Source organism: Papaver somniferum, chromosome 9 (genome assembly GCF_003573695.1).
Source record: "Papaver somniferum cultivar HN1 chromosome 9, ASM357369v1, whole genome shotgun sequence".
NCBI lineage: Eukaryota > Viridiplantae > Streptophyta > Magnoliopsida > Ranunculales > Papaveraceae > Papaver > Papaver somniferum.
In genome coordinates, this window is record NC_039366.1 from 118,047,208 (window position 1) to 118,119,296 (window position 72,089).

The 72,089-nt window shown below is 36.5% G+C and overlaps 5 protein-coding genes and 1 long non-coding RNA gene across 8 annotated transcripts; all 6 read right to left on the reverse strand.

Annotated features, from left to right (window-relative positions):
• Positions 1 to 38,285: 38,285 nt before the first annotated feature.
• Positions 38,286 to 39,596, reverse strand: LOC113312480 (BTB/POZ domain-containing protein At1g01640-like). Its single transcript, XM_026561231.1, has 3 exons — positions 39,423 to 39,596; positions 38,951 to 39,106; positions 38,286 to 38,825 (listed from the first exon to the last, which is right to left on the reverse strand). The coding sequence occupies exons 1-3, from the start codon at positions 39,594 to 39,596 to the stop codon at positions 38,286 to 38,288; spliced, it is 870 nt and encodes a 289-aa protein (XP_026417016.1).
• Positions 39,597 to 40,552: 956 nt separating this feature from the next.
• LOC113309043 (BTB/POZ domain-containing protein At3g56230-like) lies at positions 40,553 to 41,785 on the reverse strand. 2 transcript variants are annotated; one of them, XM_026557474.1, is made up of 3 exons: positions 41,645 to 41,785; positions 41,148 to 41,337; positions 40,553 to 41,059 (listed from the first exon to the last, which is right to left on the reverse strand). In XM_026557474.1, the coding sequence occupies exons 2-3, from the start codon at positions 41,286 to 41,288 to the stop codon at positions 40,589 to 40,591; spliced, it is 612 nt and encodes a 203-aa protein (XP_026413259.1). In that variant the 5' UTR covers positions 41,289 to 41,337; positions 41,645 to 41,785; the 3' UTR covers positions 40,553 to 40,588. The 2 variants fall into 2 exon arrangements, with proteins under 2 accessions (XP_026413259.1, XP_026413258.1); XM_026557473.1 differs by lacking the exon at positions 41,645 to 41,785 and having other exon boundaries at positions 41,148 to 41,581.
• A 1,410-nt stretch (positions 41,786 to 43,195) lies between these two features.
• LOC113312482 (BTB/POZ domain-containing protein At3g56230-like) lies at positions 43,196 to 44,547 on the reverse strand. Its single transcript, XM_026561232.1, has 3 exons — positions 44,449 to 44,547; positions 43,492 to 43,659; positions 43,196 to 43,381 (listed from the first exon to the last, which is right to left on the reverse strand). The coding sequence occupies exons 1-3, from the start codon at positions 44,545 to 44,547 to the stop codon at positions 43,196 to 43,198; spliced, it is 453 nt and encodes a 150-aa protein (XP_026417017.1).
• Positions 44,548 to 47,573: 3,026 nt separating this feature from the next.
• Positions 47,574 to 51,352, reverse strand: LOC113313834. The gene is made up of 3 exons (XR_003342067.1): positions 49,295 to 51,352; positions 48,994 to 49,084; positions 47,574 to 48,773 (listed from the first exon to the last, which is right to left on the reverse strand). It is a non-coding gene; the product is annotated as an uncharacterized LOC113313834 (long non-coding RNA).
• Positions 51,353 to 52,781: 1,429 nt separating this feature from the next.
• LOC113313979 (BTB/POZ domain-containing protein At3g56230-like) lies at positions 52,782 to 53,909 on the reverse strand. Of its 2 annotated transcripts, none has more exons than XM_026562754.1 (3): positions 53,672 to 53,909; positions 53,390 to 53,566; positions 52,782 to 53,287 (listed from the first exon to the last, which is right to left on the reverse strand). In XM_026562754.1, exons 1-3 carry the CDS (start codon positions 53,840 to 53,842, stop codon positions 52,841 to 52,843), a joined length of 795 nt encoding a protein of 264 aa, XP_026418539.1. In that variant the 5' UTR covers positions 53,843 to 53,909; the 3' UTR covers positions 52,782 to 52,840. The 2 variants fall into 2 exon arrangements, with proteins under 2 accessions (XP_026418539.1, XP_026418538.1); XM_026562753.1 differs by having other exon boundaries at positions 53,390 to 53,569.
• A 13,033-nt stretch (positions 53,910 to 66,942) lies between these two features.
• On the reverse strand, positions 66,943 to 67,629 carry LOC113312483. The gene has a single exon (XM_026561233.1). It carries the CDS (start codon positions 67,627 to 67,629, stop codon positions 66,943 to 66,945), a length of 687 nt encoding a protein of 228 aa, XP_026417018.1.
• Positions 67,630 to 72,089: the final 4,460 nt, after the last annotated feature.

Consider the following 72,089-nt stretch of genomic DNA (forward strand, 5'->3'; position numbering starts at 1 on the left):
GTCATTCTTACATTGAAAGAACTGCTTAAGCCTTAAAAAAATACATGATTCCCTATATGGTTATAATCAAATGACAAGGGTTGTGTTTTTCAGCCGTTTCTAAATATAAAAGTGTTGTTCTGCATTATACCTTGGCTGAAAAAAGTTGTTCATGATCAGCCAAAAGAAGTCGTCCTTTGACATCAGATTATCCTTTGCCATCGATTCCAGTATCCTGACAAAACAACAAAAATGAAACAGAAACTCAAATTAGAAACAACTCTCATAGGAGAGAAAGATTCATTCAGTAATTTCGGCAATTCACTTACATGTTCATTGTCATTTTGCAATACATACATTCTCATTATAGACCAACCAATTGAACCAAGATTTGTCTCATCAATCACTCAGATATCTAAGTATATGTGAGTGAAACAACTTCTTGAGGCAAAAAAACATACATGGTTCCCTATGTTATAAGAAAATGACAAGGTTGTGTGTTTCAGCAGTTTCTAATGTAAGCAAGTTTCTAATGCATACATTCTCATTATTTTTATATGAACATGGCAACCTAAGCACCAAAAGTTTATATTTGACAGACATGTAACTGGGAATTTATATACATGGTTTCATATGTTAAATTAAGATGACAACAAACAGTGCACTGATATAGCAAGACTTTACTCACCAATTAATATAAGTAGAGAAAAGAATGTCTTGCTTGGTACAAGTTCTTTCCTTCACTTGGTACAGCTTTGCAAGGCCAACACTGTCTCGCTTGTTTAACCATCTTCATGATTGACCCCCACACAGTGGGACTAATCCGCTTCAGGTGTTCGCATCAATGAATTCTCGAAAAACAAAGATAATGGTATCATCAGTCAACCAAATTTTTAGTAAGTAATGCAAGAAACTCTAATGTGTCAAGAGTTTACCCACCAACTGTAATTACGGTGGTAAGTTGTACCTTTTGGAAGGAATCATGTGAAACACATACTCAAAGGGATCACAATAGGTAAAGCAAAAAAACCTGAGATTGCAATGCTCGGAAACTCTCTGCAGTAGGTATTCTCCAGCTTCAGGTGTTAGCATCAGTGAAACCTCACAAAACAAAAAGAGAATTGTAGCATGTAAGTGTATCAGCCGGAGGTAGCGAATGATAACAAGGAAACTAATAGTTCAGTCACCAGTAAAATTAGAGAGGAGAATGTTTTGCTCGTCGGGTTAACTACATTTATCTCCTTCAATTACAACAAACATAACGACCATAACATCTCCACTCCGAAAACTTGATGGTAGTAAGTTATACCTTTTGGCAGAAATCATGTAACACACATACTTGAAAAGAATGAATAGATGTAGCTTGAATAGATCATAATAGGTAATGAAACAAATCTGAGATTAAAATAACTTACCAACTTTCTCCATAGTAGGTAATCTCTAGCTTCGGGTGTTAGAATCCATGAAACCTTGCAAAACAAATAATTATCGGTCAGATACATGGCAACTGAATAAGCAAATAACATATTTGAAGAGATCATAATAGGTATCGGTAACAAACCTGAGATTAAAAAGGCGACCTGCGGTATCCCCTGCTCATGGGATTTGCATATATGAAAGAAACACAACTGATAAACTTTTGTATCAACATTCTTTTCCACACCAAAGTTCCTAAAAACAGACAAAAAAACGATATGAAATATCAAAAGAGGATACAAGGTTGCCCTTCTTCCCTCCTCCTTTACCCGGGCTAGGTTTCGACATTTAAAATGGCGGAGTTAAAAAGGGGGGGGGACAAATAAAAGCAAGTAAATAAAAGACATCCATATATAGATATACACAAAGGAGCACAACCCGATACACTCGGAGAAGTGTATTTTTAAGAAATATTTAAAGTGACAGAAAACTGAAGGGAACTTTTCTGGGGTACACTCTAGCTAGAGAGTGAAAAAAGACTCCACAGAATATAAGAAGCAGTATGTATATATTAGCGTAAGGAAAGATGCACAAAAAACTATGTTTCAAACTGCTTAGTCTAGAACTTGCAGGACCAACCAGTTTGCAGGTAAGACTTAAGAAGCTTTCAGAGTTACACTCTAACTAAAGAATGACTAAATCAAAAGAACACAACAAAATATAAGCAACATCATATGTATAAAAAGTAAGGAAAGCTACACCAAAATATAAGTTCCAAACTGCTTAATCTACCGGTAGACCTGTCAATGGATACCGATTAGCCGACATCCGATACCGACAATCCGTTAGCCGTTATTGCTACCATCCGACATAGCGGTAAACGGATATCTGATACCGATAAGCTAACGGATAATTCCTTCTTAACGTAACGGTAGTGGAACCGTGTATTTCCGTTAGGTTTAGTTTCGTTATCCGGAAACGTGCATACTGCACGTGTAAATTCTTATACGTAGGGTTATTACGTTTGATTTATCTCATTCTTCATTTCAGTTTTATCGGCACAACAAAGACTTAGAGAGAAAAAGAGAGAAAACTAGGGCTGTTGAATCAATCATCGTCTTCTCTGCCTTAGAAATCATCATCTTCTGAGGATGATTACTGATTAGAAACTAGGGTTCTCTTCTTCAATTTCCTTTGAGTTTAATTTCAATCTTCAAAACTCAATTTTCAATTTAGGGTTTCTGAAATTAGGGTTCACAATTTCATATTTGTGAAATTAATCATGTCCCAAAGCGAAAGAGGAGCATCAAACCATGTTGGGTCTTCACAGAATCTCTCGTTTTCAGTTCCATCACATTTACCTGCTGCTGCTGCATCCAACCAAGTTCAAGGTTCTGGAATTAATTCAATACCTTCTTATGTTACACCGGCAATTCGTCCTAGATAAGAAGAAGAACAAGATGTAGAAGGTGTGGCATGAACATCTGTATGTCTTTTTTTTTTGGTGTGGCATGGATTTAGAAGTTGTTATGTGTATTTGTTCTGTTGTTTTAGCCTGTTTTGTGGTTGTCCTGTGACATACCGGATGGTAGCGGAAAAATATCCATTATCCGGTAAGTCCAACATAACGGTAACGTTTTTGAATTTCCTATTTTCGCCGGAAATTAATGGATAACAGATATCCGCTAACTTTTAATGGCAACGGCAGCGGCAAGTCTATTTCCGTTACGTTAGCATCCATTGACAGCCCTATCTACCGGTTGAAAGTTGCAGGCCATATTAAAAATCCACGTGATACATAATCAGCCAATGTGAAGCATTTATCCGGGCCTTGAGGAACATCGGGTACAAGATAGTGCACATCAAGAACACCCTCAATGCATACCTTCCTCTCGTCATGATTAACACTCACCCCGTGACAGTTTTCTCCACGCAAGCCGGTAACCACATAACCTGTTGCGACTGTCTCCCTTTTTATGTTAACAAGACGAACTTGAGGCTCTCCTTCAGCAGGTATAGTATTAGCAGCAGCAACAGGTTGAACGACCGAAGAATGGATATCAGGGACTTGTGCTCTACTTTGAAAATTGGCATTGTTCTGTTGGCTTGCCATGAAACTGAAAACATCCTATAACCAAAACCAAACCTTTCAATTTAATATTTGATTAAAAAATTTATAGACTCTAACTATAAAAATGAAGGGTAAATGAATTACAGATTCAAGCTCACCTTTGAGAGAACACTTAACTCCTATTGGATCCTGTCCATCCTGCCTTCATTACCAGCTGGAGTAAATGAATTGGCTTTTGCACTCGCGGCTATTGAAGAACCAAATTTTCCTTGTATTGCTTGCTTCTTAGTAATAGTCGATGAAAAGCCTCGGCAATAACTTCGATTAGATTCATCACCAAAAACCTCAGTAACTGGATCATTGGTAATATCTACAACAACCTCAAAACCAGCTTCAGATTCATCCTTTCTCTTTTCTACGACAACCTTCACTTTTTCTTGAAATCCAAAAGAACCAAACTGTAAACCATTTAATTTTATATGAACTCTGAACAACATATGATGGTCCATACTCACATACGCTTCAACTGCACTTGGATGTACATCTCCATTTTTCTCTACATGAACCAGCATCCAGCTCTCACCCCGGCACTCGATAACTGTACCTTGTTTTTTGGCATGTACAATCATTATGGTCAGTAAGGGTTGTCAAAATAAAATAGTTTGAGAATTTAATGTTAAGACCACTAGGTTAGAAAGTACTTGCAACTCTGTAGGATTTGTTGGCATGGGAGAGTCTACCTAAACAATGTCGAATCCTTCTCTTCCGCTGGTTCTCAGCATATCTAGCATACTTTTCCTGCATACCAGGATGGTACTCACTATGCACAAATCGTTTCCAAACGTCATCATTAACACCATAAGGGAATGCTGCATCCATCTCTTCCCGAGTCTCAAGCTTTTTCAGAATGTTAAGGCATAACTGTTAGAGCACTGCTCGGTTGAACCCACTAGCGTTGGTATGTCAAGTTAGTTGTCAATTTTAGTTGCCAAAATGCATTCTTGATTTAGCATACTAATGATAGTTTCGGAGTAGATTAGGTCTAAGAAGTTGAATCGAAGTTATCCTTAAAGGATGAAGATTGAAGATTACAAGAAGACATCAACAAGTACTTCATAAAATGTATGTGATTGATTTAATTTGGATTCTTGTTCTATTCTAACTTTCTAATCTATCAAGATATATGCTCACTATATGGAACAATTTCGATGACAGTAAATGTACATTTATGTATATATACTTGAGGTTATTTGGTTCATGACCTTGGAGACAATAACCTTTATCCCTATAAAGGATCTCATGTTATAGTGAATGAGATTGCGAATCCAATGAGCCAAGAATCACTCAATTCCGAATTATAACGATAAAGTTATGAGTGATTTAAGTTCATTAGTAGGAAACATTCCATGAGCTTTGGAGTGGTCCGCGAACTTGGGCCCAATACGTGACTAAAAGGGATTTTTGGTCAAGTTGGTGATATTTCCTTATCTAGGCAAGTTAGCTATTGGTCCAAACACTTTTGATTACCATATTAAAGTGTTTGTGATTCCTACCTAAGTTAAAATGTGATTTATTCACATAAATATAATTTTTGCTAAATAAGTTATTTATTTAATTATTTTGGCAAGAGTTTTAACTTAGGAAAGACTCCCATTTTTAGGAGAGTCTTGTAAAAGGAAAATAGCTTTGCTTAGCTTCCAAGCTATTGTTCATTATAAATAAGGAGTTCGCGAGTCTACACGTTTTTCATCCCTTTGGAAAATTGGCGTAAGCTCTGGAAGTTGTTTTCCACGTCTTCTGTTCTTCGTAAACGAGAGTGAGATAAAAGTCTTTGTATTAGGGATCACAAAGCCAAGTTGGATTTAATATTCGTGATTGATCATATAACTTGTAATCTAGGTTTTCCACCTCTTGTCTATTCTAAGGTTTTCTCTTCTGATATAAAACCATTCAAGAGTTGTTGATCATACACCCTAGGTTTTGATAGATTTTTGAGTTTCCGATCGTATACCAACACTTGTTAGTCGAAATCGGAGACTAGAAAGAAAAACTTCTTTTGAGGAATCTCGTAAAAATCCTTGAGAAGTTTTAAACAAGATATCTCTAGATTTATTCTAGTTGTTCTTGTGGTAGAATAATTAGGTTTCTCTTCCTTTATTTGAAGAGTATAATAATCCCTAATCTACATTTTTGTTTTGATATTACTTTTACCTAGTAATTATTTTTATCAAAATAAACACAAGATTTCCAAAACCTTGATTTACATCTAAAGGGAAATCAAACCGCTGTTTCGTGCAAACAAAATAACGAATCGTATCAATCGTGGTGGTGTATCTTCTAAAGAGAACCTTGGGTTCTGCTAGAAGATTTGTGTCAAGAATTTCTAAAGAGAATCAATATTCTTCTAGGATTTCTACAAGTGCTGAAGAAGGTATTACATCTAGTCCGAATAGGTAGTAGGAAATTGGTGTAACAACTTATAATTAGTGTGTGTTTATTTTGGACTAGGTCCCGAGGTTTTTCTGCTTTTGCGGTTTCCTCGTTAACAAAATCTGGTGTCTGTGTTATTTCTTTTCCGCATTATATTTTATTTATATAATAGAAATATCACAAGTTGTACGTTAAGATCAATCAGTTCTTGTATCTGGCCTTAGGGTTGTTGAGTGAATTGATTGACACTTGAACATTGGTCTTTGGTACCGTTCAAGTTAATCCTCTTATATTCAATCGGGCTCGTAAATCCCTATTTGCTGATTGCGGATTGAATCAAGAGATAGAGATACAAAACTCTTTGATATACTTTTTATAGATTGAGTCTAACTGTCTAGTTGATTCTCTTGAAAGTATATTGGAGTTTGTCTATTCAGATTGCCAAACGAAATATTGGGTGGTGTTGTTAGACCCCCGCTTTTTCAATTGGCATCAGAGCAGGCAAACACGCTAAGACCTCATAAGTCTGTGTTTGTAGCAATCTGATTCTATGGACAGAGGTGCTATCTCTATAAACATACCGCCAGTCTTCAATGGCACGAACTATTTATGGTGGAAAATTGCTATGCGAGCTTTTCTTCAAGCACATGATTTTCAATCATGGGTATATGTTGTTAATGCCTATGATGCTCCCGTTGTGGCAGTTGGAGATGTAAACGTTCCCAAGAATATTGGTGAATATAGTCCTGCCGAGATACTTGCTGCAAAGCAAAATTCCGACGGTTTGAATGCTATTATCCATGCCATTATCCCAGATCTTCAGCACCACGTGACTACGTGCAATAAGTCTAAAGATGCTTGGGATATCTTAGAAACCTTATTTGAAGGGAATGCCGCAGAGAAATAAGCGAGGCTTCAATACCAAGCATCTGACTGGGAAAACCTTCGCATGTCTGATGATGAAACCTTTGATGAGTTTGACCAAAGACTTTCTCAAAGAGTTAACGCCTCATTTTCATTAGGAAAAAATATTTCATAGAAAGATATTGTGTGCAAAATTCTCAGGTCTCTACCATCAAGATACGAGTCTAAGAAACATACCATTGAAGAAGAAAACGATCTTTCTACACTCTCCAAAAATACTCTTGTTGGAAAGTTAAAGATCTTTGATAATGAACACGCAAGAAAAGAGGTGATTTCTCTTAAAGCTGCAAACAATTCTGAATCCTCCAAGGATAAATCTGGTTCTCCAGATACTAAGGATGTTACTACACGACAATTTGGAAAATTCTTGAGAGACAGGAAAAAGAGTTTTTCTAAAAGTGTGTCATCTCCTAAGGATGATGTCCAATGCTATAATTGTCGTGGTTTCGGACACGTGTCTTCAGTATGCCCTAGATGGAGCCGTAGACAATCGGCATATGCAACAGATTTGCGTACTCTTGATGATGAACCTGAATATTATAATCCTCAAGATCTCATACGCGAGGTTGCATTAGATTTTGGAAAAATTCTTTCGGATACTGAGTCTGATTCTGACAAAGAAGTGTTCCATGTTGATCCAGTTGCTAATAATATTCTTAAAGAATGTCATCGGAAACTTTCGTAAGCTGATAGTACCATTTTCAGTGAGAAAGTTAAATATGACAGACTTCGTAGTCGGAATAAAGACTTGCAAGACCAACTTGATTCTAGTGGTGCAAGAGATTATCTCAACGAAATACGAAAGCTTAAAGAAGAAATTGCCGAAGGTCGAGATCGGGAAATTACTCTTCAAGCAAAGCTAGATAACTTGGAAAACATTGAGATGAACTTGTTATTTGATTCGGAATGAGAAGATCTCAAAGTTCAATGCGAATCATCCAAGAATGATCTAGTTATTGCGCTTGAGAAGGTCAAAAGTTTGGAAGAAGAAAACTTGAGCTTAAAAGAGAGTTTGTCTAGAAATAGCAGCTCAGATAAATTAACCTCGATATTGGGAGCATGTAGAATTCATCGTGATACACGAGGATTGGGCTATGAAGGAATAAACGCTCCTAGTATTTGCAAAGAGGTAAAATTTGTCAAAGATAAATATTCTTCTCAACCAAAACCTTCCACGGTTGACAAAAGTAAAGTATCTCTACCAACTACGGATGGAGAAAAGAAGAAATCCTGCCAAGCTCCAAAGCAAGCACATACACATTCAGGTAATACTAAACATAACTTTTTCCATTATACTAAACATTGTTTTTATTATGGAAAACCAGGTCACTTGCAAAGGAATTGCAGACTTCTTAAACGAGGTAAAACCAGATATGATTCTGTTAGGATGACAAGATCTGATGTTCCAAACTGGAGAAAAACTGAGTCTCATAATATCAGTTCTTTCAGTATCCCACCAAAGAAGTTTCACAATTATATTGGGGAGAAAAAGAAATACGTTGCTCCAAAAGCTGCTCTTAGATTTTGGAAAAATTCTTTCGGATACTGAGTCTGATTCTGACAAAGAAGTGTTCCATGTTGATCCAGTTGCTAATAATATTCTTAAAGAATGTCATCGGAAACTTTCGTAAGCTGATAGTACCATTTTCAGTGAGAAAGTTAAATATGACAGACTTCGTAGTCGGAATAAAGACTTGCAAGACCAACTTGATTCTAGTGGTGCAAGAGATTATCTCAACGAAATACGAAAGCTTAAAGAAGAAATTGCCGAAGGTCGAGATCGGGAAATTACTCTTCAAGCAAAGCTAGATAACTTGGAAAACATTGAGTTGAACTTGTTATTTGATTCGTAACGAGAAGATCTCAAAGTTCAATGTGAATCATCCAAGAATGATCTAGTTATTGCGCTTGAGAAGGTCAAAAGTTTGGAAGAAGAAAACTTGAGCTTAAAAGAAAGTTTGTCTAGAAATAGCAACTCAGATAAATTAACCTCGATATTGGGAGCATGTAGAATTCATTGTGATACACGAGGATTGGGCTATGAAATAATAGACGCTCCTAGTATTTGTAAAGAGGTAAAATTTGTCAAAGCTAAATATTCTTCTCAACCAAAACCTTCCACGGTTGACAAAAGTAAAGTATCTCTACCAACTACGGATGGTGAAAAGAAGAAATCCTACCAAGCTCCAAAGCAAGCACATGGACATTCAGGTAATACTAAACATAACCTTTTCCATTATACTAAACATTTTTTTATTGTGGAAAACCAGGTCACTTGCAAAGGAATTGCAGATTTCTTAAACGAGATAAAACCAGATATGATTCTGTTAGGATAACAAGATATGATGTTCCAAACTGGAGAAAAACTAAGTCTCATAATATCAACTCTTTCAGTATTCTCCCAAAGAAGTTTCACAATTATATTGGGGAGAAAAAGAAATACGTTGCTCCAAAGGCTGCTCAGAAATGGGTACCAAAGAAGACCAATAAAGCAACGAGTTCTATTAAGAACGAACTCCCAGACAAGAGTTCGACAAGGGATAACATCTTAAAAAGGTATGGAACATTTATTGAAAGTTTCAAGGAAGTTTTTAAATTCCTAAAGTCCATGCATGATTTTGTTTCAAATACCTATAGTGAGCAAGATTTTGCTCACCTCAACATAACCTGATTGTGTTGAGAGTGCATCCTCGCCAAGAAGACCTAATAAATGCGGTGAGGATTGCAAAAGAATTGGGGCGCACATATTAAGTTGGGAAATTTATGAATATGTGGAACAATTTATTGTTTCGAGCTGAGTTTAACTCGCTTGTATATTCCTCAAAATATGTGTTGGTAAGCTTTTCGCTTCAATCAAGTTTATCTTCACCTAGTGACGAAAGTCATGAAAAGTTTCAATTACTTTGAGAATTGCTCTGACGTGAAACGGTCTGTGAATAACGACTATATAACGTCCTCTGAGAATGTATCAATGATTGGAATGAAAGTTTAGATTACATAACCATGTATTCCTTAATCCGAAGTTTGCGAACTTTGTTGATTGAGAGAAACCGGAGGAATTGGCTTTGCCAAGTCCGCGAACTGACGGAAGTTCTTGTTCCGAGAATTTCTGCTGGGATTCCAAATTCATTCGTGTAGTACAAGTCCGCGAACCTAGTCTGCGAAATGGCAGAAGTCTCTTTGCCGAGATTTTCTGCTGAGTTTGGAAACTCTTCCGGTTGCCTTAAGTCCGCAAACTTGTTTGTGAACTTAAGTGGGTTATGATATAAAGATGTGCTCTGAACATGAAACTTAAATTACTAAGGAATGCAGTATGCAAACCGTGGCTATAAAGTTCATGAGCCGATTCAATCGAATCGAATCATCTTTGTTTCAATTGTGTCTTGTGTAGTTACATAAGATCTCATAGCAATTGAACAACTCTCTAACTAGTTTGTATTGAAGTCAATTGAACTAGTAATGGTGAAGAAGAATATGGTTAGATACCACATGTATGAGTCTTAATTACCTAACTTGATTTGTGATTGAAATTCTTAAATATAACATGTTAGAAGCAATTGTCAAAGCCATGGATGTTGGTTTTTATTGTCAAAGAATATTTTTCATACTCTTATGGTAACCATTCTTGGTGTAAATCCTTTTATGGAAATGATTATTCTTCCTTCTAAGCATATCAATTCTTGTTCATACAAGTTTGTATCTTAGAAAATATGATCACAATATTTGATCTTTATGATTACATATTGTGTATTATTACCATGAGATAGTTCTTTTGTTCAGTAACTTGATCTCATGAGAGACTTTCAATGATTGGTTCTCAGTTCGCATCTCCTTGTGGGTTTTCTAAAATCCAATTTATAAATCCTTATCTCTGGAGTAAGGTCACTCTTGTTGTTCTTTCGGGAATGACGTCAAATGGGGGAGAGTTCTTTTGAACTTGTGCTTAATGGTAATATCTTGCGGGGTGTGCGGTTGTGGAATTATATAGGGGTTATCTTGTATCTTAAAACTCCTTGATGAATGCATTTAGCTTCGTCTTTATGATTGCATCTAAATTAAGTTGGTATGTATTGTTCTTTTAGTCTATGAAACGTCTCTTCTCAGAAATTTCATTAGGATCCCGTTCTTGTACCTTTGCCAATTTTATTGACAAAAGGGGGAGAATTAATGTGTAGTTCTACTACATAAACATATGGTTTTCGGATCATTGTGTAAGGGTGAGTGGTTTCCATGTGAGATGGAGTATTGACTAAGGAGGAGTGATACATATCACCGTAGTATTATTGTCAAAGTTGTGATACAATGAAACTTTGATGTTGTGTAATAATACTATGATGGATCTTCAACAAGTACAGGATGAACACATGAAAAGTTGAAGAACCAAGGAAATCAAGATTGTCGTTTTTACTTTTAACAAGTACAAGCCATATGTAAAATGGTTTTGTCACTAAAATTGACAAAGGGGGAGATTGTTAGAGCACTGCTCGGTTGAACCCACTAGCGTTGGTATTTCAAGTTAGTTGTCAATTTTAGTTGCCAAAATGCATTCTTGATTTAGCATACTAATGATAGTTTCAGAGTAGATTAGGTCTAAGAAGTTGAATCGAAGTTATCCTTAAAGGATGAAGATTGAAGATTGAAGACTACAAGAAGACATCAACAAGTACTTCATCAAAGGTATGTGATTGATTTAATTTGGATTCTTGTTCTATTCTAACTTTCTAATCTATCAAGATATATGCTCACTATGTGGAACAATTCCGATGACGGTAAATGTACATTTATGTATATATACTTGAGGTTATTTGATTCATGACCTTGGAGACAATAACCTTTATCCCTATAAAGGATCTCATGTTATAGTGAATGAGATTGCGAATCCAATGAGCCAAGAATCACTCAATTCCGAATTATAACGATAAAGTTATGAGTGATTTAAGTTCATTAGTAGGAAACATTCCATGAGCTTTGGAGTGGTCCGCGAACTTGGGCCCAATACGTGACTAAAAGGGATTTTTGGTCAAGTTGGTGATATTTCCTTATCTAGGCAAGTTAGCTATTGGTCCAAACACTTTTGATTACCATATTAAAGTGTTTGTGATTCCTACCTAAGTTAAAATGTGATTTATTCACATAAATATAATTTTTGCTAAATAAGTTATTTATTTAATTATTTTGGCAAGAGTTTTAACTTAGGAAAGACTCCCATTTTTAGGAGAGTCTTGTAAAAGGAAAATAGCTTTGCTTAGCTTCCAAGCTATTGTTCATTATAAATAAGGAGTTCGCGAGTCTACACGTTTTTCATCCCTTTGGAAAATTGGCGTAAGCTCTGGAAGTTGTTTTCCACGTCTTCTGTTCTTCGTAAACGAGAGTGAGATAAAAGTCTTTGTATTAGGGATCACAAAGCCAAGTTGGATTTAATATTCGTGATTGATCATACAACTTGTAATCTAGGTTTTCCACCTCTTGTCTATTCTAAGGTTTTCTCTTCTGATATAAAACCATTCAAGAGTTGTTGATCATACACCCTAGGTTTTGATAGATTTTTGAGTTTCCGATCGTATACCAACACTTGTTAGTCGAAATCGGAGACTAGAAAGAAAAACTTCTTTTGAGGAATCTCGTAAAAATCCTTGAGAAGTTTTAAACAAGATATCTCTAGATTTATTCTAGTTGTTCTTGTGGTAGAATAATTAGGTTTCTCTTCCTTTATTTGAAGAGTATAATAATCCCTAATCTACACGTTTGTTTTGATATTACTTTTACCTAGTAATTATTTTTATCAAAATAAACACAAGATTTCCAAAACCTTGATTTACATCTAAAGGGAAATCATACCGTTGTTTCGTGCAAACAAAATAACGAATCGTATCAATCGTGGTGGTGTATCTTCTAAAGAGAACCTTGGGTTCTGCTAGAAGATTTGCGTGAAGAATTTCTAAAGAGAATCGATATTCTTCTAGGAGTTCTACAAGTGCTAAAGAAGGTATTACATCTAGTCCGAATAGGTAGTAGGAAATTGGTGTAACAGCTTATAATCAGTGTGTGTTTATTCTGGACTAGGTCCCGGGGTTTTTCTGCTTTTGCGGTTTCCTCGTTAACAAAATCTGGTGTCTGTGTTATTTCTTTTCCGCATTATATTTTATTTATACAATAGAAATATCACAGGTTGTACGTTAAGATCAATCATTTCTTGTATCCGTCCTTAGGGCTGTTGAGTGAATTGATTGACACTTGAACATTGGTCTTTGGTACCGCTCAAGTTAATCCTCTTATATTCAATCGGTCTCGCAAATCCCTATTTGCTGATTGCGGATTGAATCAAGAGATAGAGATAAAAAACTCTTTGATATACTTTTTATAGATTGCGTCTAACTGTCTAGTTGATTCTCTTGAAAGTATATTGGAGTTTTTCTATTCAGATTTCCAAACGAAATATTGGGTGGTGTTATTAGACCCCCGTTTTTTCAGTAACTCCCATTTGAATGAACGAAACTTTTGGGGAAATATTTTTTGGACAAATGGCCTGACAAGAGACTCATCATATGCGAAACAAAATTTGTCCTGAAACGAAGAAGTATTTTTGTCAGCCATAAACAATAACTAGGTAGTTGGTCTATAAACACTGATATGTATAAGTAGAGCAAACCATAAAGTAAAATGCATAGGAGATAATAAGTTACCATGAGCAGGTTCCAGACTTGGTCCTTGAAGGCTACATGAATTAGCCTCCAGTCTTTGTAGTCAATTGGACAATGAACTCGAATGAGTTCCCCTGCACGAGTTGCAAACTTTGATGCATATTCGCCAAATGTTCTTCCACATTCATCTATTTCCACCAAGAGTCTGGGTGGAAGTTTTGTCTCCTCCAAGTCAGAATCAGATTGAGTTTCATCATGAGATAGAGAAGCTTCATGAGATAGAGAACCATTTTCATAACCACCATCAGACGGAGTACTACGAACATCATATGCAGAACCAGTTTCATTGGTAGACAGAACATGATCTGAAGAGTGAGAATCCTGACTTGATAACATCTTCATACCAAACAAACCAAACAACAAACAACATATTAGGCATTTTAACTAAAATGAGAGCAAACCTAGTAGTGAACGAAAATACAAAACCCCAAATTCTGGTTGAAATCTATGGAAGGATATTAAAACCAAAAAAGGTATAATTTTAAATTAATAAGAAAAACTATGAAGAAAAACTTCATAACCATGTAGAAACCCTGAGTTTGGTTGTAATCTATGGATAGAAATAACAACCAAATACCAAGAACTGCAAAGGAGTAAATAACAACATACAAGTAAATCTATGAAGGAGATACCAATCAACAAAAAAGAAACCCTAATATGAAATATATATTCGAAAGTAAAAGCTACATAAATTACCTCTGGAGAATGAACGAGGTACAGAGATGTATGCGAGGTAAGAGGTACGGAAGAAGAAAGGGGTAAAAGTGAGAATCACGAATGAGGATGGTGAGAATGAAGGGAAAGAAATTAAGATCTTCATCTCCCTCTATTTATAGAGAAGGGTAAGATTTGAAATCATTCTGAAAATTTGAGAAGGGGGGAAATGAAATTTGAGAGGGAATAAGAAAGGGTTTCTCAAATTTGAGAGGGAATTAAAAAAGGTTTCTCAAATTTGAGAGGGAATTAGAAAAGGTTTCTCAATTTGAGAGGGAATTGAAATCTAAAAGATGCATCAGAGTGGGGATTTGAGAAGGAACGAAATTTGAGACCCAAAATTGAAACCTTACTTTTTCAGACAAGAGAGAAGAGTACAATAATAGAGGAGAGATTTGCTTTTCTCTCAAAATATCTAGGTCAAAGGCGTCCAGGTCGAGGTAAACTTGGTCAAAACTGCGGTCAAGCTGGTCAAATTTGTGGTCAAGTTGGTTAAAATTGTGGTCAAACACATAATCGGAAACAAAACAAGGCATACTAAGTTTGCAAGATTACCATATACTGACCCGATGTTCTCGTCCAGGTGAGGTTTGAGGTGTCAAAATATTAGACTGGATGAAACTGCAACTTATTATTGAACTCAGGTTGCAAGATTACCGTATACAGACCCGATGTTCTGGTCCACGTGAGGTCTGAGGTGTCAAATATATCAGATTGGATGAAACTGTAACCTATTATTGAACTCAGGTTGCAAGATTACCGTATACAGACCTGATGTTCTCGTCCAGGTGAGGTTTGAGGTGTCAAATATATCAGACTGGATGAAACTGCAACCTATTATTGAACTCAGGTTGCAAGATTACCGTATACATACCCGAAGTTCTCGTCCAGGTGAGGTTTGATGTGTCAAATATATCAGACTGGATGAAACTGCAACCTATTATTGAACTCAGGTTGCAAGAATACCATATACAGACCCGATGTTCTCGTCCAGGTGAGGTTTGAGATGTCAAATATATCAGATTGAATGAAACTGCAACCTAAATTGAACTCAGGTTGCAAGATTACCATATACAGACCCGATGTTCTCGTCCAGGTGAGGTTTGGAGTGTCAAATATATCAGATTGAATGAAACTGCAATCTATTATTGAACTCAGGTTGCAAGATTACCGTATACAGACCCGATGTTCTTGTCCAGGTGAGGTTTGAGGTGTCAAATATATCAGATTGGATGAAACTGCAACCTATTATTGAACTCAGGTTGCAAGATTACCATATACATGCCAATGTAGTCGATTTCGGCCGTCTCGGCCGGAATCTCGGGCGATTTTTCCGGTTTCGGCAATAGAAGAGCCGATATCGATGTTCTCGCTGAGACGGTATTTTTCCGGAAAACTCCCCGGAACAATTAAATCTCGGGTGAAATTTCAGCCGAAATATCGTTGTTTTTTTTTTTATGGTCTCCCTGTGATTCAATTGAAGCTCTATAATTTTCACAGGCTGCATGTATCCCGTTTTTTGGTTTTGATTAAAACTCAAATAATACTAATTAGAACTTGAATGAATCAAACAAAAATGATAACAATTGATAAATCAACTTAATTACAGCATATGATCCCATCATAAAACAAATCAAAACCCTAAATTTGTATAAACTCGTATGAATTACTGTACATCATATACCCAAGAAGAATAAATAAACCCTAACTAATTTGTATGTATCCTTCAGAGACTTCCTAAATCAGAGAGTAAATGGTGTACTGTATACCCACGGACACGAAGAAGAAACATTTTGTCGAGAGAGTTCGAGTTTGAGTGGAAGACAAATCAAATTTTTCCTTGTACAAGACAAGAGAGTTAATAGTATATTCCCTCAAAGGGTATACAGGTGTTGCCCGATACATGTGTTAGGTACACAAGCTTGACATGTAATTATACACGTCTCTACTTCTAATTAGATACATGTTTCCTCTCTCTGTATAAATTTTACAAAGTAACAATGTGTACCGATTTTCCGAACGGTTATCTCGGCGAGATAATATTGTCTCGGTGTCTCGGACCCAGCCGAGACAATCCGAGACACGAGATTTACCACATTGATACATACCCGATGTTCTCGTCCAGGTGAGGTTTGAGGTGTCAAATATATCAGATTGGATGAAACTGCAACTTATTATTGAACTCAGGTTGCAAGATTACCATATACAGACCCGATGTTCTCGTCCAGGTGAGGTTTGAGGTGTCAAATATATCAGACTGGATGAAACTGCAACCTATTATTGAACTCAGGTTGCAAAATTACCGTATACAAATCCAATGTTCTCGTCCAGGTGAGGTTTGAGGTGTCAAATATATCAGATTAGATGAAACTACAACCTATTATTAAACTCAGGTTGCAAGATTACCATATACAGACCGGATATTCTCGTCCGGGTGAGGTTTGAGGTGTCAAATATATCAGACTGGATGAAATTGCAACCTATTATTGAACTCAGGTTGCAAGATTACCGTATACAGACCCGATGTTCTCGTCCAGGTGAGGTTTGAGGTGTCAAATATCATTCGATGATACTACAACCTATTACGGAACTTAACTTGCAAGATTACCAAAAATTACAAAAATACCCCTATAAAACAGGCGTATAAAATTTTCCTTGATTTCAAATTTACGTAAATACCCCTGACGGAACAGGTGCATCAAATTTTTCGGTGATTCCAAAATTACGAAAATATCTGGCGGAACAGGCGTATAAATTTATCTTGATTTCAAATTTACAAAAATACCCCTGACGGAACAAGTTCATCAAATTTTTCGGTGATTCCAAAATTATGAAAATACCTCTGGCGGAACAGGCGCATAAAATTTTCCTTGATTTCAGATTTACGAAAATACCTCTGACGGAACAGGTTCATTCCATTTTTAACAATCACAATCACACATACACACACATGTATATAATAATAAATATATATATACATATATATCTGTTTTACACAACACACACAAAGTGTCCTCAAAGGGTGTGCTACAGGAAAACAGAAAAACAGAGATCACATCCATATAGCGATCTCTGAACAAAAAATATACCCTCGTCGTATCATCAACATAGCAATTGTTTTGTTTTGTTAATCATATGCCAAAAAGTAAACCAAAAAGTATACCCCAAGGTATCACCACTAAGTATATTATATATACCAAAACATACCCGCAAAAAGTTAGTTCATCCATCAGCAGTTAGAACAATCTCATAATCCATCATCCTCATTCATCATCATCATCTGTAGAATCTTCCTCATACAAGTCATATCCATTATATTCCTCAGATTCATCTTCTTCATCTTCATCTTCCTCTTGTTCCTCATCTTCATCCTCTTCTTCCTCATCTTCATCTCCATCTTCGTCGATGACTTCACCTGTCCCATCTTCCTCATAGTCTTCATCATCATCGTCGTTATCTTCAGCATCCACTAGTGCTTGAGCATACTCCTCCTCATCTGGATCAACAGGCCCCATGAGAAAGTCATTCCAATTATTTGCTTCTATTTCTTCCTCCAAATCATCCTGCACGAGCTGCTCTACCTCCTCATCTGGTGAGTATGGCTCAGCCACATGCTGAAAAGGTTCCCAATCTGGTTCAGCCTATGATTCAGCATTAGAGGCCAAAAAATATACTTGTGGAGGATATCGCGGCATACTTGCTGCAAGTAATGCCTGTGCACGACGAAACTGTTCGTCTCTGAACTTGTCATACTCATCTTGCATTGCAGCCTTCCTACGGCGTGCCGCGTCGTCCTCTTTAACTTTGACCCCTATTTCATGACATGTGACGAAGTTGTTCACATGCTTATGGAGTTGTTTCGACTGTTCAGGGGTCATGAGCTCAATCAGTTTATAAGACTCAGCAAGAGGATCCTTGGAGCTGCCTGCCTCTGGTTCATCATCCGAACAATAGACCTTAGGATTCTTTCCTTTCCTGTCTCTCTCCCTCTCATGTGACGAATCAGGACTGCGGCTCCTCCTTGACGCCATACAACAGTGTATAAAAAGTATTGTTGCGAAACAATTACTTTGGTGTTGAACATAACCAAATACATTGCAAGAGAGACAACAATTTGCATTTTCATTCAAAAACAGATCAAATCCTAGAAACAACAACTGAAACAATCTGCATTTTCACTCAAAAAACAGATCAAACCCTAGAAAAAAAAAGTTAACAACCACCACAAAACTTAAATCAAACACATATGCATAGTAGAATAATGTAATTCAAGCAAAACCCATATCATGATTACACTTAATTCTTAAATCAATCACACACCACCAACACAAACAAATTGTTCCCACTACATAGTGTACCACAAAACAGAGTAACAAAAAAAATTAAAATAAAACATTAAGTGCTATTACACTTCTCTGCATTTTCTTTGCAACAAAAAAAAGGATCATTAAAAAGAGAATCCATTTTTATTCAATCATGCAGATGAAGATGAAGAAAAACAACACTTAAAAGAATACTAACCTATACCTGTTTAGATGAAGATTGAAGAGTATGGTTTATTCAAAGATTCAGAAGCAGCTAAAACTGAAGATGATTTTGCAGTTGTTTTCCCACTTACTTCAGCTTCTGAACTATTGAAGAGCAACTAATAACTGCTGGCTTTTTGTCTCTGAGTAGAAAACATAAACTACTTTCCCATAGAAGATGATTTTGTTGGGAAAGGGAGTGTTTGTTTGGTAGTGATAAAAGGAGATGTTGCGTGGAAACAACATCTTCTAACTTAAAGGCGGGTAAAAAGTGGGGAGAAAACAATAAAGTAACTTACACATGGATCTGTAAGCAAATTTATGTAAAAATGGGGGGGGGGGTGAAAAAAACAACAAATTGTTATTCAAGGCCAGCATTAATCTGATCAAATGCAAAGTATCTTGCAATTGGAATATGCATACATTCCAGACCAACATTATAAAGGAAACTTATTGATCGCACATATATTAGAGATTTTTCATTTCTTCGATCTAGGGAGACGCTTTTGCTCCAGCAATTTACGTAGATGTGGTTCCTCTTGTAAAATATCTTGAAAACTGTCGCGACCTGGTATCTCTGCTTTGTCCACATATGTAATCATTCCTCTCGGCGTATGAATAAAAACCCACCAATCTGGATGTTTCACGTCTCTGGAGTAGAAAACTTGGGCAGCCTCTTCAGCGAGAATCACGGGCTCGTCCGAAATATTGGTATGGCTTTTCAATCTTGAAAGATTTACCAAAGGAAAATATGAATCCTGACAGATCTTTGTTTCATTCTCTACCTTCAACCAATCACAGTAGAAGACAGTTTCTTTAAATGTAACATAGTTCAACTCTAGGATTTGTCTCATCACCCCATACCACCAGGTTAGGTTAGTAATCGGTCTTTTGTCCCTTTTCGAGCTCCAAAAAGTGGTCGATGCAACCACGGTGACACCACTGTCCTGGGTAGCCTTTCCCTGGTTTGCTTGGGAACAAAAACTTAATCCATTCACACGGTATATTTTGTACTCTTTCTGAGACACTGGACCTCTAATGTAACGCCACAAATCTGTATCCATTTTGTCTTCTGACCTAAGCTATGAAAGCTAAAAGAAAATCAACACATCAACATACTGCATCATTATTACGCTAACAAACAGGAGCACCAATGCAAACCTTTTCATACATCCAACTAAGGAACTTGGTTTGCATCTCGACTTCCTCCATTGCAACCCCATCAGCTTCACAGTTCTCGGAATAATCCCTACATTTAGCATACATAGTCTTAAAATATAAATAGAAGAACCCATTGTACACATACAAACAAAACACGGCCAACAATACCTGTAATAAACATCGAGACCTTCTGTATCATTCCGAAAAATTACCCACCGAAGTCTCTCCATCCACTGAATATGTCTCACCTGAACCGGCATTTTTGCTTTGTTCGTCGCTGAATTCATGTTCATCCTTTAAGAAGGGATCCAAATTTGCTTTGTGACCTCCTTGATCGGCATTTTTCATGTGCTCCATGGAGAATCTAACACAGTCATCCATTTCAGTCGACTTCGTAATTGACCCTTCAATGTATCTACTATTATTTAGGATGTTTTTGCACTCCTTCATTGCCCTGATTCATTATGTACGTGTAAATTTCAGTACAAAAAAACAAAATAAATAAAAATAAAGGACAAATGGTAGAATAGTAATCACCTTTCGAATGGGTACATCCATCGATACCCAACAGGTCCACAAACTAAGGCCTCATCGGCCAAATGAACCATGTTGTGCACGCTTATATAAAAAAATCATGTCGGGAAATACTTTTCGAGCACACACATGGCCTCTGCAATCATCCACGTAGCCTGGTTCAGATACTCTCTGCTAACCACCTTTGAGCACAAAATTCTAAAATACAAACTGACTTGTTGAAGCGCAGTATGCAAGTCTTTCTCTCTTGGAAAGGCATGTTGAAGCAGAACATGTAATAAGTACCCGATAATCACATGGTAGTCATGTGACTTCAAGCTTCTCAAGTTCAATTGCTCCATATTGACATTGTTACTTATATTCGAAGAAAAGCCTGTGGGAACTTTCAGATCTTTAAGAATCCGACAAAAATCAGTTTTCTCTTTTTTGCTCAAACTAAACAGCGGAACCATGTCAACTCCTTTATTTGTTTTCTTCTCTTTCCACTCTCCACATTGTAGTTTATTCTCCTTCAATTTGTCAAGATTATTCCATGCAACAATAGCCTTATTATCCTTATAAAAAATAGTGTAGATAATATGTTCCATGATGTTCTTTTCCGTGTGCATCACGTCGATACAATGTTGTATAGTCAAGGCACAATACGACTCAAGTTCCCAAAGAATACACTTCTTGAAGAAAGTACCTGTGACAATCTCAAAATCACCTTCCTCTTCATCAGACTGATATCTCTTTCGTTTACCTGTCTTGCGGACCACTAACTTATCAGGTTCGTAATGAACACCGACCAACTTCTCAAGCGACTGCGCTCCTGTTAGTCTCAGCGGTGCACTTTTATGCTCTAGTGTCTCTAATCCCAAAAGAGTCCCATCCCTAAATGGGTGCCTTGACTTAAGGAATATACGATAGTTAGTGTACACAATCTTGCTGCTGTAACCTAGATGACTACTTCGAGTTTCGTCTGTGCATCAAACACACGCACAGTAGCCATGACTGGTACATCCACTTAAAAAATCTTGAGCAGGCAAGTCATGAATTCCAAACATCAGAGTTGCTTTCAGAGTAAAATAGTCCCTTTTCAAAGAATCAAAAGCTTGAACACCTTGATGCCAAAGTGTTTTTAGCGTGTTGACCAGCGACCACAAGAAAACATCAATGTTTTGACCCAGTGACTTACGCCCAGGTATCAACAGAGTCATCATTTGGAATTCAGACTTCATACACATAGAAGGCGGAAGATTATAAACCACAAGGATCACAGGCCAACAACTCCAACTCAAAGTCTGTACACCATGAGGATTGAACCCATATGTTGATATTCCAAGCCAACCATTTCTTCCTTCCGCGGCAAACAACAGAAACTTCAATTTCATTCGTGCCCACTGAGATGAATCGATTGGATGACACATATATTCAGATGAAACTTGCGCTCGATCGTGCCACAACATTGTATCTGATATCCAAGGTAGAGAATAAATTTTCTTTAGTTTTTCTTCTATAGGAAAGTATCTCAGCACTTTGCAAGGTTCATTTGTCACCACATGACCATCTTTGGTAGCTTTCAACTTAAACCTCAGAGTTTTGCATACCGAAAACTCTATTAAATCCTCACCCTCCTCGTAATACAGAATACAATGATTCTCACAAGCATGAATAGCCTTCGCTTTCATCCCAGATCCTTAAACATTGACCTCATAGCATCATAGTTTTTGGGCAACTTGTTAGGTTTCAGAAGCCACTCTCTTAACAAATCCAACAAACTGTTGACACAGTTACCCGAAATTTTATAAGTTTTCTTCACATTATATAGTTCTACCATAGCAGAGTGGATTGTGAGATTGTCTTCACATGAAGGGTATAACTTCTCTGCCGCTAACGATTTATACCTATTATAATGCTTCTCGATATCTGGATCTTCTAAGGGTGATTCTCCAATTTGTGTTCCATCATGGTCATGATGAATACCAAAGGAAGAGTCAATAAAATCATTCAAATTCAAACAATCTGATTGCTTATCAGGATTTTCTTCGACTACGGCCTTCCCCTTAGAACGACTTGTTGAAGCACTGATAGACACATTTTTGGGTCTAAATTGATCTCAATACTATATATTGTTGGCACTCGATTTCGTATTTATTTACAGTGTTTTTTGTGTTTGTAGGTATTTTTGGGGAATAAACATTTTTGGAAGAATTGGCTTAAAAGTGTTAAAGGCATCCTCATTTCAGATAAGAGCACCAATCTTGTTAAAGGCACCCAGAAAATGGATAGAGGCACCCTCTCCTTCTTCATTTTAAAACAAATTCACGGAATTTATGGGATATTTTAAAGATTCGAGGCAAAGATATCTTCTTGCCTATTATACATAAAGTTTCCATATCTTGAAGGTAAAAGAGATAATATATTTATGAGTTGGTTTTTATTGAAAAGGAGAAAGAAAATCTGGGGTTTTATTTAAAAAATAAAAATAGATAATATCCCTAGGATTTTATTCTAGCAAATAAAGAAGATTTGTGATAACGGAGAAAGAAATTATTCATGAGATATCTTTCATTAAAGAGAAGATCTGATGGAGTTATGGAAGATGATTTTGAAAAGATGTTTGAGCAATGGGTTATTGTGTATAAATAGGGTGCTAGTATGACCAAACAGAAGGATGGAGAGAGGGGAGTTTTGGGAGAGCAAAATCATTGTTTTATTCTTCTCATTACATTTCATCATCTTGTAAACACTTTTTGAGCCATGAATAAATACTTTAAGTGTGTTTTCGACGTGATGAGCTAAACCCCAACACTGGGACGACGGAGGAAGACTAATTTCATACATGGGTAAAATTATTTAATTCTTTTTAAGACTTTTGCATTAATTTTAATTGAAATATGATTTGAATTAATTGGTTGTCATTTAATTTGATGAGGTATGGTTAGCTTAAATGTTTTGATACATCATGCTTAGGATTTACAACTAATCTTTTGAGAATCTACCTTGGCAAAACCAGAGTCCATCTTAATTTTATTCATTGAGCTTTAATTGTTGAGAATAAATAAATTGAACCCTATGTTATGAATTCGATGAAATCCTAGTCCCAGTAACACTCTTCATCCTGTGACAATATTTTGTGTATATTTTTTCTTTTCTTTTAGTTTATTAATTCTTAAAATCAATTCATCAAGTCCGAGTGAACGACAACTCTATTTACCACTATATAAAATTCGATCAATTTTTGGCGCCGCCGACGCGGACTTGTCTTTAGGCTAGAGTTTTTAGATTTTTTTTCTTTTTTAGGTTTATATTTGTTTTTATTTTTTTGTTATTCTTTACGTTTTTGGGTTTTTGTCTTTTCCTTACAGAATTTGGAATTTGGAGCGAAAGAAAATTTGCCAAAGCTTTTGGTGAATACTTAAAGACTTGGAGTAAAAGGCAAAGCGAAAGGAGCGAAAGAAGAAGAATTTTTTTTTTATTTTATAAAAAAAGAGAGAAAAAAAAGAGAGAGACATTTTTAATTGTTTTTATTTATTTTTTTAGACTTTCCTTTTCCCTTGTACTTTTTTTTTGGAATTTGGACTGTAAACTTTGGGACATTATTTTTAAACCCTACGGAAGGGTAGTTTAAATATTAAATTGTTTGTAGATAAGGACGGTGATTACGATATCACCTCGGCCCCTCGGGTTCGTACATGACATAGGAGTCGTGGCCCGAGTCGACTATAACGGTTCATCCCCCGTCTGGAACGGAAGGTAAGTTTGTCGAAACACTCGCGAATCCCCTGCTAGCGAGTTACTGTATTCCTTCGTTTGCATATATGTCGAGGAACTGAATATGGCTGCTTTAATTTCCTAGTAAAGGGCAAGGACTGGCCATACAAGATAAGGGTTCGGATTTCATCACCGTTCTCTTCTTGCCCGCCTTAGGAAAACGATACTTATCGCGAACCTAAGCTTTAAAATTTGGAATAGAACGAGACCTATAGGGTAACGATCTTAGTATGAAAGTCGTTCGAAAAATATTGGTTACCCTTTTAAGCATACTTCGAAGTTCATGATGGTTTCTGTGAGTTGAATGCGTGACTGCGCCGCCTTGTAATATCGGTGAGGCCTTGGGTATCAAAGCTCCACTGAGCTTCCCTCGCCTCAATTAACTTACTTTAACTCGGATTGATTCCAGAGGGGTTTGCTCAAATTGTAACGAATTCCCTTTCGAAGGATTAGAAGATGGTCTAGAAACAATCTAAGGGAGCCATCATGCTTTTTGTTTGCTAGATAAAATAGGTTTGTTGTGGTCGAGTCAGCCTTGTTTGTGCTTGTGTAGAATTCCCTTGCAGTTAGGATGTCAAACTGGTATTATAATAACCATCACAATGAATATGATTATCCAACTGAACAATATGAACATTACTCTTACCATAGTGTGAATAGTGGTTGGGAACGCCAACCTTTGGAAGGATATGGGTCATACCTTGGTGAGCCCAATTACTATCCACACGTGCATCAGTCTTACGAGCAAGAAGATTATAGTACTAGTTCTTCGTCTATAGAGGATACAATCAAACTATTGAAAAGTAGTCCTTTTTATGATCCCTCTATTCCTATTCCTCCTTTAGAAGAGTCCCTCAGGAAGTTAGCTGAGTCGACGCGTAAGTTAGCTGAGATGAATAGTATAATCATAGACGAAAGAACTACAATAATGAGTGAACCTTCTTTAGAAGACCATCTCGAGCGGATAGCTGAGACGAACGAAAGAATTACTCGAAATTATATGAATTTCCAACACATTGTTCCCAGTTTTACCCTTGAAAATGAGGATAGTTACTATTCACCTAATCAAGATGACGAGGATAGAATTGGAGACACTATTTTAGATGAGGTTCGATCTCTTTCATGTTATTATGATGAGGATAGTGTTGATGGAGAATCATACTTATGTAGGAATAGTGATCAGGAAATGGTTACTCCAATTGAGCTTTACAATGATAATATTATTTCTAGTTCAAATCCAAATAATTTTAATAATTATTCACCTATTCAAAAGGATGAGGATTTGACTAAAGATACCCTCGTTTTAGACGATGTAGTATTTCCTGTTTACAAAGCTGATAATGATTTAGAGGAACGAGTTTATTCTGAGAATAATGTTTTAAAGTCTAGCGATTTAGAAACAATAGTCTTAGACGAAGAAGATGAACTCGTAGAGCTTTTAAATATGAGTGAGGATGCATCACCTGAGTATAACCTAAAAGAAGCAATTGACCATTTTCAGGATTCCGATAATCTAGAAATTAGAGAAATTATAGTTAGTCTATCTAGAGACACCCAAAACTCTAAGTTTGGGGGTGAATATCATTCTCCCTGTGCTTTACCTTTAACTCTTAGAAAGTTCCCTCGTGTATGACTTGACATTTGTGCCTCAACCATCTTACAAGATTATCTTCATACTCTTTTTCCTGAACCTAGTTGTGTCCGTAAGAGAGCTCAGTTGTTAGAAACCCATCCTCTGGTGGTTAACCCAGGCTATGATACCAAAATTGACTTTGTTTTCCAACCAAAAACTTTCCTTCCAATTGTGGGAATATATGAGTTTCAGATGTGTCAGTTATTAAGTTTTGAGACTAAACCGAATTACTTTAGAAAATTAGGGTCGACACATTTGCTTAAGAATGACCACTATTGTGGTCAACAGTGTGAGTCAAATCTGATTGACTTAGAGGATCCCCAATTATTCAGGTTATCGTTATGTGCTTCTAAGTTCTTAGTTGAGTATTTTCAGACTCTACAACCTGATCTTCGGGATCCTTCCTTTGAGGAACTCCAGCCCATGAAAATATTTTATCTAGACCCAGTTATAGAACCTGAACCTGAACCACGGCTAGATGTAGTTGTCTTAAACATGAAACTAGACAAGAGTGTGCTTTATTTGCTAATTTTCTTGGCATGTTGCAGATTCCTTTTACTTGTGATAGCCCTATTTGGTTTTGGTGATCCGCAGTTATTCAGGCTATTACTCTATGATTCCATAAGGTGACTAATCCTTTCTTAGTCTGGCTGAAGACTTTAAATTTAGCACTTCTTGGGAGGTAACCCAATATTCTTGCGACACAGTAATATCTTTCCTTATCTCTTTTGCTTCAAGTGGCAATAGTTTCTCCTTGTTCATGTTTTTAAATTTATCTTTAGAACATTGAGGACAATGTTAGATTTAAGTTTGGGGGTATGGGAGAAACTTTTTAGTTGCAATAAATAAACTCCAGAGCCTAGAAATCTATGCTTATTAAGATTGGGACCAACCAATCTAAGTGGATGGGAACATCTTGGTTGTAGGAGTTGAGGAATCAATATGATTAGATGGAAACATCTAAAGAGTCTATTCATAAAAGCACAGAGCTCAGGTGTTAGAATTAAAAAGAAACATGGTAGTTTCGCCATATCTCGTCGAATCCTTTTCACCTTCTGTTTTTGTTTTTCTTTTCTTATAAGTGATTGGGTGAAATAGAGTGATTGAGATACAAAAAAAAAAAAAATGAAAAAAAAAATGAAAAAAAAAAATTGAGACCAGACCATCAGACCAACCGGAATAAATTCAATAAAATCGACCACTGGTGCCCTTGTATATGCCAGTTGTGTTGACCTAGAGTTAGGATTATCACCCGTTGGTTCCCTTGTATATGCCAGCTGTGTTGATATTAGTCAGACCGGTATCTCAGTCCATTAGGATAGGTTCACCTTAGTCTACATCAAAACCATCTACGTTTTTCTCTACATCCATCTTCTTAATCTTTCCATGTAATTGGTTGACTCCGGTTATGATGTACAGAAACTATCTGAGTAGAGCTCTGTCACTTATATGAATTTTAGTATGCTTGAGTGCAAACTCGTGTACAACAATTGGAATTTCGCATCAGGGTACTTCCTCCTGTAGTCAATGAGAGTATGCCTACCAAGGAGATTCTTTAGTGCCTTCCAAGGTTCTGCGTATATAGCTAGGGTCTGGAGTAAAGGTTTTGTGGGTACACCTCTGGTAAACCCTCCAGAGACAACACTCCGCCGGTAAGGCCACCTAGCGGTTTAACGGCTTGCTGCACGTGCTAAGTGTAGTCATTTTATTTTTCTATATTAGATTTGCTCGAGGACTAGCAAATAATAAGTTTGGGGGTATTTGATAGACACATTTTTGGGTCTAAATTGATCTCAATACTATATATTGTTGGCACTCGATTTCGTATTTATTTAAAATATTTTTTGTGTTTGTAGGTATTTTTGGGGAATAAACATTTTTGGAAGAATTGGCTTAAAAGTGTTAAAGGCATCCTCATTTCAGATAAGAGCACCAATCTTGTTAAAGGCACCCAGAAAATGGATAGAGGCACCCTCTCCTTCTTCATTTTGAAACAAATTCACGGAATTTATGGGATATTTTAAAGATTCGAGGCAAAGATATATTCTTGCCTATTATACACAAATTTTCCATATCTTCAAGGTAAAAGAGATAATATATTTATGAGTTGGTTTTTATTGAAAAGGAGAAAGAAATCTGGGGTTTTATTTAAAAAATAAAAATAGATAATATCCCTAGGATTTTATTCTAGCAAATAAAGAAGATTTGAGATAACGGAGAAAGAAATTATTCATGAGATATCTTTCATTAAAGAGAAGATCTGATGGAGTTGTGGAAGAAGATTTTGAAAAGATGTTTGAGTAATGGGTTATTGTGTATAAATAGGGTGCTAGTAGGACCAAACAGAAGGATGGATAGAGGGGAGTTTTGGGAGAGCAAAATCATTGTTTTATTTTTCTCATTACATTTCATCATCTTGTAAACACTTTTTGAGCCATGAATAAATATTTTAAGTGTGTTTTCGACGTGATGAGCTAAACCCCAACACTGGGACGACGGAGGAAGACGAATTTCATACATGGGTAAAATTATTTAATTCTTTTTAAGACTTTTGCGTTAATTTTAATTGAAATATGATTTGAATTAATTGGTTGTCATTTAATTTGATGAGGTATGCTTAGCTTAAATGTTTTGATACATCATGCTTAGGATTTACAACTAATCTTTTGAGAATCTACCTTGGCAAAACCATAGTCCATCTTAATTTTATTCATTGAGCTTTAATTGTTGAGAATAAATAAATTGAACCCTATGTTATGAATTCGACGAAATCCTAGTCCCAGTAACACTCTTCATCCTGTGACAATATTTTGTGTATATTTTTTCTTTTCTTTTAGTTTATTAATTCTTAAAATCAATTCATCAAGTCTGAGTGAATGACAACTCTATTTACCACTATATAAAATTCGATCAAGCACCATCCTTTCTCTCACCATGTAAGCTCCAGGTGGTGTATGTCTCGTCGACACCATGCTCATATAGATGGGTCCTAACAATCGAGAATCCACGTCGATGTCTATTTTCACACTTCCTACAAGGGTAAGTACATGTTTTTGCACAAGTACCATTTTCCATTGCAAAATCAATGAATTTTCTAACCCCTTCTCTGTATTTTGGGATATAATTGTCTGTTATACGCATCCAAGATTTATCCACAAAATTGGACATCCTACAAACAAGTAAAGTACTATGTCGTAGTAACCTAATTTTATCAACTAAACCTAAAAATGTCACAAATTTATCAACACACCACAATAGAATACAATTCAAAACAACATCTATAATCCTCAATTTCTAAAACTAATAAACCCGAGATGTTGAAAAACTGTCGATTAAGAAAACAATAAAAGAAATACCTTAATAATTAGCTGAAGACAACCCAGGAGAATCGATAGATTCAGAAATATTAATTAAACTCAATCCTTCTGTGATAACTCGATTAAGCTTAAATCTTTAATGAAATCGACGAGTCACGGAAGAATCGGTTGAATCAATTTTGTTGATGAAGTTTCCTGCAACTGAATCTCAAATTGAATCTGATGAATTTTCTGGTGAAATCGATGGCGGCTGCAGTGATACACCAAGAACTCGGTGAGATGTGAAATAAATGGAGGTGAAATATATGATGTAGTAATGTCTCAACCGTTTTCTATCAAAACATTAAGTTATTTATCTACCTCCCAACTTTCAGACAGATTATATGAAAAACTAATTTCAGATGATTTAAGTTTGTTTTCGGATTTTAATTTTGTTTTCTTCTTTTCGGTAATTAAAATGAAGAGTTATAATGGGAAAAAAATGTTGGAGAAAAAAGTCAGAATCGTTGGGAGACCAGGTAGCCCTTGAGTGTGAGATGAAATTGAGAGCTGATAGTAGTAATAGAGGCGCTAATAGTAGTAATGGAGGGTAACAATGTAACTTGGTATTTTAAGTTGAGGATAGGAAGGTAATTACCCACAACCCTCCCGAAACTATGTAACAGATACCAATTATTGCAACGATTATCCAACGTTACAAAGTTACCTACGTCGATACAACGTTACTTAAAAAATATCCATTACAAAATCGGGCATTACAGATTCCTTGATTTCGTGTAGTGGTGGTGGTCTTAGAATCTGAGTGTCTAAATACATGAACTCGGCACTTCTCAAAAAGTGGTGGTGGAGATCCGGAACGGAAAAGAATGTGTTTGGAGAAAGATAATTGTGGAAAAATTTGTAGAATCATCAACCGGTTGGGAAACTCTTCAACCGAAAGGGCCAAAGGGATGTAGTTTGTGGCATAACATTTATAAGGAGCTCGAGGATTTTAATAGACATGTGAAATTTAAGATTGGTGCGGGAAATGAAGTTAGATTTTGGGAAGATTTTTGGATTGGAGATGACGTCTTATGTAATAGATTTTCATTGGCTTCTGAAGCTTCAAGAACAAAAGGGAAAGTGGTTGCTAGGTTATATGAGATTTCAAGTAACGGTATCAAATGGAAGTTCATGTCTCGAAGTAGATATTCTCAACTCATAACGAGGGAGATTGCTTCCATAAACTCTTTACTAGAAGTGGTGAACATTCATGAAGGGGTCGTAGACTCTAGATTGTGGATGGTGGATAGAAACAATATGGTTGATGCTTATACGGTTAAATACGTGTTTGATTCTCTTTGTGACCTAGGTGACGCTAGCTTCCCAAGTGAGATTATTTGGAGTCGACATTATCCATACAAAGTAAACTTTTTTCTATGGATTTTATACCATGAAAGGATGATGACGGCAGACAAGCTTATTAGAAGGGGTGTGGATGTGGATAGAGTGTGCCGGTTTTGTGAAGAAGAAGATGAAACAAGTGCCCATTTATTCTATGATTGTTGGCGAACAAAGAGAATTTGGGATTATTTTGCCGAAGGATGCAACTTCAATTGGAATTACGATACTAATATTTCCGCAACTATAAAAACTTGGAGTCATGATTGGGGTGATGAAAGACTTGACCGTATATGGAACAACTTACCGGTTGCAATATGGTGGTGCATTTAGAAGAAAGGAATTCTAGAATCTTCGATCACAAAAAGAGAAACTTGGAAAATCTATATCGAAATATTAAGATTCAAGCTTATTTTTGGGCGGAGGAAAACACTAAAATGTTGGGTTTGACGGCTAACATGGTGATATCTTTATGGGACTCGTATTTCTATCGGCCGCATTGATTTGGATATGGGATGTTCCGTGGTTATTTCTTTTTTCACTATGCTCACTTGGATATTTGTTCTTTGCTCTTTTCTTTGGGTGATCGATTACAAATTCGGTCTCCTTTTTTGTGTCGATTGTATTTATTGGGTTGAGGAATCCCCTTAAGTACCTATTTTTCAATGAAATTCTTCCTATTGACCGATCAAAAAAAATAGATTGTGGATACTGAAAATCCAAGAGGAAGTAACCGACTGATATCTAAACCTCAAAAGCACAAAAATGAGGGCATCGTTAGCCAGTGAGGAGGCAGGAAAAAAGGTATCAGTGGGCAACAAACAACCACCACAACCAGCATTAGGGGGGAGTCTATTTCTGCAGGTATTAAGCATCTGAGCAGCAACACTTGCCTAGACTTCAGTTGGTGATTACAACAAGCTACATCAAGGGGGGGGGGGGAGTTTTGGAGTACCAAGAGAGGTTGGAAACCGCCTACTTTAGCAGCAAAGAGCAAACCCTGCCTTTTTTTCATTTAATTCATCTGATTTTTTTGGGTCTAAAATATGAAGGCATGTCATGGGCCAATACTCACTTTGCATATGTTTTTGGCTGGCCTCTTATGTTTTAGGTGACAGATAATTGTATAGATGTTCTAGTTGAACTATCGACATCTGCATAAAGGACATATAAATGTAAAAATATGGACGAGTGTGCCTACGTTGATACAGTACTCTGATGAGACCTTCACAACGAACAACTCGAAACCCTTTTGCTACGGGAGATGTTTGTCTTTCGGAAAACCTGTTTTCACAAGATTTAATCTGGATTTCAAAAGCTTATACTAAAAAACAATGTTGATGCACAAATAAAATCAAGGTTATTAATATTTCTAGAAAAAACTATATGGAGATATGATATCACAAGAATGGCATGTTGCTCTTACTTGACTAATAAACTAATTATTGTGTTAAATGCCACAAAAGCATCTATTTTTATTTTCCTAGCACGAAAAGGAACTCGTTATGTTCAGCTCCAACACCCGTTGTATTGCAAGTCACTCAACATTACGTTTCTTCATCATCACCTCAGCAGCCTAATTCATCTTCAACAAATGATAACTTTGAAACTATACCATTGAACAAACCTTTTGATATTTGTGACAGATCAAAATGTGAAGCTGAAGATTCTGTTATTCATACCATTCATGTTACTCCAACTCTTCAAGTTGGTCAAACTAATAAAATTGGTAATGATGGAAGATTTAGTCCTCTTGAATGTGTATAAGAAGATAATATTCTTGAAAACACTGAAATACATAATGAAGTGGAAGCTGGTGTTTTAGAAACTCCCAAAGTCAAATTTATGGATGGTAAAACAGGGAATGTTTCAGATGAAACAGTTAAGGTTACTTCATGGTCCAAAGTGGTTGAAAAGAAGGTGATTAATTCTTCTTCTTCTACTTCTCAGAATTCACCAGGTGCAGTAAAAGGTGGTATTCCGGTTATTGTCAATAACAAATACAATTTCAGGAAAAATCAAGGTAAGGGAGGAACCAAAAATCCTCCACCACTTAAATGAAGATAATATATTGGAATATTCGGGGCCTGAGAAGACCTAGGGCTCAGGATAAATTAAGGTCTTTGGTTAATCAATTTAGTCCATCTCTTATTTGGATTGCAGAACCAAAATCTTTTTGTAATGCTTCATTTTGCAGTAAGTTGAATCTCCCTGGAATGCAAAGCATGGTGATTCATAATTCCACTTCATCAACAAAAGGTAATCTATGGTTATTTTGGAATAGTTATTTAGCTACTCCTCAAGTTGTTTCAATTTCAAGTCAAATGATAACAGTTAGCATTGGTGATGTATTAGTATCTGGTGTTCATGCTCATGTTAAAAAATGTCAAAGAAAATTCTTATGGTCTGAAATGGAGATCATTAGTGAGTCTCAAAAGCCATGGATTGTGCTTGGTGACTTTAATGAAATCACCCTACCTGATGAAAAAGTTGGAGGTAAAACTCCAAACAGAAATTCAATGTTAGACTTTATTCACTGTCTAAATGCATGTAATTTACTACCAGCACCTAAGACAGGGCAACAATTCTCTTGGTCCAACTGTCAACAAGGAAAAAAGAGGATCTTATGCACTCTAGATAGAGTTGTTTTCAATTCATTATGGTTACAAAAATATGGAGATTAGGGGTATAAAGTCGGCTTAAGAATTGTATCAGATCATGCACCATTATTGGGAGGTTGTACAGGTATACCTAAACCAAAAAATGTTCCTTGGAGATTTCAGAAAATATGGATTGATCATCCATCCTTTTTATTAGAAGTGAAGAAAGTTTGGTCAGAACCTATAATTAAAGATCATGCCTTTATATTCATGCAGAAACTTAAAAAGTTAAAAAAATTCTTAAGTGAATGGAGTGGGAGTGTTTTTGGAAATGTTCATACAACGATTAAGGAAGCTGAAGATAAAGTTAAAAGTGCAATGAAATTATCTGACAAAAATCCTTTTGATGAAAGTCTTATGGCTAAATTGGTTGAAGCTCGGAATGAACATGCAAATAGAGAAGTACAAGCTAATACTCTTATGAGACTTAAATCAAGGGAAAAGTGGATTACAGATGGATCAGCAAATACTAGATACTTTCATGCTAAAATGAAGATTAGACAAGCAAAAAATTCAATCAGTGAACTAGAAGATAGCAATGGAAATATTATTTGTGAGCAATCACAAATTGCAGAATCCTTAGTTCAACATTTCCAACAGAAGTTTGAATCCCAAAATGTTAATATTGATGATGATTTGTTTAATGTCATTCCATCAGTTATTACAACTGAAGACCAAGCAATGTTACTGCGCACTTGATTCCCTTAGCTGATCTCACCCACAACTAAGAGTTGATGCAAGCCAAAATCACAGACTTGATAATAAACAAATCTGTCTCACACAGAAAATTCTATCAAAGGATAAATCTGTCTCCCACAGAAAAATCCTAGGTTTTATTCCGTCTTAAGATATAAAATTAAGGTGAACATGAACCAATTGATAATCCGGTCTTATATTCCCGAAGAACATCCTAGATTAATCAATCACCTCTCAACAATACTTCTTGACTACACCAGCGGTTTGTCGAGGAATCACAAACAGTGAGACTAAGATGTTTGTGAATTCTTTATCTTGCCTATCGGAGAACTCTCACGATCTCAAGCCAATCAATAGATTGTACTCGTACGATAGAAGATGCAAGATCAGATCACACAACTACGATAAAAGTAGTATCGGTCTGGCTTCACAATCCCAATGAAGTCTTTAAGTCGTTAACCTGGTTTTAGAGAAGAAAACCAAAGGTTAAAGGAGAATCGACTCTAGCGAGCGCACTAGTATCACACAGACGTGTGGGGATTAGTTTTGAACAATGCTAGATGTCTCCTTTATATAGCCTTCAAATCAGGGTTTTGCCTTAGTTACAAAGCAATTCATATTCACCGTTAGATGAAAACATGATTTATATTCAAGCTAATATTTCTCAACCGTTAGATCGAAAACTTAGCTTGTCACACACACTTGGGTAGACGTGTACTGGGTTTGTGAAAACCATGCCCAAACGTGTACGTGTATGTTGGTTCAACATAGTAACCCAAAAGTTAAACCATATGAGCAATTCATATTAACATAGTTCTTCTTCACCATAACTAGTTCAATTGACTCAAATGAACTAGTTAGAGAGTTGTTCAATTTATATGAGATCTTATGTAACTACACAAGACACAATTGAAACAAAGATGATTCGATTCGATGAATCGGCTCATGAACTTTATATCTACGGTTTGCATAAAGCATTCCTTAGTAATTTAAGTTTCATGTTCAGAGCACATCTTTGGATCATAACCACTTAAGATCACAAACAAGTTCGCGGACTTAAGGCAACCGGCAGAGTTTTCCAAACTCAGCAGAAAATCTCGGCAAAGAGACTTCCGCCAGTTCGCGGACTAGGTTCGCGGACTGAGTTCACGGACTAAACACGTAAACGAGTTTTTGGAAAATCCCAACAGAAATTCTCGGCAAGAGAACTTCCGTCAGTTCGCGGACTGGGTTCGCGGACTTGGCAAAGCCAATTCCTCCGGTTTCTCTCAATCAACAAGGTTCGAAAACTTCGGATTAAGGACTACATGGTTATGTAATCTAAACTCTCATTCCAATCATTGAGACATTCTCAGAGGACGTTATATAGTCGTTATTCACAGACCGTTTCACGTCAGAGCAATTCTCAAAGTAATTGAAACTTTTCATGACTTTCGTCACTAGGTGAAGATAAAATTGATCAAAGCGAAATGCTTTACCAACACACGATTTCGAGAAAAAGGTAAGTAGTGAATACTCAGCTCGAAATTTCAAATGTGTATGATCCAGTCTATATAGCATACGACTTTTTATCTCATAAGAAGTAGGAGATAGAATAGATAGACTTTTGAGTGATAGATAAGTTCAAGTCTCCACATAGATTTTTGTTGATGAAGTTCCACGGTTCCTTGAGTAGATCTTCTTCGTTGTATGATGAATCTCCATGAAGTCCTTGAGCTCAACTACACTTTTCTATCCTAGTCCGAGACTTAGCTATAATAGACTAGAAATCAAGACTCATAGTTTTGATCACTAACATTGACAAACATGATTGATATAGTAACGCATGCGAGGTCGACCGAGCTATGCTCTAACAAATTTGTTTAAGCAATGTACTGTTCAAAATATTCACAAAAATCATTTATGTTGGAATGAATGGTCTTATGGAAAAATTAATCTCTCCACGACAGGCTGCTTATGTCAAAGGTAGAAGCATTCAAGAACAAGTACTTCTAGCTTCAGAGATGGTGAATGAAATGAGGAAAAAAAGAAGAGGAGGTAATGTGGCTTTTAAACTAGATATCTATCAAGCTTATGACTCTGTAAGCTGGGAATTTCTTTTTAAAGTTCTGCGTAAGTATGGTTTTTCCTTAACTTGGTGTGATTGGTTATTAACAATGTTTAAATCTGCTAAATTGTCAGTCATGGTCAATGGTGGACCATGTGATTTTTTCTCAATTAATAGAGGACTTAAACAGGGTGATCCACTATCCCCTATTTTGTTTATTTTGATGGAAGATGTGTTGAGTAGAAATATTACAAGTTTGGTAAATACATGGAAGATAACTCCAATGGTTGTTAGAAATGGAATTTATCCAACACTTGTTTTTTGCTGATGATGTGTTCTTGTTCTGTAATGGAGCTAAGAAGACTTTGGATTGTCTCTTTAAGTTGTTTGAAAGTTATCAAAATAGCTTTGGTCAGTTGATCAACAAAGCTAAGAGCAAATGTTTCATAGATGGTATTACTTCAATCAGAAATCAAAAAATTAGCAGAATGGTTGGTATGGATATCTCTTGTTTTCCTGATAAATATCTTGGTATCATTCTAGCCCCAGGCAGAGTCACTACTGAAATGGTTTGGCCAATAGTGGTAATGCTTCAAAACAAACTTGCAGCTTAGAAAGGGAGATTATTATCATTTCATGATGGACTTATTCTTGTCAAATCAGTATTGTGCAGTTATCCTCTATATAATATGGTAATTTACAAATGGCCATCTTCCATTATCAAAATTTGTGAAAAGTTAATAAGAAATTTTTTATGGTCAGGGGATGGTGATGTTAGAAAGTATAAAACTCTATCTTGGAAGAAAGTCTGTGTACCATATGATGAAGGGGGTTTGGGAATTAGAAGTCTAGAAGTTCTTAACAGAGCTTTGCTTATGAAAATGATGTGGAAATTGGTTTCTTCTTTAGATGAATGGACTCTCTTTTTTACTGCTAAATTCAAAAATAAATATGGTATCTGGTTCTCAGGCTGGAAGTTATCATCAGTAAGAGCAGGATTACAATGGGCTTGGACTGGATTACAAGAAAATATTACATGGAGTGTTGGCAATGGAGCTGATATCTTAGTGTGGTTTGATTCATGGTATGGTTCATCTCCTTTAATCCATAAGGTTGGTTATACAGAGTTTGTTCAAAATAATATGCAGTTAAAAGTTCAGGATTTAATTATTGATAATGAATGGCATATTCATCCTCAATTGCAACAGTTCTTACAGATTGATAACTTGCCTATTATTCACAATGGAACTGATTCCATAATATGGAATTTACATAGTAGTGGAAAATTTAATACTGCAATGGCAGTGGAGAAATTAAGATTCAAGGAACATAAGGTAGATTGGTCTTCTCATATATGGAGATATTCTTTGCATCCAAGTATTGCAAGTAACATTTGGAAACTGTTACAGGGAATTTATGTGGATGATGAAATAAAAAGAAAACAAGGATATGAAATGCCTTCCAGATGTTGTGTGCGCAAATCAGAGCAAGACTATATGGAACACACTATGTTGAAATGTGAATTCAGTGCACATATTTGTGACTGGTTGAGAAATATCTTCAAATTTTCAAGGCCTTTCTCCTTTTCTGATGTTTTTTCTGCACCAAAAAATCATAGTCCAATCATTAAAAAGGTGTGGATAACTACAACTTGTACTACTATGAAGGATCTTTGGTTTCAAAGGAACAAAATCTACTTTGAAGGAGGTAATGTTCATGTACACAGTTTCAAAAACAGAATTATGAAGACAGTTCAAGCTAATAGTGCAAGAATGAAAGGAGCCAGGTGGAACAATGAGTATCAAATTCAAATTCTCTTTCTTTTTTTTCAAAATAGGATTTTAATTAGTTCCTTGTTTACTGTAAGATTTTAGCTATCCTTTTTGTTTCCTTCTTTTTGTTGTTTGTTTTTGAGTGATTATAGTAACTTTTGTAACCCTTATGTTGGTCAATAAATGAGAAAATGTGATTCAACAAAAAAAAAAAAAAACATTACTGGTGGGTTTGGATGTAGAATTTTAAAGGTTGGATTTATGGGTCCATGGGATTTGGTGGAATTACGTTTCCTTCGAAATGTTTGGTTGCCCAAATCCCTGAAATTATGTTTCCTACGAGAATCAGTTTTCCAGCAAATCCTTCATACGGAATCCGACCCCTCCCCCATAAAATTTGCTGGGAAACTTATCAAGAGATTTATGGACCCACCTTTTTTAACTTTAAATCTCATACATATACAATTTTAAAATTCTAAGGTTAATATCAAACACTATACGGACTTTAAAACAAGATAATTCTATGATTTTTAGGAATTTTAAATGAGTCACCAAACACACGAGGGATTTACATGAATTCCAGAATTTGTAACCCCATGGAATTATAAATCCTCGAAATCGTGAATTCCGCAAACAAACACCCCATACGTTTCTTCTTAGGAAGGGTGCTACTTTTTTTTTTGCTATGGGCCCTAGTAATCTGTACCATCAAATGCGTATTCTGTCTTGCAAATTCTTCATAACCAGGTGAGTAATATATTTCCTCGGAGTGGCCGACTATTGAGTTCAAGGCAGCAACTTTTAATGCCTCGCTAGAACAAATTTCTGAGATTTCCAGAACCTTGAGTGCGGTTGACGAATCTAATAAATTTAGTATCTCCTCTTCGCAAAACTTCTGCAAATGTGGAATCACATACTTATGAGATGCGAGTGCTAGGCAGGAAAAATGCTTCTCGAACTTTTCCTTAGCCAAGTTTCCACAGTAAAGCAATTCCAAGAAGATTTCAAGCTCTTCGTGATTAAACTCAGGGAGAGATATGGAGTCAAGTGGTGCTGCTTTGCAAGTATCTGATGCTAGCATGTTTTCGAAAACCTCGGATTTAGTTGCCTGCAATATTTGCATGAAGGAACATGAAAAACATAGCATCAATATTTTTCAAGAAAAGAATGTAATTTATATCTGTTTTCTCTCAACTTCAATATTTCTCAAGAAAAGAATGTAATTTAACTAACCAGCAAAAATCTATGAGCAGGTATAGAAGGTCCATTGCCAGGTTTGACTTGAATATCCGAGTAACTTCCCTCCTCAAATGCAACATTTAATCCGCCAATAAGATAGTCTTCTCTCTCTTTAGCTAGCTCGATCCACCTTGTAGCACTTTTAGTCCCCTAAGGAAAATCCAACACGACCACAGGCAACAAGTTACAGAAATCAAACTCAACATGCATGGAAACATGAATAGTCAAATTCATCTTGTATCTCAACTAAGCACAGAGCAACAGGTCCCCTACTTACTTACTTACAGAGTTATATAGCAATAGCAATTTGCAATTGCCGGGTTTAAGTCCATTTTAAGTCAATTAGGCTAAGAACTCTTCCACATTTTTAAATGAGGTGTTTTAATTCTAAAAAACACAGCATTCTGCAATAGATTGGCATCAACAATAAGTCCAACCAAATAACATAAAAATATTCAGTGCTTACCCAATTGGCATCTGCTAGGGATATGGTTGCTGTATTTCTGTCTTTGTTCATCAAGTTCATCATGCTGTTAATTTCCTCATTACAACGATTGCATACTACAACTCCGCCAGGGTTTGAATGTGAATATTGCTTATGCAGTTGAACTCTTACCTTTTTACAAAAAGAACAATCCATCTTTTGTCTCAGGGTTAATTGAAGTTCCGCAAATAGAAGAAGAAGGAAAGGGTCCTCGAAGAAGAGTGTGAGATTATAGTAAAGGGTAAGTGGCGATTCAGAAACCCTAAATTTTTTTAGTATGCGTCTTTCCCATTTCCAACTGAGTCCTTGTTTAATTTTACCGCCCCGAAGTCCCATCGAACCGCCGAATATACTGTTAAGAAATTTTGGTCTAAACGCCGGCATGATAAATGCCAGGTTGGACACCCTTTGGCATTGGTTCAACAAGCCCCGAAGCCAAGAGCAAGTAACCGAACACAAAAATGAGGGCATCGCTTGGCAGTGAGGAGGCAGGAAAAAAGATAACGAGGGAATCACTCTCAGTCAAGGCTCGGCATGGCGGCATTTGCTTTACCAGCCAAGGCTTCCCTTGTTGGCTAACAGATTTGGAGTATCAAGAGAGCAATCGCTGCTGCTCTTTCTTGAGCACCACAATTTGTCTGATTTGTTCTGGGATTAAAACAAAAAGGTTGATCTGTAGATCTATTTCCATGAGTTATGAACCTCTAGATAGCGAAGTGTTTACCTCGTCCAAAAAAAAAACTATTTCCCAAACTAATTGATTTTCTTAAAAATTATGTAAAATCCAGTGATCCTGGTATAATGCGACAACTTTGCCCACCTTTATATACACTTCGATGAAGCCTTCTCGATAAACAATTCGAAAAAATTGACCTGTTTGTCAATTATTTTCTTAGAGCAAATAATACTGTCAGTATGAACTGATGGAATGTTTGTCTTTCAGATAATCAGATGATCCTCGTACCCAGGCACATGCTCACACCACGCCATTTTAACAAGATTTAATCTGGCCTTATAAGCTTATACTGAAAGAAACCAGGAACAGAAAAAAGGTTGCAAATAATACCAAAGATATCATTAATTCACTAATTCTAGAAAAAGAAGTACAGTATATTGCCTAGTGTCAAAATAGTTTCGTATCTTCAGCTTCAACACCCATTGTACTGCAATTGCCCTGTATTACGTTTCCTTCTGCTATGGGCCCTGGCGATTTGTACCATCAAATGTGGGTTCTGTCTTGCAAAATCTTCAAAACCAGGTGAGAAATATATTTCTTTTGTGTGGCTGAGTATTGACTTCAAGGAAGCAACTTTTAATACTTCATTCGAAAGAATTTCTGAGAACTCCAGAATTTTGAGAGCGTTTGACGAATCTAGTAATTTTAGGATATGTTGTTCACAATATGTTTGCAAATGTGGAATTACATACTTATCAGCTGCAAGTGTTAGAGACTGAAAATGCATGTCAAACTTTTCCTTGGCCAATTTCCCACAGTAAAGGAACTCCAAGAATGTCTCAAGCTCTTCATGATTGAATTCAGGGAGAGATATGGAGTCGATTGGTGCAGATTTGCACAGATCTGATGCTAGCATGGTTTTCAAAACTTCAGATGTGGTTGCCTGCAAGTTTTGCATATAGGAAATTGAAGAGCGTATCATACACTGAAGGAAATGAATGAAAAGTTGCCTTATCTCAATAAACACTGACCAACAAAAATCTGTGTGCGGGTATAGAAGGTCCATTGCCAGGCTTGACTTGAATGTCTGAGTAGCTTCCCTCCCTAAATGCAACAGCTAATAAGCCAATATGTTTATTGCACTCTTCTTCCCTCTTTTTTGCATCCTCCATCCACTCTGTAGCACATTGAGTCCCCTAAAGAAAAATCCGACAGAGGCAACTTCGAACTCAACATGTAAAAACACGAATGGTCAGTATCATCTCGTTGTAGCACATAGCAACAATTAATTAATATATTTATGCGTGTTCTGCCATAGCGGTAGTCTCTTTAGTAAAATAGATCACAGTATGCAATTGACAACGTTAATCATTTTCCAAGCAATTCATTTTATTATTAGCCAACAACGAGTGGATTGAAAACTACATGACTTCGAATTTTGCTTCTTACGGTATTCATAACTTTAATTATGATTGACTGTACTTAAGAAATCAATCCAAATATGTAACCTTAAAGATTTGGTGCTTACCCAGTTAGTAGCTGCTTTAATTGACGTGGTCTCTGCCTTTTTGTCTTTATTCATCAAATTCATCATGTTCTTGACCTCCTCAAAACAATTCATACGACTAAAATATGCTGTAACTGGGGTGCCTTCACAAAGAGAACAATCCATTCTTGTGTCCTCAACGTTGCTAGAGTTTTCGTCAGAAGAAGAAGAAGTCGAAAAGGGGTCTCAAAGAAGATTGAGGTTTAGTCGTGGCTATCAACTAATCAAAGAAGACTGAGGTTTTGTGATGAGAAAAGAGAAAAACAGAGGGGTTAGAAAGAGAAATCTTACCGATTCATAGAAAAGAAGAATAGGGTTGTAAAAGAAAAGTCATATTTAGAAGCTTTTCGGGGAAATGTTTGTCTTTCCACCGAAAAAACAAAGTGCTAAGCAATCCCCAACTACTACTCGCTTGCAGAAAGAGAGAAAACCGTAAATTAGGGAAATCCCATGCGATTAAGAAAAGAAAAAAATGAAAATTGATGAGTAAGTAAGATGGATAAGCAAAGGTTTCCCCAATGGGTACTTAAAGCAAATATGTGATGTAATAGCATTATAGCGGAGCGGTCCTAGGATGACCATCGATATAACGACCCTATTTTCGAATTCATCTATTGGCAATTCACAATTCCCGGACAGGAAAAACTTAATAATTCCAGAGAAAATACTATATTTCCTAATGTCAAAATAATTTTGTGTCTTCAGCTTCAACACCAAGTGTTTACCTCTTCAGAAACTAACACCATTTTCCCAACGAATTAAGTTTCATACAAAATCATATAAATTACTACTCGTATTCTGTAAAATCCAGTGATCATGGTAATGGGACAAGTTTTCCCACCTTTAAATATACGCTTCGACGAAGCCCCCTCTCTCAATAAACAATTCCAAAAACCTGTTCGTCGATGGAATGTCTCAAGGCTTTCTTGTGCCTAGCCACATTTAACATCGTGCACCTTTCTAACAAGATTTTTTTTATTTTAATGTTAGTCTATACTAAAAAATGTTGAGATTATTAGTCCCACGTAGTACCGGAAGTCTAAGATCCTGCGATTTATAAGCCTTAGATAATTTTAACTTTGCAAGCCGGTTTTCTAAGTTAATTAAACTCATGAACTTTAATATCAAGAGAAAAACAAATAATTGCCTATCGTCAATAATGATCAATCAAAGAGAAAAAAGAAAATCATCATTTTCATCTTCAACACCTAATATACCGCCGACCCCATGTTTTAGTGTTTCCTTCTCGCTATGGGCCTTGGCAACATGTACCGGTGTTTCCTTCTCGCTATGGGCCCTGACGATATATAGTTATGTACCATCAAATGCGGGTTCCGTCTTACAAATTCTTCAAAACTAGGTGAGAAATATATCTCTTTTGTGTGGCTGAGTATTGACTCCAAGGCAGCAACTTCTATTATTTCATTCGAACAGATTTCAGAGGCTTCCAGAATTTTGAGAGCGTTTGACGAATTTAGTAATGTTCCGTCATGTTGTTCACAATACCTTCGCAAATGTGGAACCACGTACTTATCAGCTGCAAGTAGGAGGGAGTAAAAATGCTTCTAAAACTTTCCTTGGACAATTTCCCACAGTAAAGAAACTCCAAGAATGTCTCAAGCTCATCATGCTTGAATTCAGGAGAGATACAGAGTCAATCGGTGCAGATTTGCACAGATCTGATGCTAGCATGGTTTTGGAAGCTTCAGATGAGGCTGCCTGCAAGTTTCGTATATAGGAAAGTGAAGATCGTATCATAACATCATGCGTCTAAGGAACTGAATAAAATTTGTCTCATCTCAATTAAGGAGACCCACGCACATACTTACCAACAAAAATCGGTGTGCAGGTATAGCAGGTCCATTGCCAGGCTTGACTTGAATATCTGAGTAGCTTTCCTGCCTAAATGCAACAGCTAATCCGCTAAGGTAACTAATCCACCCTTCTTCTTCTCTCTGTTTTGCTTGTTCGATCCACTTTGTAGCATTTTTAGTCCCCTATGGAAAATCCAACGAGGCAACATGTTACAGAGATCGAAATCATTATGGCGACATGTAGAAACACGAATGATAAGTATATCATCTCGAGGTAGCACATAGCAACAACTATTTATTTATGCGTGTATTGCCATTGCGCTGGATTTGAGTAAAATTTAAGTCAAAATCCAAACTCTTCATAGCTTTTATGTTAGTCAGTCTCTTTAGTAAAAAGATTACAGTGCGCAATGAAGTATGTTTTTCATTCTCTTCGTCTTCTAATTAGCTAATAATCTGTTCCTTGATATCTACATGCATGTCTTCAAATTTTTGTTCTTGGTGTATTAATAACCCTAAATTATAGAATTTGCTAATTCTTAGTGAACATGTAAATCTGCTCGCTGAATGCAACAATATAATATCCTTCTCTCCCGTTCGGTTCCTAGATCCACTATGTGCTACTTTCAGTCCCCTAACATGTTATAGGAAATTCAACTCAACATGGCATCATACGGGAAACAAGCATCGCCAATATCTCCTAGATAACCTAGAACAACCTTGCACAGAGCAACAAGTCTTACAATTATGCCGATACTGCAGTTGCCCCAGATAATCAGAACTTTTCAACATGCAAGCATATCCAGATAATCACGTATAAATCACGATCCCATCCTGATACCAATTGTTTTTCTACTGATAAAACCCTCGTATGGATGAGAGAGTGTGGTGTGCGATGGCCGATCATCAATTAAGATTCCATGTACTTAAGAAATTAATCTAAATATAAAACCTAAAAGATGAAGTGCTTACCCAATTGGTGGCTGCTGCATCTCCCTTTTTGTCTATGTTCATCAATTTCATCATCTTATTGACAACTCTCACATATTGAAATGCCTCGTTTACGTCCATTGTTGAGATTATTAGTCCCACATTGTCTGGGAATCTAAGATCCTGCGGTTTATAATCCTAAGGGTCTCTCCACTCATTGCCAATTGGTTTTGAGTTGGATGCCCGTATTCTAACATGGTATCAGAGCAGGCTATTTGCGACGAGTCATCATTGACCGCGCCTTTACTCCGCGTCACCCGATTTAATTGTCCACGTGTTAGACCCAACGAGGCTACACGTGAGGGGGCGTGTTGAGATTATTAGTCCCACATTGTCTGGGCATCTAAGATCCTGCGGTTTATAATCCTAAGGGCCTCTCCACTCATTGCCAATTAGTTTTGAGTTGGATGCCCGTATTCTAACATCGATTATGATCGTATGCGCATTTTTATCTCCTCGAGTTCGAGTAAGAAGAAGTCGAGAAGGGGTTTCAAAGAAGATTGCTAGTCGTCTCACTGAATAGGACCGATTCTATATATCTGTGTGGATTGGACTACAATGACCTTGTTAAGACACCAATCATCATCATCAATACGAGTAAGCCGTAAAGACGAAATCTGCACCCTTCATCTTCTTCCCCTTCACTCTTTATGAAACAGTCGCCGTTTAGTGGTTGACACTAGCAGCACTTCCCTTCGGCGACCACCGTTATCGTCCATTTACTTGAATCCAATTCCACAAAAATTTTACGCTTCCAATCCATTAGAAGATTTTCAGTTAAGAATCTATTATATGGTCAAGAAAAAGCTATTAGTTTTCTTAATCTTAATTAATTTTGATCAAAACAACATTTGGTATCCTGAGTTCTGAGTGGTTGAATTTGTGAAATTCCAGAGCTTGGGCTTGCAAAAAAGAGACTACCTTCTTTAATATCTTCATACATCTAACATCTCCATCTGAACAGGTTTAGGAAATGAAATTAATAGTCATGTGATGTTCACTTATTTATCAAGACCTTTATATTTTATTGGTTAAGATGGTTCGCAATCACATCTCTTTTGTTTCGTTCACAACTCACACAGACACATCTGCTATAAACTCAAAGAGAAGCTTAATCGAGAAAATATTTTTTGATTTAAATCAAAATAAAGATCACCTTTGATAATAATACTTATGATGTAAATACATGAAGGCGGTGATTGTAGCTATGATATTGTCAAATTAGGAAGTCAAGGAATAAGAAGCACATGTTATTGGCTGAAGCTTATGCGAGAACTTGACAGTCTTGACTTCTTATGCGAGGACTTACGTTTAGGGTTTAATGCTCAAAGAAGAAGATGGGGTTGATTTAAGTAACTGTGGACCTGTGGTGGAAAACTGTAAATATTAACCGGGGGTAATTTTTTCTGAATCGGATATATGTATAAACTCAGTCCTCCAAGGTGAGTCGACTACGATTTTTGCACTCCTCGGATCGCTTTTTGTGCTCCCTTTAACAAAAATCTTTAGGTTCGACACTGTGGGTCGAGGCGAGCACATTCTTTCCGGAAATCACTCGTGAATGGTATGTTGGTCATTATCGAAAATCGGGATGCCAATAAACAAATTGACAGACCATTTGACTATAAAAATCCCTGGGTTTCTTCAACGAAATAAAGATCAGTCATTCAAGAGTAAAGTTCGTGCATAAAAATATCCACGTCTGTGTGAAGAATTGGCGCCATGAGGCAATGTTTGGGTTGAGAACTTGAGATGATATCAAGTAGTTGATTTTAGATCAACATTTGGGTAAATGGGTCATAAAGTAACTTTAGATCATAAAACAGTTTTTGGGTTATATGTACTTATGGTAACGAAATTATTTTGAGAACTTTGTTGTTTAGTCCACTAAACCCGATCCGGGTTAATGACTAGTCCAGCGGAAATATATATTTACTCGTTAGTCCAAAAAAGTTTTGAAAAGAATAAAATTACTCTACTAATCCTAACATATAACACTATGTATGTTACTACATATATTACTACATACTACATATGTTACTAAGAGTATGTAGTAACATACTAGTAGTATGTTACTAGTAGTATGTACTGATACTACATATCAATATGTAGTATCAATATGTTATGACTACATATAAATAAATACTTTTATGTTATATATTGATACTACATATCAATATGTAGTGTCAACATATTGATACTACATATCAATATGTAGTATCTATATGTTACGTACTGCATATAAATAAATATTATTATGTTATGTATTGATACTACATATCAATATGTAGTATCAATATGTTATGTACTACATATCAATATTGTATATTATGTATTGATACTACATATTAATATTGTTGTGTTATACTACATATGTTACTACTAGTAAAGTACTAGTTACTACTAGTATACTAGTTACTACATATTGATACTACATATTATTACTAGTTACTACATATTGATATTATATATTACTACTAGTTACTACATACTAGTTACTACATATTACTACTAGTTACGACTAGTATACTGGTATACTACTAGTTACTACATATTGATACTACATATTACTACTACATATTACTACTAGTTACTACTAGTAGTATACTAGTATACTAGTTACTACATATTACTACTAGTTACTACATACTAGTTACTGCATATTACTACTAGTTACTACATACTAGTTACTACATATTGATACTACATATTACTACTGGTTACTACATACTAGTTACTACATATTGATACTATATATTACTACTAGTTACTACATATTACTACTAGTTACGACTAGTATACTACTAGTTACTACATATTGATACTACATATTACTACTACATATTACTACTAGTTACTACTAGTAGTATACTAGTATACTAGTTACGACATACTAGTTACTACATATTGATACTACATATTACTACTAGTTACTACTAACAGAAAAGTATGGTCGTACCAACTGATCCGATTTAATTTAATGGCTAGACCGGTTTCATATTGTTTTGGATGATCAGTTCACCAAAATTGTTGAGAACTTCAGCTATGTTGTTCAACTTTTCAAAATCACTATGTAGAGCAAGATAAACAAGACGGCTGACGTCGGTTCACTTCCAATCCGATCAAACAATATAACTGGATTAAATGTGATCTTTTACCACAAAAACTTTAAATGTGATTGGATTTTGACTGGACCATTTTGTTTGGATGGTCCATGAATAGCCAAAGCCAGCTAAAAGGTAAGTCGAGACATTAGAACATTTTCTCGTCTTTCCTACTCGACTCAATCATCCATACCAGTTATAAAGCAGCAAATGACAAAACTTTTCCATTTCCCGGAAGAGAGTAGTCCCATTTGTTACCATTCTCAACAGATAAATCTTTTGCAATACTGGGCAGAACGTTCTTGATATCTCATAGATGAATTTCTTGATCATTAGCATTTTCCGCTTCTGCTGAGCAGTTGGTTATGCTCACTGTATCTTGATTGCTGTGAACTGGAAGTGACAGAACTAAGGAACCTTGAATAGACGCATTTGAAAGAGTAGTACCCTATAACTTTGCAAGTGTATGATATTGACTTCACATATCCAAATCTTTCCATGCAAGAAGAATCTCACTAATACACTCCTTGTCGCAACGGCCAAAGAAAACCCTAAAGCTGCTTTCATGAGCTACCATCCATGTTATTAAGGAAGGAACCCCTTGCTATTGCACCAAACAGGCCCATGTCTTTTCTTCAGCTATAAACTACTAACTAAAAAAGATAAACTAGAACACAAGCAAAATCAGTTCAAGGTGAATCCATATAACGATAAGATATATTACCTCTGTTTTCGGAAAATAGATACTTTAACTGTTTCATTTTAGCCTAAAAATAGGCCAAATTGAAAAAGTGATAGTATCTATTTTCCAGAAACGGAGGAAGTAGTTAGAAAGCTGCATTTTCAGATTACATGCAAGCAAGACTAGAAGCTGAGAAGAAGTATTCCCTTCCAGCTTGGATAACAACTGCCTTTTCTGTTGCCAAACACACTATACTGGTTCCTTTCAAATAGTTCCTTGCAAGGGAAAATTTCCCAACTTTTAGCAGTCCTCTACAGAATTCCATCAGCATATATTCCAAGTCCAGAAAAGGAAATGCCTTTTTTCTGATAACATTGCATAACTCGCCAAATTTTTGCCCAATTGTTATCTGATCTTCCAGGTTGATGGTGGTCAAATTTAGAGATAATAAGATGAAGAATTTGTATTACACCCTTTGCATCTGACTGAGATTCTAGTAAGAACTTAATTGGTTTTGGAACCTGAAACATTAAGTCATACAGGATTAGAACTTCACAAAAAAAAAAATCCACGTCTGGAGCTTGGATATTCCATACCAAGAAGAAAAGGAATTAATCTTGTTTCTTGTGACTTGAGACTCGTGGCAAAGACCTAAGGAACAATGCACATAACACAGCCTTTTCCGACTAAGAAACTGATGGAGTCCTCAAAAGAAAGAGAGTGGATATAAAGAATCGTTACCTGGTAATCAATGCTATGAGTCTCCCTGCGTCAACATGCCCTTCTACAGTTTGTACTCTTTTCTCTAGACCACCAACATTTATGCCACTATCTGCCAAACATAACCTATGTTACATTCTCTAAACCACCAATATTCATGCCACTATCTGCTAAACATAACCTATGTTCCATCCTTGTACAAAATTCTAAGATTCGGATTCATCACATCACAAAATAGCTCATAACCTGGCCCAATCAGGCAATTTCAGAAATCTCAACATCACAACTGGTCTAGTTTCTCAAGATTAACTTTTTGACCTACCTTAGAGTTTTGGAAGCTTTGACAAAATGGACGCCATTGTATTCCATCTATCTGTAAGACTGCACAAATAGATGCACTGGAAGGCACATTAAACAGCTTCGACCTCATTCACGAAAATGCTATAAATTTCGAGATACCCCACAACCATTCTCAATGACATTCGAACATACATCTAATTTGTTATCAGCAGCAATCCCCTTCAGCCGCCCAACCAAGATTGATTCTGTTACTTCCAGGGGAGGCAAACGGCATAAAGGAAATAGCTTTCTCACGCAATCCTTTGACATCTGTGCAACTTATCCTCTTTGACTCTATTAATCATCATTTTAAATTTTTCATAGTGAGACAATTCTTCTCATGAGATACACTCAGACTCATAGTGAAGCTAGCTATCTTCAGCATCAGTTTCATCGAAATAAAATTAGCTGAGATCTCCTCATGGTATGGTTACAACTCCAGAATGCCTTCACGACAGGCGAATTCCGCTAGACAATCACTGTTCTCTAGTTGACCACTAGAGACATCAATAGTCAAAAATATCCTGAGTTATGCTTCAGAATGGATTCAGTTTGATTGTGATACTATTACCTAGATTGTAGGGACTTCCCCATCAGAATTCAGTTCGATTCCCATTCATGTCAGACATGCCACAACTTCCCCATCAGAAAATCAAAACCCAATTTCCGGAAATGAGAGTAAGAAAGGTTAATAGTGGGATTATAGTAGTACCTAAGCCAGGGAAGTATGTAATTAAGATTAGTCTTCATAGAGCTCAAGAGGCTTAGAGCCGTGTATTCCTATTGAAATCAGGACCAACTTGAGCAAAGCAACGCACTGAATAATCATTACAACGTGATTAATTGCCAACATTTAAGAGAAATACTTGTCCAGAAAGAAGCAAGACTTTGAGAAAATCCCAAAATGAAAAAGAAAAACAAAATTAATCACAGAGATAAAAGGTAATCTAAGCCTGAAACCTTGAATACCTTACTTGCTGCGGGAACATTTCACTACTTCTAGTTGCAGTTTAGGTTCAAACTTCAAATTGATTAGGCTTCTACTACCCGATACAAATCTTCAGCTGTAAGTGGAACTGAGTAGCTGAGTGAATGGAAACCCTTTCACTCCGGTCCGGATTAGTTTTGACTTTTGAGAGAGAGCGAAAAAAACGAATTTTACGGAACACACCCAGCAGTATCCCCGTTTTAACGTTTTTTTATACAAATAGAAAAAAAAGTTCTTTCGTGAAACCAAATAGGAGTAGTAATATTACTTCAGAACTCCCTCCCTGGCACTAAATCTTCTTCTTCCTCCTCCCTCCCTGGCACTAAAACTTCTTCTTCCTCAATCTTCTTCCAGTAATCTCTCAGAAAAAATGAGCTATCTTTCTCTCAACGCTTCAATTTTCTTGTTATTAAGTTGCTTCTGCATACCAATCGTTTACTCCATTGAAGCAAATCATTCAATGTTCATCGAATTACATCACCTCCACAAGAACCTTCGTCTTCTTTCAACCAAACTTCAATGTATGAACCATTTGTTGAATATTCAAGAATTCGATTCTTCAGAAAAACCTCTTTACCACTGATCCACAACAATACTAATACAAGCAGGTTGGAATTACGGGTTACTTCAATAGGTTGGTTACCCAATATTGGTTTTTGGAGCCTTTTTTGTTTTCTTCGTTGGTCTTTTGCAATGGTGTTGTTGCTGTTCAAGAAGAAGAGAGGCGACTGTGGTGAACAATTACACTGTGATTAATCCGAGAACCACAGTTAACCCAAGATGGAGAAGATTCTGAGGGAAGCAAAAATGCTGAGGGCACTCAAGAAAGTAATATCGAGCAATCTGTTAACAACCCAAGATCACCCAAATGTTGTTATGGTATTGAGTATAATCTTGAAGAAATCAAGAAGGCTACTGCTGATTTCAGTCAACTAATGCATACAGGACATTAGAAATCCTAGAGCTTGAGGCCGATGAAATCTTGGATCGGAAACTGATACAACAAAATGACCGTTGCGTTGCAGAACTGAAAAGTCTTCTAGCCCTGGCGAAATCATTGATTTGTCAAGACATGTCAATTGCAGAATTGGCTCAACAGTTGGAAGAATTGGTTCAAAGATTAGAGGTGCTGCCAACTCAAGCTGAAGAAGAAGGCGACAAGGAAGTGAACGAAAAATGAGAAAGGGAAGCGTGAACGAGAACTGTTGGCCAGCAAGCTCTAGACTATTAACATAGCTGCTGCGTCCGTTCATATTGGGATAAAACAAAAACAAGTTGTTTGTTCATAGCTGTTTTTGACATAGTTATGTAAAATCAGATGTTCTCTAACATATCTGTTTGTTCTTCTTTGTGAAGCTTGTCTTCGATCCAATTTTAATAAAAACATGAGGTTTTTAGATGTTTTATGTGAATTCAATTTGTTAAGTACATAGGGATTAGGGTGCAAATGATCATACTGGGAGCTAAATTTTCTTCCCATATGGAAGTGAGGCAGCATGATCCTAATGTTACTTCTTTGCAGAAAAATGAGAATGGCTTGGGTAATGTGGGTGTGTTCCAAATGGTCTCTCCTAATAAGCTGAAAAATGGTATACAGGAAGAGCAAAGAAATCAGGTAAAAAAGGGGACTTGCCGTAGAAAGTTCCCATTTGCTTTATGAACCCTTATAGTTAGAGCAAGTCTTATGGTGAAATCCATCCATCTTCCACGCCACCTCAGCACTTGGAACTGTGGATGAAAGCGTAAATGTAATGGTGGAATAGTAGAAACGCTATTCTTAATGGAGCTAAAAAAATGCAATTAAGAATGGAGCTAAAAAAAACGCTATTAAGAATGGAGCTTTTTTCTCAGCCGTTAGATTTCAACAACTCATTTTAAATCTACGGATAAAAAAAAACGCAATTCTTAATGGCATTTTTTTAGCGCTATTCTTATTGTAGCGCTATTCTTATTGGCGTTCAGATGGATTCCACGAACCCTTCCACGAAATCGTGGAACCTTGCTTGGATTTTCTGTGGAAGACCCCAACTTGGAAGCCACTAGACTTGACATTCCATGATTTTTCCACACTTGGAATAGTTTGGATTCCACCATAAGACTTGCTCTTATAGCATACTGGAGTCAAAACCTGAAAGTGGAAATGGAATGGGATAGAAGAGTTACCAGTCGATTTGAGGTGGTGGAGAAAGCTCAAGACACTAGTATTGTTCCTGTCAGAGAAATATCATTCCAAAACTGCTAGTGCAAGTGGCAATAGCTTTTCTTCAATTTGCCTACATTTAAGCATCCTATTGATTCTACAAGGTCTATAATAAACTCACAAAAAGTTGAAACATGCTCAGAAAAAGCCATATTAACAATTGGTTCTGTAAGGTCTGTAAATTCACATTAAGTAGCAAGTCTGCATTAAATGGCTATTAAAAACTGAGTAAGTGTAACCATATTAACCACTATAATCAATTAGTAATCTGAAACAACAAAATGAGCACAAAACTAAAAAAAATTGTAATAGATCATTAAATCATTAAGATACCGCGTTTCTTACAAATGTTGTTTCTCCATGAACAATGCTCTAGTGATCTGTACACTTAAATGTGGATTTTTCCTTGCAAATTCATCATATTTAACTGAGAATACTATATCTTCCATATGTTTCACTATGTAATTCATGGCAGCGTCTCTTAATATTTTGTTAGAACAAATATCCGATATCTCTAAAACTTCTAGTGTATTAGATGAATCCAGTAATTCGAGCATTTTACGCTCACAAAACTTTTGCAAATATGGAATTTCGTACTTGTCGGCTGCAATTGACAAAGCGTAAACATGCTTTTCCACTTTTTCTGTAGCTAAACTTCCACTGTAGAGAAACTCTAGGAGAGCATCAAGCTCTTCATGATTGAGTTCCGAGAAAGTAACCGTGTCGGTTGGAGCAGCTTTACACCCATCTGATTCTAACATGTTCTTGAATATATCCGACCTTATTGCCTGCATTGTTTAAATTCATCAATTTCTGCGTATGCAATTGAAAATGGTCTAATAATATAATGTGGCAGTAAATTGAGAAATGTGAAATGAACTTGTACTAACAAGCAAAGCTCTGTGAGCAGGCAAAGAAGGTCCAGAGTTGCCAGGCTTGATTTGAATGTCTGAATGAATTTCATCTCTAAATGCAGCAATTAAACCACCAAGAAATTTAATCTTTTCGTTTAATCCGTCTTCTCTTTGCTTCAATTCCTTCATCCATTTCAATACACTTTCAATCCCCTGCTAACAGAGCCAAAATTTAACATTCCAAACATAGTTATAACTCAATATCATCCTGAGAAATTCAGAAAACAGAAACAGAAGCACATAGTAGTAGAGATGTACCTTATTAGGAGGAGAAATGCTGTATAAACTCTCCTGATTGGCAGCATCATTATTTTCTAGATTGTTTACAAATGCTATCAAACTCTTGGAACATTCATAACAAGCCAAGCATACTGTATTTCTTGGTGGCCTTAGGATCATTGGTATCGAGCTACAAACGCAACAGTCCATCGAATCGTCGCTCTCGCTTACAATTCAAGAAAATGTGGAAGAAGGAGGAGGATGTTTTTAGTTCATGACAACCTGAATATAACTTCTATTTCCATTTCTTAAACTAAACTCCTCTTTATATTATTAATTAATAATCATTAGTTAGTTGTTGAATCCATTTTGTATGTCCAAACCGTTGTATTGGGAAAATACAGGATCACCTACTTACATTCTTTATCCAAGTTAAATTTATTTAAATGTAATGGCAATTATACCCTTGAGCTAAGGTATGAAATTATCAATATTCCGTTAGGTAGTCCGATGACAGACAAGAAAAGTTTAAAATCTATGGGGCAATATCGACACTTGCCCCCAAAAATAAATGTATATGGTATAAAATAGCATGTGTAGTTCTATAAAAAATGAAAATGGTGGGTGGTAAGCAAAAGAGGAGTGACAGGCCTCTCGTAACAGCAAATATGTTGAGGCAAGCACGTCATCAACCACTTTCCATCCCATTACATATCACACTATTATGAATGATAATTCAAAGTTAGTTAGATACTTTTGAGTTTTATATATTTTAGCATGGCAATCATCTTTAGTCCATTAGGGGAACAAAATAATGGGTGTTACTGTTATTGCAGATTTAATTAATCAGAAATTTGTTGAAATTAATAAAGTTTATTTATCAACAAACAGATTTATATGTACTTTCTCAAAAATGCGAATGTTCATGGGCTCGGCTGTCTCAACTGTTTTTGAAGGCAAAAGTCCCTGGATCCAATATAACTTTTACCTCAGATCAACCATAGGTCAATTAAAATTGAACTTGGACCAAGTCAAAGGAGATACAGTGGCCTTAAATTCTAATTAATCATAATCCATGATAAATTGTAAATGATAAATATAGTGTTTTCTTTCTTTTTTTTCATTCTTTGATATTCAGAAAGCAAAAAACACAGAAAAACAAAAATTGAAAAATAAATAAAATAGAACTAGAGCTCAGCTAGCTGAGAGAAGAAGGAGGAGGTGTTGGAGAAGTCCACCACATATTCATCTGATGGCGTGTAGCGTACTTTACGAGATTATGAGCTAAAGAATTAGCATCTCGTTCAATGAAACAAAACTTGACTGTCCAGATCTGCTAAGATAGCGCAAAAATATCTTCAATCAATCTTCTAATCCTCCAAGGAATAGCTGAACTTTCTTGGCTTAGAATCTTGATCACTTGCTGGCAGTCCCCCTTTACTATAATGTCGTCATACCGCATCCTCTTAGCTAGTTTTAAATCTAGCAAGACACCATGAGCTTCAGCCACAACGGGTTCAGTTTAGTTGATGGTTGTCGAGGTTGTAGCTTGGAAATCAACATCATCATTCCTAGCTACAACTGCAGCTACAGATTTATGGTTTTAAACTGAACCATCAAAATTTAATTTTATGGTACCAGCTGGAGAAGGTAACCAATCAGCACCTGAGTCATCATCAGCAGTGGTATCTTCAAAATTGTTTTGACCTTGTAGTTCTGGGTTAAAGTAATCATTAAATAGTCTATCAGACTCGAGAAGAATAGACTGTATTGGTTAATGGTTCTTAAAAACCTTCAGATTTCTTGATTTCCATACTCCCCATAACAAGTTAGCACCCTTGCAGAAAGTCTCAAATATGTTCTGCATACGAAGCCAGCAAGCTATCAAGTCTCTAATGGACATGTTTGCAATCAGATCAGTCCTTATTCCCATTGATGAAGCGAATGAGATAGCTCTAGATCGTTGACAGTGAAGTGCAAGTGCTCTAAGGACTCATCTTGGTCCGCACAGAAACAACAATTTGGATGGACGTGTTGAATAAATCTGTTGATGGATTTTCGACAATCAACCTCATTGTGTAAAATACTCCAGATGAAGACTTGTACCCTTGGCACTATGCATTTGACTTTTCGTAGTCTCTTCCAAGGGAAATCGCCATTGTTGGTTGTACAACATTGCCCATGCTCATCAATGAGGAGCTTCTGAAACGACTTTGGTGTGAAAGCACCTGTTGGAGTTGGCTTCCATATGAGCCTGCCCCTTTCAGCATTGCCTATAATATGTATGGCTAAAATAACATTAGTTGTAATAGCATAAAACAAAGATGATATCAATTCAGCGTTCCAACTCAAGGCGACACTACCACTAATTATCATCAGTTCATGCACCAAATGGATGTTGTACTGGTTCATATTGTTGAGTTCAGGGCAGAATGAGTCAATTGGTAGGATCCATGGATCACGCCAAATATTAATCTCTCTTTCATCTCATTAACCAAAGAGTTCCATGTTTAAGCTCATTTCTAACTAACAAGATAACCTTCCATGTACTCGATGCTCCCGGAGCATTGTTGACGTCCCATGAATTGTCATTTCGCATGTACTTGGGCTTTGGAAACTGAACAAAAGGTGCGTCAGGTTCCGTAAGTAATTTTATCCAAGTTTAGCCACCATAGCTTTGTTTATATGCTCAAGAGATCTCAAACCAATTCTCATATCATCATTTGCTTTAACCAATCCCAATTGATGAAGTGGAAACGTTTTGAATCTTTGTTTTGACCCCACCAGAAGTTACGAATTATTTGGTTTTGAATCTCTTAATGACCTTTTTAGGAATGATTGAAGTCGCCATGAACTTTACCAGGATAAGCCCAAGAACAGTCTTTATTAGTTAGATGCGTCCAGCGTGTGATCGTATGACGCTTTCACCTTGCCATATTTGTCTCCATCTTCTCTATAAAAAACTCATTTTAGTAGGGTAAAAACTGATTCTGCTGAAAATGGTAAATTGGGCGCGCCGCCGAGAAACGAATCTAAATCCTAAACAAATGTATTGCACCTTTAGATTCGAGAGATAAATCTGTACAGTCATGGCCTAAACCAAGAAATGGTCGTTCCAGTCTTGATTCAGTCACAAAATGAAGGAGAAGGGTTGATCTTATGGAGGGAAGCGAAGAAGGTGTTGAGATCAGAGTGATAGTCTCTGTAAGGTGTGGTTGTTTATGACTTGTATCAGAATGTAAAAACTTCTTGCAGGATGTAATCTATAGGTTCCGGATGATTTCTGAGTACTTGTGTTGATAACCAAAAATTGTTCCTTGTTGAAATATATTGAAAACCTATTTATACAAATCATAGTTGAACGCACTGATCTGATAGGAAGTGGAGGTAGTTAAGTAGTGGAGAAGTGGGGATCGTGTAAAAATGGTGAAAACCATATCCCTGTCATGAAGGGAATACCGATCAGCTTTATGCCCACTACTCATTTACTGCTATCAACCATCCGCCTTTCCTGACACTTTCTCATAATGGGCGTGTTGTACGCCGCACGTTGTAAACCGCCAGACCAATATCCCGACGAACATCCCCCAGTTTGTGACATGTTTGATGTCTTGAGTATTTTCGTGGAAAATATGTAGCAAGTTGCTGAGTGGGTCTTTCTTGTAAGACCTAATTTATTTCGAACAATCACGCGCAAGCTAGGCGGGCAGTCATATGTGAGCATGCAATGCTCTTAGGTTAAACGATCAAGTTATTTGTGAAATAGATATTCATAAAATATCGTTTGTATTCGATGCATATAAAGCATCGCTTTTAAGCAAGCATCTCAAAATAATCGGTGCTCATGAAGCATCGTTGTAAAAAACTTGTTTTGATTAGTCGCAGAACTTAATGTCTTAAAAGGAGCATGACCGGCCATCTTCGGAAAGATGTCGGGAGTTGTTCATCCATATTGAAGATGAGGTGATCGGTCCCTATAGGAGAATGATGGCTGGTAATCATTTTGACATCCCATTGGTTAGTCCAAATTAAATCTAAATCCGTTAAATTGGCTAGCCTAGTTGTATGGTTAAGATGATTTGCGGCAGTTGTGGCATGTCGTTAATTTATCTAAGACACTTAAGAGTAGCGTGGCCAACCAAATTTGGGTGGCCTCCAGGAGTCGTATGGGTAGGCTGTGGACAGGCCGATCGGTCCTCATGGAAGAGGGGCTGCCGGCGATCACGACGACATCTCATTGGCTCTCCGAAATCAGATCTAGGACGGTTGATTCAGATAGCGAAGTTGGATGACCGAGATCGCTTTGCGGCAGTTACATAATGTCGTTGGTCGAATTCAAGGCCTTTAAAGCCGTGCGACCGGCATACTTTGGATAATCGGTTTACGGCATTGTTGGCAGGTTTGACGAAATGCAATTGGTCGGAGCTACAGTTGAGCCGTCGGCGAGCATGTTGGCGCCTTACTGGTCGCTTAAACTGAAATCTAGGCCGGTCAATACGGCTGACGAAGTTGGACGGCTGTGATCGATTTAAGACTGCCATGTGCGATCTTAATTCGATTGAAACTTTTTTTCATCCGCCAGCTGGCCTATTTTGGCTACGGTTATGGTTGCTGCTGGCAGGCTAGGAGAATTCCGATTAGTCGGAATAGAAGTGGGCCCGCCGGTAAATACCATAGAGCTTGTTCGGTCACGTCAGAAGGCAACTAAGCTTGATAAATCGGCCGGCGAAATCGTATGGCCGTGATCGTTTTAAGGCTGACATGGACAGTCTAGATCCAATTTCTTAAGGAATTGAGTGCGTCGACAAGCCAACTTCCACTTTTAATTAAAAGTGTAGGATGCGCATTTAGAGTGATTTGATTGGTCGGTGGGAAAGAGGGGCCGGCAAGCAGCAATATGAGGTGTGGTCGGTCGGCCATGGGCGGCGCCAGCTAGGGAAAACTGTCTGGCCAAGCGGCGTGGTCGCGCCCCCTTTTGTTGCTGCCTTTATTTGCTGCGGTTTCCCTTTATTTCTTGGGTTTCCATCCTTTGGTAGGATTTTGCTTCTACTAGTTCCATTATGGACTAATCTCCTAGTTTGCCTAGGTTTAGTTTCGACCAATAGGGATCGAGATATTGCGCAAACCGCAAAAAATCTAATTTCTGCAAATTGATAAAATTAGGTTAGAAAAAATGAATTTTTCGAGCTGACACAAAATCAATCAATTTTGGTGAATTTTGCGCATTGATACAAAAAAACACTAATTTTTTATCTCAGAGGGCGGCGCAACTTGCGTGTCTCCGATTGAGTACTTCCATGCACATCTTAATCCTGACACTTCGGGAAATTCATGCTACTCAACTGCGAGCAAATATTAATTGTCATGTCATGTCAATATCAAGAGTTCAGTTGGGGAACATAGCATAGAATAAATACTCAGCAAGCTGGCATTAGTGAATAATGCAACTAGGAGGCAGGCCCCGGTATTAGTAATTAATGCAGATAGGAGCTTAAATACTCATCAGGCTCTATACTAGTGAACAATTCATCTAGGAGCTTGAGTTTCAATACAATATGAAGAGAGGCATAGGCACTCGTCATATTTTGATATATTCTTCAGATTCCTCCCGTAATATATACATATCAAGGTCTAATACTTCTGATGCCAGGTCAGGTAAAGACTTTTATATTTTTCGCCATAAACTAAAAACTACAATCAACATTAAGTCTCATTCTTAGTACGTAACAGTGACATTGTTGTGGGGTAAGCATTAGATGGTGACAGACGAAAAATAAAACTAATGAGATGAAGTAGATAGATGTTACCAGAGAGATATCAGTTGGTTTGAACTTTCTTGACAATCATACTGGTGAAGAAGCTATCAATCACGACTACTATCAAATTACCGTTATTGCTCATCGAACATCAATGGTAAGAAAAAATAAAGCGGGCATGTCCGGTCAAGGCCTTGGATCTCAACCGGGTTATCCTAATCCCATATGTGCGAGCGAGAGGAAGAAGCCTTCTCCAGATTTAGAAATTCTTCGAGTATAAAGGGAGCTTTTGCTCTTTCCTGTTTTGTATGAACATCGGGACCAACTCCATCTTCGTGTACGCCAACCAGCAGCAAGGTAAGTTCATCTCGTCTTCGTATTTTAGATGTGAGTGTAATATCCACGAGTAGTTGATCAAACTTGAACACTTAACTTGGTGTGAATGACTTTCTTTGTTAGCAGCGGTAGAGCAAGTATCAACGGCAACAAAGTAATCTCCAATAGTTATCCTCAACAACAAGGCGAGCAAGGAGAACTCAAGGTAGGTGCTCTTTTCTCTTTTGCATATGTAGCCACCCAACAGTAACTAGGAGCGTAATTATTATTTTTTTCAATAAGACGTCACCTGGAGATATTTCCGTTGCTAATCCAGGAGGCATTAATGATTCCAAAGACATGCCAAATATAGATGATGGCTTCTTCGAAGCGTCTTATACGACTATTAGAATTCATCCTAATCACATGACGATCCTTCTTTCTGGAATGTGTAATAAGGTTCTGTCTCTAGAAGAATGAGTATCTAGCCTCTACAGTGGATTTTAAATTTTTCCAAACTTCATTGCGCTCCTGGGATGGATGGATGAGATATATGTTCGGCTGTCAGGGATAATCTTGTAGCTGCGTTGTTGATCTGTCCTTGACTTTAAGTTGTTCGGTGTCTGGACCTTCTGATTACGATGATATGCTTGAATGCTTGTACGGGTAAAATCTTCCGAAGCCGTTGGGAGAAGTATACGAGATGAGAGACATTCCATTGCCGACGTGCTGTTATCAAGTCTTCAAGGACTTCGTTCCAAGCGACACCCTTTGAACTATCTTCTGAATCTTGAATTGTTGTATGGAATGGGATGCGATGAGCATTCCCCAGTTACACTTCAGATCCGATGACGTGGTCGGATACGTGAAGATATCTCTGCAACGTACTTTTGGAGGGCAAGGAATCCTCATTAAATTTGCGGCCCTCTGGTTGTCTATCTTCTATGAGATGGAGAGATTTTCGACACTGAGGGTATCTTATGCAAACCTTCAATCCCCCAAGTATGATTCACGTGATTCTTCGTATGCAATTGTGCTTCATGCAACAGTCAATGCGGATTTTCTTGTTTGTTGAAGAGTCTCGGAACGTTCATAGGAACTGTATTTTTGTTTTACTGCTGATCATCAGGCAGGGACCTTGATAGTAATTCTGCAGCTGAGGTGCATCGTAGTTGGCTTTGCTCAAGGGTGATATTTTAATTGTGTGGTTATTCTCCAAGCCATGATTATTACACGATAGCATTAACATTGGCCTTGTGGCTCATTCTAGACAGTTTCCACGTCCTTCACGTTGCTATTAGTTTTAGCATGAATCTTTTCAGATGAATTCCAGTCCATAGGTATATGACCTCTCTTCCTACCAATGGGATCCATAGATAATTATTTCTCATCCACTGTGAATGTTCTTGATATCAGAAAGGATATTTGGGTATCAAATGGTAAACAAGCACTTAATTAACAAGCATTTATGCTCAATGAACAATTTTGAGTTATGAAGCATGTTTTAGATAACCCTATAATTTTAGAACATGTGGAGGGTTTTGTTAGAGCACTGCTCGGTTGAACCCACTAGCGTTGGTATGTCAAGTTAGTTGTCAATTTTAGTTGCCAAAATGCATTCTTGATTTAGCATACTAAAGATAGTTTTGGACTAGATTAGGTCTAAGAAGTTGAATCGAAGCTATCCTTAAAGGATGAAGATTGAAGACTACAAGAAGACATCAACAAGTACTTCATCAACAAAGGTATGTGAATGATTTCATTTGGATTCTTTTTCAATTCTACCTTTCTAATCTATCAAGATAAATGCTCACTCTATGGAACAATTCCAATGACGTTAAATGTACATTTATGTATATATACTTGAGGTTATTTGATTCATGAACTTGGAGACAATAACCTTTATCCTTATAAAGAATCTCATGTTATAGTGAATGAGCTTACGAATCCAACGAGCCAAGAATCGCTCAATTCCGAGTTATAACGATGAAGTTATGAGTGATTTATTAAAGTTCGTTACTAGGAAACAATCCATGGGCTGTTTGTAGTGGTTCATGGACTTGGGCCCAATTCGTGACTAAAAGCTATTTTTGGTCAAGTTGGTGATGTTTCCTTGTCTAGGCAAGATGGCTATTATTCCAAACGTATTTGATTAACATATTAAAGTGTTTGTGATAACTTTTAATTCCTGCCTAAGTTAAAATGTGATTTATTCACATAAATAAATATTTGATAATTAATTATTTATTTAATTATTTATGCATAATATTTATAACTTAGGAAAGACTCCCATAATTAGGAGAGTCTTGAAAAAGGAAAATACCTTTGCTTAGCTTCCAAGCTATTGTTCACTATAAATAAAGGGTTCGTGAGTTTACATGTTTTTTATTCCCTTTTGAAAAATTGGCATAAGCTTTGCAGGTTGTTTCCATGTCTTCTGTTCTTCGTGAACAAGAGTGGGATAAAAGTCTTTGTATTGGGGATTACAAAGCCAAGTTGGATTTAATCTTCGTGATTGATCAAACAACTTGTAATCTAGGTTTTTCACCTCTTGTCTATTCTAAGGTTTTATCTTCTGATATAAAACCATTCAAGAGTTGTTGATCATAAAACCTAGGTTTTGATAGATTTCAGTTTCCGATCGTATACTAACACTTGTTAGTCGAAATCGGAGACTAGAAAGAAAAACTTCTATTGAGGCATCTCGTAAAAATCCTTGAGAAGTTTTAAACAAGATATCTCTAGATTTATTCTAGTTGTTCTTGTTGTAGAATTATTAGGGTTTTCTTAACTTGGAAATTGATCTTTGGAATCACCCAAGTTTACTTACGGAAATCAGGTTCACGGACTCCTTGTGTGTACGTATACTGATTGTAAGTTAAAACCCTAATCACAAGTTTGTTTTGATATTACTTTTAACTAGTAATTGTCTTTATCAAAATAAACACAAGATTTCCAAAACCTTGATTTACATCTAAAGGGAAATCAAACCGGTGTTTTGTGCAAACAAAATATCAAATCGTATCAATCGTGTTGGTGTATATTCTAAAGAGAACAATGGGTTCTGCTAGAAGATTTGTGTGAAGAGTTCCTAAAGAGAATCAGTATTCTGCTAGGAGTTTTACAAGTGCTGAAGAACGTATTACATCTAGTCCGAATAGGTAGTAGGAAATTGGTATAACAGCTTATAATCAGTGTGTGTTTATTTTGGACTAGGTCCCGGGGTTTTTCTGCTTTTGCGGTTTCCTCGTTAACAAAATTCTGGTGTCTGTGTTATTTCTTTTCCGCATTATATTTTATTTATATAATAGAAATATCACAGGTTGTGCGTTAAGATCAATCAGTTCTTGTATCCGGCCTTTGGGTTGTTGAGTGAATTGATTGACACTTGAACATTGGTATTTGGTACTGTTCAAATTAATCCTCTTATATTCAATCGGGCTCGCAAATTCCTATTTGTTGATTGCGGATTGAATCAAGAGATAGAGATATAAAACTCTTCGATATACTTTTTATAGATTGAGTCTAACTGTCTAGTTGATTTTCTTGAAAGTATATTGGAGTTTGTCTATTCAGATTGCCAAACGAAATATTGGGTGTGATTGTTAGACCCCCGCTTTTTCAGGTTTTCTTTTTTTTGCAATGGTAAAAAAATAAACTGCAGTGAAAATTTTAGCTCACACGGTCAACTTTGAGCTAGGTAGCTTATCTTTGGTCAGGAGTTAGTTGATGAGGCTAATTTTAGGTTAATGGGGCATATTTATGATCGCTACAGTAGATTACAATTTTGATTTTGCACATGTTAGAGCATTGCTCGGTCGAACTCGCAAGCGTTGCTATCTCAAGCTTGTTTGTCAAATTTAGTTGTCAAAACTATGTGTATTGATTTCTAGTCTACTTATAGCTAAGTCTCGGATAGTTAAGTGTAGTTGAGCTCCAGACTCCATGGAGATCATCTTACGAAGACAAAGAACTACTCAAGGAACCAGTGGAACTTCATCCGACTAAAAGGTATGTGGAGGCTTGAACTTATCTATCACTCAAAAGTCTATCTACTCTATATCCTACTCTTGAGACAAAAGTCGTATAAGTATGATAGTTTTCATACATACACATTTGTTATTTCGAGCCGAGTTTACTCGCCTATCTTTTTCTCGAAATATGTGTTGGTAATCTTTCGCTTTAAGAAAGATATCTCAATCAATAAGGGGAATAATAAAGATCAAAAGAATCATAAAGATAAGTCTTGTTTAAAGTGCTACAGAAGTATTCATACTTCGAAAAATCTGATGAGAAGGTTAATGCGTTAACAAAGGCTTGGATGGCTACTCTTGACTATTGTCCAGAGGAAGAAGTCTGTGTAAGTTCCATTAACTTCTTTGCTGACAATCACGCGTGTCCTCCGAACAGTCCATTCCACTCCGAATTACTCAATCATGTTCCTTCAAAGAAAGAAAGCCTAATGAAAAGGATTGAATATTTGGAAGATCAACTGGTTGTTCTAAGAAAATAAAATTGCAAACGCTCGCAATCATGATTCCGATAAGAAATACCATCCCTCGATTATTTCTTCTCACCAAACTACTCCTGACCCTATATCTAACGAAAAGGATGATATAGAAAACCACAAGATTGTTTCAAAAAACTTTGAAATCTTGTGTGAAAATCAGGATAATAATCTGAGCACAAAAAATCAAGACATTGTCTCCTCAGTTAAAACGTACTTGCCAAAGAGGAAAAAGAAGTCTTCCAATTGTATTATCAAAAGTACAAAAGAGACCTCTGAGGCCACTTGTAGCCTACGGAGATCAACCAATAGATCTCTCAAAACAGTTCTACGAAGAATGAGTAAAACTCTTAATTGTGTTCGCTCGAAGGCCGAATGGAATCAAGAAATATGTACATCCTTGAGATGGAGACCTCCCAATCCTATTTTGGATAGGAATGAGCTTATTCTGTAATAAGAGTAAAAGATGGTTCTTGTACCCTCATTTTTCAACAAGAACCATATCCTACAAAGAGGGTTGTATATTTTTACTTAGTCTGTTTCTCATCTCTGTTTGGATTGATTAAGACCTTTTTGGTAAGCGTTTATCCTATAAAACCGTTACCTCGTACCCTCCCTTGGTCTAGGGTTTTGATCAAAGATCTTCGTGGAATATCTTCTACATTTTCAGAAGAAGTCTTTTTTTATAGACTGAGGATTTGATTTCTCTCTTCTATCATGTGTTCTTCCAGTCTCTCAAGCAAAGAGAGTGATATGTGGACTGTTCTGTTTCCATCTAAGAAGATTCGGTTCGACTCATATGATAATGAGTTGTGCTCCGACAAACGTGATGTTTCTTTTGATGGAAATTCGTCTATATCCCAGTTTGAGAAACTCTCTTTGACCATGAATCTTGTTTTGGAACAAGTAAGTGCTCTGAAAAACGAATTGGTTTTATCTTCCAAAAAACTGGAAGAAAAGATTGAAAACCTTGAATCAAGGATTGATCTGATTGAAGATGAGATTGACGAATATAGGGAATACGAGAAGAATTATGAAAGTAAGTGAATTTTTTTTTTCTAGGAAACTTCTTAAGAAATTTTTTATTTTTGTTTTGTTTAAGAAGGATAACTAGGGTTTGGAATAGCCATCATTGTGAGTACACATAGCTATGTCCAACGTTTTCATCTTGTAATGTTTTTAGATTTATTTATTTAAATTCTAAAGTTGATTTGGAAGATTATTTTTTCAGTATTAATCTTTATGGTTTTATATATTGCAATATGTCATGGGATATGTGTGTTTGCATCCGTGAACTATTATTGTCTCATACGATGTCAAAAGTTATCTCTTTCATATGTCGATATGCATGTATTGATACAAGATCGATTAACTTTTGACAAACAAAAGTTAAGCCTATTATGTCATTTATTGACGGAAGATAGGTTAAAATCTTTTGTTTACGAGGATTATGTCTATTATATGTCATTGTGCAAATAGTGATGGAAAATAAAATGAATCCTTGTCTATTCCGTAGTATTGATCTTCTCTGATCCATTTTTTATGTATATACTGTGCGGCTCCATGAGTCTTCTTATGTGAGCATTTACAACTAGACCAATCATGGATTCGTTTGTGGTTAATTTGGTAGTGTATTCCGATTGAATTAATCATGGGTCCTTTTGTGATTAGTTTAATTGAGATTTTTGGATACAAAATCATTCTTATGATTTTTGGTGTCCAAAGAAATCCTTCTTTTCTCGTAAAATTAAGGTCGCTTTTGTTGTTCTTTCGGGAATGACATCAAATGGGGGAGAGTTCTTTTGAACTTGCGCTTAATTTCCATATCTTTGTGGAGTGCATCTGTGGAATATTTGAGGAGTTATCTTGTATCTTTAGAAACTCCGTGATGAATGCATTTAAATTTGGCTTTATGATTGCATCTAAAAAAAGTTTATATGTACTTTTATTTGGTCTTGAAGCGTCTCCATGAAAATTTCATTAGGATCCCGTTTTCGTACCTTTGCCAATTTTATTGACAAAAAGGGGGAGAATTAATATGTAGTTCACACTACAAATACATATGGTTTTCGGATCATTATGTAAGAGGGAGCGGTTTTCATGTTGAGATGAAAGTATTGACTAAGGGGGAGTGATACATATCACCATAGTATTGTTGTCAAAGTTGTGATACAATTGAACTTTGATATTGTGTAATAATTCTATGACACTGTATAACAATGATCGAGAGCTTTTGTTTTCTCATTGTTATGGCTACAGATCTTCAACAACTATGATGTTGAACTGAACATCTATGGAATCATGGGAGTACTTGGAAAAGACGAAGTTTTCGAGTAATGTTGAAGCACCAAGGAGATCAAGCATGTGGACGAGAAGCTACAAAGTTTTATCTATTTTGTATTCCATATGTATTGATAGTTTTGTCACTAAAATTGACAAAGGGGGAGACTGTTAGAGCATTGCTCGATCGAACTCGCAAGCGTTGCTATCTCAAGCTTGTTTGTCAAATTTAGTTGTCAAAACTTTTTTTTTTTTGCTGAATCACATTTTTTATTGATTGAAAAACTAAAGAAACAGATTACAGGGCTGACCCAAAATGAACTTACAAACCCAAAAGACTAAAGAAGGAAAAGCAAAGACAATAATGCAGATGGCCCAAAATGATCCAAATACCTAAGAAAACTGTGCTTTATATCATTACAACCAGTTCCAAAGAGAGACACAGATCCTTCTTAAACTTTGAAAAAATTTCTCACCTGAGATTCATAAGGTTGCTGCCAACTAACTCCATTCAATCTATAACCACCTTCATGAACCAGCTGCATAATTCTGCATTTAAATCCATTCAGATTGGGTTTCTTCTCAACAAAAATTTTTGCATTTTTCTGAAACCACAATTCTCTCATGGTTGCACAAGCTGCAATCATCCAAACTTTCCTGACAAGAGGACTCTTATTCTTTGCTGTTGTACAAACTTCATCAAATGATTTTGGATTTGCAAAACAAAAGACCCTGTTCAACCAGTCCCAAACTGCATTACTGAAAGCACATTCCCACAGAGTGTGATTCATGGTGTCTTGAGCTGCCAAACATATGCAACACATGGAAACCATTTCAAATCCATTCTTCCTCATTACCTCATCATCAACATATACTTCTTGCTGTATTTTCCAGATGTTACTGGCTATGCTAGGATGCAGAAAATTTTGTCGTACATACTTAGGCCATGGAAGTATTGATTCTTTATGACTTATCTTCTCAACTGCAATATCAGTGTAGAAATTTCCATCATTACTAGCAGTCCACGCCATGTGATCAGTTCCATGCCTTATTACTGGCAAAGAATTCACTGGAATGATCTGTTGTAATTCAGTAGGAACACACCAATTTCCTTCTAGGATGAAATCATGTACTTTCATTCCAATGTGACTTTTCACATAGTCTACTATGTGTTAAAACTATGTGTCTTGATTTCTAGTCTACTTATAGCTAAGTCTCGGACTAGAATAGTGAAGTGTAATTGAGCTCCAGACTCCATGGCGATCATCTTACGAAGACGAAGAACTACTCAAGGAACCAGTGGAACTTCATCCGACTAAAAGGTATGTGGAGACTTGAACTTATCTATCACTCAAAAGTATATCTACTCTATCTCCTACTCTTGAGACAAAAGTCGTATAAGTATGACAGTTTTCATACATACACATTTGTTATTTCGAGCCGAGTTTACTCGCCTATCTTTTTCTCGAAATATGTGTTGGTGAGCTTTCGCTTTAACCATTTTTCATCTTTACCCGTGACGAAAGTCATGATGACGTTTCAATCTTGAAAATGGCTTTGATGACGATAGTTGTGAATAACGACTATTATAACATTATAGAAGAATGTTTCAATGATTGAAATGTAGAGTTGAGATTACCATCTATGGATATAAGCATATATAGTGCACATTAGTGTATAAATCCATGTACCGGAAACTAAGTGTGTGCATATGTGTGCATACGGTATTGGTGAAGGAGACAGGTTGGGTACGCGTACTGGCGGAAATTTTCCTCCCGAAAAATTCTGCTGAGTTTGGAGTTTTCGAACTCATAAACCAGTCACCTTAGGTACGCGTACTGGCGGAACTTTTCTACCCGAAAAATTCTGCTGAGTTTGGAAACCAAAAACCAACTCAAATCCGGGAGCTAAGGTACGCGTACCCAAGCTGGTAATTTTTCAAATCGGTAGTTCATGAACTTAAAAAAATAAATTATAAAGAATGCAATCTTTGCAAACCGTGGCTATATTGTTCATGAATTGATTCAAATGAATCAAACCGATTTTGTTTCAATTGTGTCTATGAGTAAAGACCTAAGCAATTGAACAACTCTTCAACTAGTTCTTATGAGTCATTTGAACTAGTTATGAGAAAGATGAATACGGTTAATATGGAAGTGCTCATGTGGCTAACCATTGGTTAACTATTTGTGAACCAACTAAGTGTACACGTTTAGGTACGGTTACTCAAACCTAAATGATATACATTTCATTTGTGTGTGACAAGCTAAGTTTTGATCTAACGGTTGAAAGATATTAGCTTGTATCTAATCAGGTTTTCATCTAACGTTGAATATTGAATGCTTTGTTACTAAGCTAACATAGATTGCAAACCCTGATTTGAAAACTATATAAGGGAGAACTCTAGCAACTGGAAAAACTAATCCACACACCTATTGTGTGATACTAGTTGGTTTTGCTAGAGTCGATTCTCCTTTAACCTTAGGTTTCTTCTAGAGACCCTGTAGGTTAACGACTTAAAGACTTCATTGGGATTGTGAAGCCATGCGAAACTACTTCTCTTGTAGTTGAGCGATCTGATCTTGCCAATTTCTATCGTACGAGTTCAATTGAATAATTGACTTGAGATTATATCTCCGATAGGGCAAGATAAAAAGAAATCACAAACATCTTCGTCTCATAGTTTGTGATTCCACAATATCTTGTTTCGCTACCATATGATTAAGATTATTGTGAGGTGATTGATAATACTAGGCTGTTATTCGGGAATATAAGTCCGGGTTATCAATTAGTTCCTGTCCAACTTGATTTTTAAAAGACGGAACAAACTCTTAGGTTTATCTGTGGGAGACAGATTTATCTATTATCGTAGACTTTTCTGCGTGATACAGATTTGTTTATTCAAGTCTTCGACTTTGGGTCATAGAAACTCTTAGTTGTGGGTGAGATCAGCTAAGGGAATCAAGTGTGTAGTATCCTGCTGGGATAAGAGACGTAAGGAGCGCAACTGTACCTTGAATCAGTATGAGATTGATTAGGGTTCAACTACAGTCCAGGCCGAAGTTAGTTTGTAGTAGGCTAGTGTCTGTAGCGGCTTAATACAGTGTGGTGTTCAATCTGGACTAGGTCCCGGGGTTTTTCTGCATTTTTGGTTTCCTCGTTAACAAAACTTCTGGTGTCTGTGTTATTTCTATTCAGCATTATATTTTGTTATATAATTGAAATATCACAGGTTGTGCGTTGTATCGATCAATTGTGAAATCCAACCTTTGGTTGTTGATTGAAAATTGATTGATCCTTGGATATTGGTCTTTGGTACCATCCAAGTTTATATCTCTTGTATTTAATAAAGACTTGCAGATTTCTATTTGCTTGAGTATAGATTAAATCAAGAGATCAAGATATTAACTCCTTGATATACTTTTTATTAAGATTGAGTCAGACTGTCTAGTTGATTATCTTAAAAGTATATTAGAGTTAGTCCATACAGATTATTAACCGAAACATTGGGTGAGGTTGTTAGACCCCCCGCATTTTTAGTTGGTATTAGAGCAGGCAAACACGTTTAACACCTCAAAAGTCTGTGTTTGTAGCGATCTAACTTTATGGACAGAGGTGCTATCTCTATTAACGTACCACCAGTCTTCGATGGTTCAAACTACTTATGGTGGAAAATCGCTATTCGAGCTTTTCTTCAATCGCGTGATTTTCAATCATGAGTATATGTTGTTAATGGTTATGATTCTCCCGCTGTGGCTATAGGTAACGCTACTGTTCCAAAGAATATTGGCGAATACGATGCTGCAGAGATACTTGCTGCAAAGCAAAACTCCGAGGGTTTGAATGTCATCATACATGTCATTACCCCTAATCTTTAGCACCATTTGTCTAATTGCACTCAGTCTAAAGATGCTTCGGATATCTTAGAAACCATATTCGAAGGAAATACTCGTGAAAAGGAAGCCAGGCTTGAAAACCTAAACTCCGATTGGGAAAACCTTTGTATGGCATATGAAGATTCATTTGATGAGTTTAATCACAAAGTATCTGAAATTGTTAATGCATCTTTTGCATTGGGTAAGACTATTCCTGAAAAGGTCATTGTGATAAAAATTCTCAGATCGCTGCCATCTAGATACGATTCTAAGAAGCATGCCATCGATGAGGGAAATAACCTTGATACTCTCTCTAGAAATACTCTGGTTGGGAAGTAAAAGATTTTTGCTCTTGAACTACAACAGTGAGAGAAACATCATTTGGTAGTAAACTTTGTTACCACAACTGATAAGAAGTCTCACTACCCAAAAGTGATTTAAAAAAATGAGAATAACTTTAATTCATCTCTTTGATTGTTCATACAACAGTTGAAAAAGACACTCAGACAGGGTAAAAGAAAGTCTCATAAGAAAGATATCTCAATCAATAAGGGGAATAATAAAGATCAAAAGAATCATAAAGATAAGTCTTGTTTAAAGTGCTACAGAAGGATTCATACTTCGAAAAATTCTGATAAGAAGGTTAATGCGTTAACAAAGGCTTGGATGGCTACTCTTGACTATTGTCTAGAGGAAGAAGTCAGTGTAAGTTCAATTAACTTTTTTGCTGACAATCATGTGTGTCCTCCAAACAGTCCAGTCCACTCTGAAATGCTCAATCATGTTCCTTCAAAGAAAGAAAGCCTAATGAAAAGGATTGAATATTTGGAAGATCAACTGGTTGTTCTAATACAAGAAATTGAAAACGCTCGCAATCGTGATTCCGATAAGAAATACCATTCCTCGATTATTTATTCTCACCAAACTACTCCTGACCCTATATCTAACGAAAAGGATGATATAGAAAACCACAAGATTGTTTCAAAAAACTTTGAAATCTTGTGTGAAAATCAGGATAATAATCTGAGAACAAAAAATCAAGACATTGTCTCCTCAGTTAAAACGTACTTGCCAAAGAGGAAAAATAAATCTTCCAATTGTACTATCAAAAGTACAGAAGAGAACTCTGAGGCCAGTACTTGTAGCCTACATAGATCAACAAATAGAGCTCTCAAAACAGTTTTAAGAAGAATGAGTAAAACTCTTAATTCTGTTCACTCGAAGGCTGAACGGAATCAAGAAATATGTACATCCTTAAGATGGAGACCTCCCAATCCTATTCTGGATAGGAAGGAGCTTATTTTATAATAAGAGTAAAAGATGGTTCTTGTACCCTCATTTTTCAACAAGAACCATATCCTACAAAGAGGGTTGTATATCTGTACTTAGTATGTTTCTCATCTCTGTTTGGATTGATTAAGACCTTTTTGGTGAGCGTTCATAAACGGTTTCTCCTATAAAACCGTTACCTCGTACCCTCCCTTGGTCTAGGGTTTTGGTCAAAGATCTTCGTGGAATATCTTCTACATTTTAAGAAGAAGTCTTTTTTTTAAGACTGAGGATTTCATTTCTCTCTTCTATCATGTCTTCTTCCAGTCTCTCAAGCAAAGAGAGTGATGTGTGGACTGTTCTATTTCCATCTAAGAAGATTCGGTTTGACTCATATGATAATGAGTTGTGCTCCGACAAACGTGATGTTTCTTTTGATGGAAATCCGTCTGTAT

Coding starts and splice junctions, on each gene's coding strand:
- LOC113309043 (XM_026557474.1), bottom strand. CDS start 41,288: ATGGAGGATGCAAAAAAGAGGGAAGAAGAGTGCAATAAACATATTGGC. Junction 41,060..41,147: donor CCGCACACAGATTTTTGTTG/GTCAGTGTTTAT, acceptor CAAAACTTGCAG/GCAACCACATCTGAAGTTTT.
- LOC113312480 (XM_026561231.1), bottom strand. CDS start 39,596: ATGGATTGTTCTTTTTGTAAAAAGGTAAGAGTTCAACTGCATAAGCAA. Junction 39,107..39,422: donor CCCTAGCAGATGCCAATTGG/GTAAGCACTGAA, acceptor GATTTTCCTTAG/GGGACTAAAAGTGCTACAAG. Junction 38,826..38,950: donor CTGCTCATAGATTTTTGCTG/GTTAGTTAAATT, acceptor CAAATATTGCAG/GCAACTAAATCCGAGGTTTT.
- LOC113313979 (XM_026562753.1), bottom strand. CDS start 53,842: ATGGACTGTTGCGTTTGTAGCTCGATACCAATGATCCTAAGGCCACCA. Junction 53,570..53,671: donor GCATTTCTCCTCCTAATAAG/GTACATCTCTAC, acceptor TGGCTCTGTTAG/CAGGGGATTGAAAGTGTATT. Junction 53,288..53,389: donor CTGCTCACAGAGCTTTGCTT/GTTAGTACAAGT, acceptor TAAACAATGCAG/GCAATAAGGTCGGATATATT.
- LOC113312483 (XM_026561233.1), bottom strand. CDS start 67,629: ATGAAAGTACATGATTTCATCCTAGAAGGAAATTGGTGTGTTCCTACT.
- LOC113312482 (XM_026561232.1), bottom strand. CDS start 44,547: ATGGACGTAAACGAGGCATTTCAATATGTGAGAGTTGTCAATAAGATG. Junction 43,660..44,448: donor ATGCAGCAGCCACCAATTGG/GTAAGCACTTCA, acceptor GATTTTCCATAG/GGGACTAAAAATGCTACAAA. Junction 43,382..43,491: donor CTGCACACCGATTTTTGTTG/GTAAGTATGTGC, acceptor CGAAACTTGCAG/GCAGCCTCATCTGAAGCTTC.